At 44.6% G+C, this 72089-nt stretch overlaps 2 long non-coding RNA genes across 2 annotated transcripts; one reads left to right on the top strand and one right to left on the bottom strand.

Moving 5' to 3' along the window:
- Positions 1-13479: 13479 nt before the first annotated feature.
- On the bottom strand, positions 13480-14515 carry LOC128346148 (uncharacterized). Its single transcript, XR_008316806.1, has 2 exons — positions 14362-14515; positions 13480-13605 (listed from the first exon to the last, which is right to left on the bottom strand). It is a non-coding gene; the product is annotated as an uncharacterized LOC128346148 (long non-coding RNA).
- Positions 14516-17738: 3223 nt separating this feature from the next.
- LOC128346149 (uncharacterized) lies at positions 17739-64373 on the top strand. Its single transcript, XR_008316807.1, has 3 exons — positions 17739-17810; positions 62388-62515; positions 63983-64373. It is a non-coding gene; the product is annotated as an uncharacterized LOC128346149 (long non-coding RNA).
- Positions 64374-72089: the final 7716 nt, after the last annotated feature.

The raw sequence follows: 72089 nt of genomic DNA, 5'->3' as shown, positions 1-72089 counted from the left end.
GGGAACACCATACAAGCCAAAAACACCTGGGCTATACCTGTTATCAGATACACTGCAGGAATAATAGACTGGACCCAGGCAGAGCTAGACGCTAGATCGTAAGACCAGGAAAATAATGACCATCAATCATGCTCTGCACCCCTGCAGTGATGTAGATAGGCTATACCTCCCTCTCAGCTCAAGTGGAGGAGGAATGCTGCAAGTCCATCAAACAGGAGAGGAGGAGAAAAGAAGCCTTGAAAAATATAGAAAGGACAGTGAAGAAGATGCACTTAAAATGGTCAAGAACGTGAAACTATTCAACACCACTGAAACAAAGCAGGCCTACAAGAAAGAACAAGTCAAGAACCGAGCAGAAAAATGGAAAAATAAGCCACTACATGGTCAATATTTGCACAATATAAGTGGAAAATCAGACATCACCAAGACCTGGCAATGGCTTAAGAATGGCAACTTGAAGAAAGAAACAGAGGGTTTAATACTGGCTGCACAAGAACAGGCACTAAGAACAAATGCAATAAGAGCAAAAATAGAAAAATCAACAACAAACAGCAAGTGCCGCCTTTGTAAGGAAGCAGATGAAACCGTGGACCACCTAATCAGCTGTTGTAAAAAGATCGCACAGACTGACTACAAACAAAGGCATGACAAGGTAGCAGGGATGAACACTGGAACATCTGCAAAAAATACAAGCTCCCTGTAGCCAAAAATTGGTGGGACCATACAACTGAAAAAGTTGAAGAAAGTGAAGATGCAAAAATATTATGGGACTTCTGACTACAAACAGACAAACATCTGCCACACAATACACCAGATATAACTGTAGTTGAGAAGAAAGAAAAACAAGTTAGAATAATTGACATAGCAATACCAGGGGATAGCAGAATAGAAGAAAAAGAAAAAGAAATCACAAAATACAAAGATCTACAAATTGAAATTGAAAGGCTGTGGCAGAAAAAGACCAAAATAATCCCAGTGGTAATTGGCGCCCTGGGTGCAGTTCCAAAACACCTTGAAGAACACCTCAACACCATAGGGGCCACAGAAATCACCATCAGCCAATTACAAAAAGCAGCTTTACTGGGAACAGCCTATATTCTGCGACAATATCTATAATAACAGCAACAACAACATTGATAATAAAATTCTGGCATCCCAGGTCCTTGGGAAGGACTCGATGTCTGGATAAAACAAACCAGTCAATAACTCCTGTATGACTGTGTAAACAAGAAATAATAATAATTCAATTTCTATACCGCCCTTCCCAAAATGGCTCAGGGCGGTTTACACAGAGAAATAACAAACAAATAAATGAAAGCAGTGGGTAACAATGGTAGCTTAAGATACTGAAGGAAGCTCACAGTCTTTGTGAGCTACACAGTTAAGTGCCATTCAGCTCATTTACCCAGATGTCAGTCCTATTCTTTGCAATGGCGCAGCAGGGAAGTAACTTGCTTAGGTAGCAAGAAGTTGCTGGTTTGAATCCCCGCTGGTATGTTTCCCAGACCCCCCTCCACCCGACCCACTTCTTCTCCCCGCCCCCTGCCTGGCGTTTTCTGGCTGACGGGCTGGCCGGCCTGCCACCTCCTCCTGCACATCTGCCATTTCCCAGTGCCCAGGCTGCTGCCTGTTCCTGCCGGCTGGCCACCCACCTGCTGGTGGGAGCAACCCGCTTCTTCTCCCCGCCCCCCGCCCGGTGCTTTCTGGCTGTTGAGCCAGCCAGAAAGCTGGCCAACCACCTTCCCTCGCCTGCCAATTCCTGGCGGCCGGTGCGGCGCACCACTGGCTGCTCCTGGCAGCTGCTCTCGTTGGCTGGCCCAGGCCGGCCCACTGCCACCTCCTTCTCCTGGCAGCCAGGCCAGGCTGGCCCACCGCCGCCTCCTGCTCCTGGTGGCTGGGCGAGGCCGGCCCGCCTTCAGCTCCTTCTCCTGGTGCCTGGCCCGCCGCAGCTTCCTGTTCCCAGTGACCAGCCGGCCTGGCCCGCCGCTGCCATTGTTTCCCTGTCCCCATCGCTATCCCCCAGGCAGCTGCTCTCTCAAGAGCTGCCATGCATGGGATTAGCAACGGGTATGCCTAGGAGAAATAAATATATAGATAAGATGGATTCCTGCTTCCAAAGGGCTCACAATCTAATAGTTACCAGCAACAGTCACTGGAGTGGTACTGTGCTGGGGGAGGCCTGTGCTAGGGGTACCCTCTATGCTGGGGGTACCCCCTGTGCTGGGGAAAGCCAAGCCCCAAAAGCACATATAAAGGTAAAGTGTGCTGTCAAGTTGATTTTGACTCCTGGTGCCCACAGAGCCCTGTGGTTCTCTTTGGTAGAACACAGGAGGGGTTTACCATTGCCTCCTTAGTATGAGATGATGTGCCAAATATTTCTGTAACATTGTCTGATATGGTATCATTTATGTGACTTCTTTGTGACAATAACTTTGACACCAAATCTCTCCTCAGATTGCACAACTTTATGATACATCTGTTGCCAAACTAGACGAAGAGCCACAAATCAGAAATCCCTCCTGAAAGGGGCACACATAGCATTTGTGCATAATGTGAGGGTACAGGAAGGAGTTCCTTGCCCCTTTAGTTCTATAAAACCAATTCCCTGAAAGGAGAAACAAATCATAAATATAACTTTACGGGGCTCTATATCCAGTCCATTAGGGTGCTTTCCAATATTTCCAGATTTTTATATAGAGAGATATTTTTAATATGTGTATATTAGTATGTCTAATTTGCATAATATATTCATCATTATTTATTCATAAGACACAAAGGAGGGGTAAAGGCAGGCCATACAATTAATAGTTGGATAACTGAAATGGTGACGGACAAATAGAATCACCAATCATATGGCAGCCATCATTTTATACATGTAATATTAATATTTAATTATTTGCAAATCTGGCGGCAGCAGTATGTTTGTCAGTAATTTATTTCAAAGTAGAATATGTTATGTCACCATGCTGGAAATAAGCAGGGTGGCTCCTAAACCTCCATAACTGTGTGTCCTGTAAAATATAGGAGGCCTGATAACTCTAGGTGGTGTTGTGGGGCAGGGAAGTCCAAGTATGAAGCTCCCAGTGAAAAATGGACACTTTGGCTGTGCTAAGAAGCATTTACATAATGGCAGAGAAAACTATTTAAATGCAAATAACCCAGTAAGATGGTTGGAAAATCTGCAACCGCTCTAGCAGGCGCTGTGATGTAAAGACAAGGGTGAGTAAACAAATGCATACTCCATTTGAGAGTCCATTTATTGTAGGCATGGTTTTGTTCCTTTGGCAGCTATTCTTCTTCCAAAAAAAGGCAGTGGCATCTTAAATTATTGCAAAGAAAACATCCATCTGTACTGTAAACTCAATTAATAAAGCCACCTGGAACAACGCTGATGTAAGCTGGGCTTAGTTTACAAGGAAGATGCAGAGCACAAACCAGGCACAGTCTTCTAGTGGGAGCACACTTTGAACAATAAAGAACTCTGCCCCCAACAGCTTACCCACATCTCTTGCCGAGCAGGTTAACCCTTAAGGTTACTACAAATGCATAATGTATGCATTTATCAAATGCTTTCAGCTGGTACTGTAATTACAAGTGCTGTGGAAAGAATGATAAATGCCTACCTTGACCTATTGCTTTCCCTCCCCCTCTGCAAGCAAATTACTGCCCCACTTCCAAATTATTGAGGCAAGCATGACAACTGATTGGGTCAGTTTGATGATTGGAAGGTTTGCCTGAATGTCAAGGAAAATAATTTTGAAATTATTGTTTTCCCTGAAATGGTCTCTTTACAAAGAAAAATGGTGGTGGAACCAAAATCTCAAAATGTAAAGAGTTTCTCTACAACATAGAGGTAGTAGAAGTGTTGCACCTCACTTTTGTCTGATGCCTTCTAGCACTTTAATTTTTTTTAGTTCAATAATTCTAAAATTGTTGCTTAGTGATTGCACAGGATCCAGGCACCAAGATGGGAGCACATCTGCTGTAACAGTAAAAGCAATAACGAGAGAGGATGCATAATACCACACTTCTGTTCACAGGCAGACTCACTCCTCCACCATCCAAAGAACAGCAACATCATCAGTAATATATGGACTTGGGCTTAGTACTGAAACAGCCCATGGTATAATTTGCCCTGAACAGTTTTTAAGAGTTATTTAGAACAGAGCATGAGGATATTCAAACGATGGGAGAAAATCGGGCTCGGCTGTGAGCCCGGTGGTTCTTAAGCGGCTAAAGTTCCCCTGCCCTAAGCCCAGGTTAGTGGAGCGAGTGCTCCGCTAACCCGGGCTTTCAGATCATGAGTTGTTGCGGTGCAGCTCTGCGGCAACTCACGAGTAGACTCCCAACTGGGAGGCTGAAAAGCATCCTCCCAGCTCGGGGGTCTTTCCAGCACACCCTGTGCACTTGTGCAGGGCATGCTGGAGCTTCTGGGGGCTGCACAACCCCTGACCCCCCCAGCCTCCGCTGGCTCCTTAACGGAGCCGGCAGTCATGTGGGCGGCTGGTTCGGCTGCCCAGAGCAGACTGACTGTGGGGGGAGCGGGCTTGGCCCGTTTTCCCCGCAAACCCCATCCAGGCTCTTCTCACTAATCGTGAATTTCTCCAAAACTAGGAGCAGGGGTGTAGCTATAACTGAGTGGAAGGGTTCAAAGAATCCGGGCCCCTAGCTTCTGAGTCTTGAGGGGCCCCCAGCTCCACCCTGCCCTATTTTTTCTTTATTTCCCTCACTCCAAGGGGCTGCCAGTACACACACTGTGGTTCTGATATCTGGCCAGTAGCTCTCCTGACAAGGCAGTTCTTTTAACACTTTGGCTTCCTTTTCTTTGACTTCCTTTTAATGCTGACAAAGAAAAATCATTTTCTCAGCTTCCTCCATTTTTCCAGCTGGCGCTAAACTGTAGCCCTTCTAAGCGTAGTCACGTGGAGGCATATGGTTCTTGTCCAAAGTATAATTTGAGATTGCAGTGATAGTTCCAGTGAAAAGAGTTTTTGAAGATCACAAATCAATCTTGTAATATTATTTTCTTTAAAGAAACTTTAATTTGAAATTGCATCTTTGGGGAAGGAGGTGGGAGATAGGATTATCGAGTAAAGATTCCACTTTGTGGTCAGTTCTGACACTGCCAAATCACTAGAACAGGCAGAAGGCAGACACACCCTCTCTTCCCTCTTAAAAGGTGATCAGCACAGGGAGATCCTCATGTGCAGTAGCACACATACTGTATAACTATTTTTCCATGTGAGGCTCGGTGGCCTGGGAGAATCCACAGTGAAGAGTAGTCCTATTCATTTTAGCATAAACAACATTGTGATGACTATGGATAAAAGGTCTTTGAGAAGGACAAGGCCTTTTCATTGTGTAATCAGGCTCCCGTTTGGGTTTTCAAATGAGTGCCAGACAATTTTGCTGACTCTTCTTGTTTCAGTATTAAGAGATGCTTCCAGTTTTCTCAATTAACTGCAAGCTGGAATAGATCCCATCATTACAAATGTTTAATCTAGTACATCATATTGTTGATATTCAGCTGTTAATTCTAAACATAATTGATGGAGATGCAGCCATTCTGAGTATTTGGGAAATTGCCTTTACCAGCCCAAACAATGAGCTTTTTTTAAAAAACCATAATACAGTATGTGATTTTCAAAGCAAAATAGATTTTCCAGGGCTGGCCCTTCCATGAGGTCAAATGTTAAGAGTTGTCTCAGGTAGCAGGCACAGGAGAGCAGAAAATGCTGCTGCCCACAGTGCCATTCCACCCAGAGGCGCTCTTACCCCTGGATTTCCGGGTGGAAGTCCAGGGCCTCCACACCTCCGGGGGGGGGGGGCAAATCCTCTTTAGTCTGTCCTGGGTGGTGTGGTCGCTGCACTGCGCCAGGTGGCTGAGCATGACTGTGTCCTGTGCCGGGCAGCCAAGCATGCCCTCAGCTTTGGAGACAGAAGGGGGAGTGGGGAAAGAATATGAGATGGAAGTATGTTATGTTGCATGCTGAAATGTTTCTGCTAATGCATATTTGCATAAATATACCTGTTTTATATTCTTAAATTCTTGTGAGTCCACTTGCTGTTTGCGCCCTCAAAAACCCATGTGTTAACAATACTGTGTTTGTAGGGAGATGGTGCTTAACTTGCAGCTGGGGGGAGGCCTCCAAAGACCTTTAGGTCCAGGCTCCAAAATTACCTAGGTGCACCTGTGATCCCACCTGGCTGCCTATGCCCACCTCTCCTTTCTCAGCTGTCCCCTACCCCACAACACTTTTTTTTTCTCTCCCACCTGCCCTCTTTCTTTCCCTCCCACACCTGCCCCCCTCTCTTCCCTTCACCTGCTGCCTCAGTGCCAGCTACCATTGCCTGCTGCCCCTCCTTTTCCCAAGTAAGAAGGGGAAGAAGAGTGACAAGGAGCACACTGCTGGGAAGGGCAGGAAGAGTGGCAGAAGAGTGCCATTCTGCTGGGAAGGGCAAAAAGAGATTCTTTTTAAAAGAAAGTGAAAAACTCAACAGTTTTCAGCTCTTGGAATATATCTGAAAACCTAAGAGCTGGCTATTGTAAAGTGGGGGTGGCGGGGAATGAACTCACTGGACTAGACCGGCTCTTGCACCAGTTTTTGTTGAGAAAGGGTGACCAGTGGCCAGAAGTCCTCCGAGGTAGTGACTAAAAACAGATTGCAGTGTCATTTCTCCTTGGGAGCTTATGAGAAATTCAGTAAGGAAAACAGAGGCCTAAATCAGACCACTCTGGGGACTTGGCACTATGTTGCAAAGCTGACAATGTTAATGACCCCTGGCTATTGCTGCCCCACCCCACCCTACCCCCACAAATCCAGGGCAACCCTACTGCCTTAGGGGTTTGGGCTAGAAAGCAGCCAAAGTCCCTTCCAACTTGAATATTCCATGATACTTTGCTGACACAATTGCTGTATATGACATGTACTGAATGTAATGTAATGTCACAGAGTGACATTAAAATGGCCCCTGTAATGTAATATAATTTACATAAATAAATATAATATAATGTAATGTATGCAAATAAATATGATCAGCCCACAAATGTGCTGCGGTTTTGCTTATTGTGGTAATTTTGACATGTGCACATGCATATGCCTGTACATCACATACACAGCAAATATGGTGGTAGCAGTACAGCAACAATACATGTCAACAAGCTTGCAGAGGATATGATATTTGTTGCATAGTGATCTTTTATTATCTAGCTCCTAGAGTTAATTACTAGGAACATGAAACTTCAAGGAAGATTCAACTAACCAGTACATACATACGGATGAGTGTACACGTGTGCATGTGTTAATATGATAAATCTGCTTTGATTTCCAACAGTAATATTAACTAGTTACATGGCCATAGCCATAAATATAACTTAGGAGTTGATAGTTATTTAATAATTTAGCGCTCATAATAATAATAATTTAAGCCACATCCTTACCTCTCATATTCCACAGCACTGGCCTGGTTCACATAATCTTTCGAATCTAGGTTTAATATGGCTTACCAACATTAGCATGACTGTGTGAACCCATGCAAAAGTGGCTTGTGGCTTGAGATAAATCTTGGTGTAGGTAACATGGCTTCAGTCTGGTTCAGGCCTACACCAATCTGAGATTCCCATTTTGGCATTGGTTCATACAATCACGCTAATGTCAGTCATCCATATGAAGCTGAGATTTGAACAATTGTGTGAACCAGGCCAATGTGTTTCATTAACTTCGTTTTTCCAAAAAAACTGTCCCCACAAATGCTCATGACGTTAGGACAGGACACATTAGCAGTTGACTTAAGGACTTTATTCCTTTTTGCAATGCTTCTTCACCATGTGTGGCAGTTGTATGAAATCTGATACTATACCTCTCTCCATCTAATATGCTTTTGATTTGCAGTTTGCAGAGAAAATGATTCCCCATTTCAAGCACAGGAAACAATTCTCTGTCTGCATGATGAGGAGCACCACATGCCAAGAGTTTTCTGAGGCTTGGCATCCCAAGTGATAGCAGGGTCAGATCCGCAAGGTCAGGAGGGACTAAGCTCAAATTCAGTTTCCAAGGGCAGCACCTAATAAGGAGATGGGCCAAAGGCAAGCTGTGTGGTCCTCACTCAGGTGGGCAAACAGTTGGGTCTTAAAGACAGAATATGAGGGAAAGCACATATGCACTCAGTCTGACAGAAGAACTATCTCACTACAAGACAAATTGTTCAGACTGGAGAGTGGGCCCGAAAGCTGAGGCTTTATAGGCCAAGTGGAGCTGCATTGGCTATCTGGGTCACCTGACTCTGGTGCTGAGTTGGCTGGCAAGGCTTGAAGAAATGTTGCCTGTGTAGCATCTCTGAATAGTACAGTTCAGTCCACAACTCCTTGACCAGATATGGAAACACATGGTAGCACTCTAGGAGGTAAAGTGCTGCAACCTGCCTGTCTGGAGTCTTCGCTCAAGGCCTCTAAAAGCCTTCCACCATGCAAGAGATAGTTATGCATAGTGCTTCTTCCCACCATGCAGAGGAATTAAAGCCTTTACAGCCATTAGAATCTGATTGACAAGACTGTAGTTTTCTCAACAAGAGAGTGGACTGGGTCTCACGATCAGTGAGACCCGGTTTTAAGCTGTGAGCAGGAAGAGCGGGCTAAGCCCTCTCTCCCTGCTCACAAGCGGGCAGGGAGCCCTGGGCGGCTGGATCGGCCGCCCACACGATGGCCAGCTCCGAGATGGAGCCAGCGGGGGCTGGGGAGCTCGGGGGCTGCGCGGCCCCCGGAAGCCCCAGTATGCCCTGCACGAGCGCGCAGGGCATACTGGGGAGACCCCCGAGCCAGGAGGTGGCTTTTCGCCTCCCGGCCGGGGGTCTACTCACAAGCAGCCACGATGCTGTGGCTACCCACGAGCAAATTGCTCAGGTTTGCGGAGCACTCGCTCCGCAAACCCGGGCCAAGGGGCGGGCTACAGGAGCGGGTTAGCCGCTCCAGAACCACCGGGCTCGGCTGTGAGCCCGGTGATTCTTACGCTCACAAAAATCGGGCTAGGATTTCTAGCCCGATTTTTGTGATCGTAAGAATAGCCCCATCGTCTTACTGTATTATGCTAAGGCCCAACATGAATCCCTAGGAAGTGTTTTCACAGAGGATGAGAAGACATGCAGGCAGAAAACAGTGGCTGATGCGCCTGTCTTCTGAATGTCTGAGACCATTTCTGGTTGCGATATTATGATGGCAAATGTGTGTTGGCACAATACTGCTCTGTACTAGTAACCATGGTAATGCTGATGGCCCAATAGTCCTGAAATAGTGCACATGGCTGCCTGCAATAGTAAGCCAGTTCGCCTGATGCAAGAAGAGCTTCACACCACAGTACCAGAGCCTACTGATGAAAAACAGAGAGCTGGAGTGGACAACTGCAGTATTTGCTGTTTGCTCCCTATGAAGAGCCAGCTAATGTGCTCAGTAAAGTAAGATATGACACGTTTCCACTTCACGTTTGTGGAACAGTTTTACTCCCTTCTGCCCACACAACAATGCAGTGCCACATGAGGTAAGATAAACTAGATCTCTGCATCCTTGCGGTGATTGAAACCATAAGCATTAAAAGATAAGAAGTCACAAGCCCAGGATAAAATTGGTTTGAATAAAAGTAACATTAAGAATGATTAATACATAATCTATGGATCTGCAAATTTAATAGGCAGGCCAAGTGTAGTGACTGTTTTACTGAATTGTGAGAATGCCAGCTTTCGCATTTTTGTAAGGTAAGAATGCTGCCCATTATTAAGGATTAGATCAATGTACTGGATGTACATTCCTGAGAATATTTGCATTTTGGAAGATAATGACACTTTTTTTAAACCATTCTTAGGGCTAACACTTGTGACCAGCTTTGTACATGGTAGCGATGGCAAAAGCCTTCCCATTTTGGCTCCCAGCTGTTTCTGACCATAGCATGCCACTTATTTGCATCTACCCCATGCTCAGGATTTGACTGCTGGCAAAGACTTAAAAATAAAAACATTTGCAGAGGCACAGAATACTGTATGTAATGTGTATTACCCATGACTGGCTTGCCAGGGGCTGAGATTGCTGGGGAAAATCACAAGCAAGGCTTTCCCCTTGGCTATCACCTAGAAAGATGATCCTTCTCTCTCTCCGTTCTGCATTCTTATTTTTTTTTAATAAAAAAGATAGTATCCCTTGGCATGGGCAATCAACACGTTCTCTAAGGCACTCTGCCCTTTCATTGCCTTTTAAAAACTACTTTTCATTAGAAAGGAAAGTCACTCTGCACATGCTCACATGTACTTTGTTCTTAGGTCTGTTTATTAAAAATGCTTCTGACTTAACCACTTTGCAGATGCTCAGAGACGCGCAGCATAAGGTGCCAGAATGTTACTTGAAAACAAAAGGTGGAATATTTTGAGGTCTGACAAATCACTGACAATGAACTCATATGTCATTATACTCATAATGGCCTTAGAATATTCCATTATTCAAACGTTGTAATAACGATGTATTTGTAACTCTTTGCAGTCTCTCTGCATAGGACATTTTTAGCTAGAGTACAGTACAATTGGCAAGAGGAGGGGCTCCCTAATGATACATGCAACCCTGTGCATGATTGCTAACCTGATATAGCAATTATCTTCCCTTATGAGGAGAGATGGGATTGCTCCTGAAGAGAGAGGTCATAATAACAGAGATCAACATTCATGTGTTGTTTATATATGTTGATTACAGTTTTATTGCTAGTTATTTGAGATATGGGAGCAAAAGACATCGTGAGGTTGCCGTAATTATAGGTATCTATCCACTCTCATTATAATTGGATTTCTTACAGTAACGCAAGAATGTTTGTGAAGGAATCTGTATTTCACCCAGGTTTAGGGTAAGATGCCACCTTTGATCTAATAAGAAATTCTTTGATGCAAATGAGATTGAGCACGTTTTATTGGCTCAGGAATTTAATTGGACTTTGCTAATAACCTTTGAAACCTGGACATGAGGGAGGGGGAAGGACAAGAATATGTCCACCTTATTTTATATATTTCCACAAATATTAAGTGGAGGGAGAGAAAGAATATGGATGAATCCACTGAGATTCTAGCTGCAGTTTTTTCTTCCAGGGGACCAATAATACACTTGAAAGTGTTCTGCCCCAGTGAGAAATTAATTGTGTTCCATAATTATATGTACATTTGTGTCTGCTCAAAATAAATGATAAGACTGTTTTATATTAAAATTCTCCAGAAAGTGCATATAAAATCAATTCACATTAGAAAATAATCATCAATTAATAGGCAACTGCATTAAAAATGCTGTCCTTTGCAAAGGGAAAATACACCTCATCTATCCTAGTTTGCTGATATATGTGATGGTTTCAGACATAAAATATGCCAGGGTTTGAAAGCCTTGTCTTTGTCTAATAATTTGTAGGTAGGAACAAAGGACCTGGTTTTCCACGCACCGTGGTCATAAGTGTCACAAGAGTTTGCTTTAAGTTCCATTTCTTATAGCTGAGTCACTGCTGCTGGTACAGCTGAGTTAATCAATAAGACACAGTTTGTTTTAAAGGAATAGTTTATTTTTAAAGGCTGTACAAGATTGACTCAGCCTCAATGTGTAACAAAAACAGGGCCATCATCATAACATGTCCTCCTGTGTCTCTGGGTAACTTGGGAAGCAAGTCAGGAAGGGTAAATCAGAGGTTATGTTCATTCACCTGAGTGCTCATTAATATGGGAGTAAGAGTGAATTCACATGACCACCGTGTGTGTGCTCAGCTGATTATGGCAGCACAAGAGCCTCCTCCACATCCAGTAAGGTGTAGAGTGAGCACCAGTGAGCCTTCAGTCTACTGAACAACTGCTCCACCACCATCCTGAGTTCCTGACACTGCTGTTTGAAGTTCCTCTACAAGGCATTTCTGGGTGCATGGCAGAGAGCGACTAGCCACTCCAGCAGGCTGTATCCCTGGTCCCTAAATATCACTGGCTTCACCATTCTCTCACCCACCTGGACTGCCGAGACATTGACTTAGGTGCCATGGACAAGCATTGAGGTGAGAGGGGAGGTCCAGGAAATTGCCATGTCATGGGTCCTGCTCAACACCCTAGCATAGACATCTATGAAGCGGCCCATGGAGTCCACAACACCTTGCAGGGTCATTGTGTAGTAGTGTTTCCTCCAATAGTATTCAACGTGCCATCCAGGGAGCCCAAAATCTCAACGTGTGTCCCATCTATACAGCCCAGGACACCTGGGAACTCCTTCTCCTTGAAGCCTGACGCATACACCCCTTTGGGTCACCCACATGGATCACATCCTCCATGAACATTTCCACCACTTCCCTGACTATCCCACAGACAGTTGATCTTCCGACCACAAAGATTGCAGAGGATCAGGTATCTGGTGTTGGAGGCCAATTTGTAGATGGTTTTGGTGAACCTCCTCCACACAGAGTTCACATGGCCCATCACCGTGTCCTGCTGGTGGATAATGAGCTCCATCTCGTTTGCCAGGTAGTACATCCCGAAGCTTTGTTGAAAGCGCTCATCATCTCACTAACCAGTGTTCTCCTTGGACCTCCATGAGTTGTTGTTCCTGGGTAGCTCCCACCTCCTTCCCTCGGACCACTCGTCATCTAGGGCCTGGGCAGAGGAGAGGGCTGATTCTGGTCAGCTTTAACAGCTGCCCTTGAGCATGCAATCAGGCTCTCACATCTCATGGAGAACCTGAGGAACCTTGCAGCCTCCATATGGGCCACAGCTGCACCATGGGGCAGAGCATGCAGAACACATCTCTTCTGCTGAGCTCTCTGTGTTGCTTCCTCCTCCATGGTGCTGAGGACTATCTGCATGGCGGCGTTGACCGTGATGCCTGGCGCTGTTTCTGCCATGTGTTAATGGAACTGGCCTGGGGTGTTTGGTCAGCACCGCAATGTTCAGGCTTTGTGGGGGAATTAGCTCTTAAAGGGGGTCAGCTCCACCAGTTTTAATTTGTGCAAAAATGACTGGATTGAAACAAGATTATCGTTTCAAAATAAAAAGAAGATTTTTATTGTAGGAGGGGGTTAAAAAAGGAAGAAATATGTGGTTAAAGCAATGTTACTATCAAAAATACATTTAACTGCAAATGAGCTAGCGAGCACTTCATTCACTGGCTAGGTACTGGAGGAAGACAAGGGGTGCCCTGGGGAAGAACAAGTGGGCACTGTGGCAGCCCCCCAATCCTGGTGGCCCAGGGACATTTGTTCCTCCTTGTCCAATAGGGGCTACACCTCTACTGTACACATGTATGTGCTTTGCATGAATGACTGCACATGTGGTCGTTTTAAATCTGGATACAGACCATCTCAAATGCAGGATATGGAAGGATGTGTATTGTTGTACATGCACTGAATATAATGTGAAGATCTGTATGTGCATGTAGATCTGTATGTGCATACACTGTACACAGATTGTAGGTGCATGGAACATAAAACATGAACAGGCTAGAGAGAGAGAGCTTTTAATCATTGTTAGCTCACATTAGGAAACATAAGTTGGTCTTCCTCCTCAGTGATTAAGAAAGATGAGCATTCCTTTGTCAGATCCCAGGCACTCTGGCCAGGCACCACCCTAGGATAAAACATCAGTGAGAGGCTACACACAATAATCGGACCCCCAAACACATAACTGCTCTTATAAGTGGTTCTGTTTAAGTGGCTCATCTACTTAATTTTAAGGGGCTCATCTGCTCTTTCAAGCGGTTGTGTTTCTGTAGTTAAGTGGTTCTGTAGTTCTGTAGAATATTAACAGCTGCTTTAACAATGGACATCATCACAGGATGATATGAAAGGCAAGATAGATAAAACAACAGGTTCAAGACTCACCACTGCACAAAAAGAGTCTTCAAGACTCTCCACAAAGTCTTCAAGACTCACCACAAAGAGAGAAGCCACTCCCATTGTCCAAAAAACACAGTGCTTACTTTTTTCTTCAGACCAGTTCTAAAGCTGGGGTGGCTGCCTTAGGCTCTCCAGCTGATGTTGGACTACAGCTCCATCATTACATGTATGCTGGGAATACCTTTATTTTTTCTGAGTGCTCAAAGCCAATGGGAAGGATAGAAGCTGGGTCCAAATTAATAATGGGGGAAACCACCTGAAAAACCTAACAAAGGTGGGTTCAGCAATGGAGTCTCATGACAGACTCTTTAAACTGTGAGGCACGTATTACCACAATACCATGTAGCTGAGGCCTTAATTGGAACAAAGTCCCCTTCCTCACTAACAACAAATGAAAGCCTTCCCCTATCCCTTTTCAGGAAACAAGCATTACCCTACTGGATTGGGGCAGACAAGAGAACAAGCATGTGCTGATAGTTGATCTGACCTTTGACTCCAGTGTTGTCAGGAAGCAATGGGTGAATGAACCAAGTTCAGCTTGATCAGTCTGTTTTGCTCTGATGCCATCGTCCAATCGGGACTGAAGATTTGCCGCACAGTCCTAACTATGTTTGCTCAGAAGTAAGTCTCACTGAGTTCAATTGGACTTACTCCCTCCTAAGTTTAGAACTGCAGCCTTTGTGATTCTGCCTCTGTCATTGTCAGGCTGTCAGAGCAATCAGAACTTTTGCCTACTAAAGTCAGACAGTTGTTGCTATGGTACCTGATTGCAATCCTCATGCATTGGTGGACCCTCTCACAGAGAAAATCTGAGCGGTACATTCCTTCCCACATATGCATACATTATTTCATCGGGGAGGGGGAACTGTGTTGTTATTTCACTGAGGCAAAGGCACAGTGTAGTTTATGACTCTGGGACACTATAAATTCAGCAGAATCAAGTAGTAATGCTCTTCCTGGTCTGCACTACTTCAGGAATAGGGCTGTATGTTGAGTGCTTTCCCCCTGCCCCCACAAACCATCCCTGTGTATAGAAAGATAAGCCCGATTTATATGTAATGGGAAACCAGAGGACCCTTCACCTCCAGTTCCCAAACCTGAACAAACAAACTGAGGGAACTGGAGTTTGCAGGAGGGAAGCGACTCACAGTTTCCCTTGCCATACTCCACTCTGAACCTTCAGTCAGAGTGGAGTTTTGCCACAGTAAACTCCATTTCTGCAGTGCCAGTGTTACATATGAACACTGGCACTGCAGTTTGAGACCCATGGAGTCAGAGTTAAGGAAGGAAGCTCCTCCCTTGCTCCAGCTCCTATTGGCTGTGTGGGCTGTCCTTCAGGAAAGAAGACTGCTCTCCCCAGCATCTGAACACAGATGAGAGAGTACGGGGAAGGGGGTCATGGAACTGTGGGTCCATTGGACCCGCAGTTCCATGTTATGTATGACCCGGGCCATAGACTCTTAGGGAGAAAACTAGGCTCAACCCTTCCTCTCTGGCATACTAATTTTCTGTGGACAGGGTGTGCTTTAGATAGAGGAGCACACAGACATGCAGCTCTGCCCTAAAGTCGTAAAGCCCCGCATACAAAGTGTCCCGGAATCATAAGCCACAATGTGCCCCCTCTTCTCCCTTTATGAGACCAGAGTAAAAAGACAAGCTTTGCCACTTCATTCTGTTGAATGTATAAACTGGTTCTATAAATGAAATGTACTGTTGGCCTTGGCACACTTTTGTTTACTAAATAGCAGTCATGGGGGAGAAGATCTTGATCAGCACGGTGATGCAGAAGGAGGGGCCTTTAACCCTTAGTTTCACTGTGATCCCAGGCTGGATGGATCAGCCCATGGCTGCTATTTAGTAAACAAAAGTTAAGCACATCCAGACCAGTGTCACGTTGAACACAATATGGAATTTAGTCCTTAGTCTATTGATCCCAGCAGAGCAGTCCTATTATAAACCTATGAACCTGTCTCATATCACATCAGACCACTGGTCCATCTAGTTCAATACAGCCTGCCCAAACAGGCAGTGGGCCCTTTTGCACGGTCAGTGAGAAGGGTTACCGGGCTCATGGGGAGGAGGGCTGCTGAAATTAACCACCCACCCACACAAAGATGATCGTTGGGTGCATGCTGGGCAGGTATATCATGTGCCCAGACAGACAGTGGCTGCCCCTGGCAGCGCGGAGGGTCAGGCACTGGGACGCATTGTCCGGGCCCCCAGAAATCCCATCATGCACCGCATGAGTACGTGGTGCATTTTGGGTATCTCCCCAGTACTGGCCAAGAGGCTACTCCTGCGTCAGTGCTGCACAGCACTTACACACAAGCATTTTGCCCGGGGTTAAGGGCGTGCTTGTGCCCTTAACCTCAGCTAACAGGTGGGCCTCTTGGGAGGATTTGCCATCAAGGTGCCACTGGCGGCCGCGTCGCTGCTGGCGGTTCCCACATGCACAGCCAAGCCCGGGTGTGGCTGCCTTAGCCTGGTCTTGACTGTGCATGATAACAGCGTCAGGCTTTCAAACGGGGGTCTTTTCTCCGGCTCTACCTGGAGGTGCCAGGGTTTGAACTGAGGACTTTTTGTATGTAGATCATGTGCTTTACCACTAAGCTACAGTCCCTCCCTGTCATAATGTGAATTATCTAGGGACCTTTTTCCATAGATTTTGCTTATTGCTAGTTTTGTCCTGTTGGGGCTTCCTTAAGTTTGTTCATAGGAGTACTACCGTACCCTGACTCAGCCCTTTTCCTCTTTTGAATCGTGTGCCTAGAGAATAAAACATGTTCTGTGGAACCTTGCTTACAGTCCCTCTTGCTAACATAGCACACACCCCAACTGCAGTGGTTCGTTAATTTCTACAAAGATCATGGGCTAAAATTGGCTTAGATTTAGAAGTACTGCAGATATTTGGCATGTGTGGGTGCTAACAGTGGGTATTCAGTATTGAAGGAAACACACTGTGCGTATTCAGTAATAACACTCTTTTCTTTTTTGTTAGTCCACATGTTCCTAGACTTGCAAATAGGTTCTGGGACTGAACACTCATTCAAATTAAGGTCTGCTCCAATACTTCTTCCGCAGAAGATGGATAAAAATAACCCTCCTGCCCACATTCAGATTTGGGAAGCTTCCATATGACGACATAAATGCTAAGCAACTTCCTCATCTTCACATGGGATCTTATTTGTTTAAGAAAAACAAAATCCCTTTCCTTTATGGAATGCAGTGAAATTGATGTGCATCATTTGTCACATAGAACGCCTCTAGCCTCTCTGGTGGCTGTACAAAGAGTCACCGTTCAAGAGCTGGTGAGCATGCAGAGAGCTCAGTGGATAAGGGCTTGCTGGCCCCTTTGGAAGAGCAGACTAACTCCTGCTGTTTGCTTTCATTCTGAAGAGAGAGCATGGGTTGCTTTGAAAGCTGCAACACCAAGAGGGCCACAGCACTGAATGCTGCATTTGTGCAAGAACACTTGAGGAGGAGGAGAGCGAACCATTACTGGTGGTGGGACTGCGGTGAAATGTCCTCCTTGGGGTCCCCCCAAAGACTCCCTTCTTAATTAAATCTGGTGGCATTAGAAATAGGAAGAAATCCTTTCTGATACCGGCATTTCTCTGGGAAATGCAGTGACCCTCACTTGGGCATTACCCATCCCTGTGTGTGTGAGTGGAGAGACTGAATCTTGCTCTCTTAGAATGCTGTTCTTTTCGGCTGTGTTTGTTCTCGCAAATGCTATCAACAAACAGGCATTGACCTTGCCTGTTGCTTTAAATGCCTTGCTACACGGCAAGCATCGGAATAAGCAAGTCACATGGAAAGTACTTAGGCTCACATGGATTGTTCATGTGCAGAGAGTGTGGGTGTGGGGGAGGCACTTTCACAAATACAATAATCTTCATAGGAATCTCTTGCTTTCTCTGATGATGAGACAGAAAGGTTAGATTTGGGGTTTTTGTTTGTTTGTTTTGCTTTCAGGGAGAATCCTATCTCAGTTTCAAGCCATTCACAAAACACCTAAGCAAACCCATGCTTTTGTAGCCTAATAGCCCTTCTGTGTTACACAGAAAGCCCCAGGCTTCATCACAGGACTCTGTCTGATACCAAGATGGGCAGAGGATAACCAAGAGGTCTACACTGATGGAGTAGGACGGAAATGACTTGACTAGCAAGTCAGAGGTTGCTGGTTCAAATCCCCATTGGTATGTTTACACCTATATCGGGCAGCAGCTTTGGGGTTTGGTGGAATCTTGGTTTGTTTGTTTTTTGTTCCATTTATCACAAAGAATTGATCCTTGTGCCACACTGATCCTTCTCCTTCTCACCGAACACTAGATAATAATAATAATAATAACCAGGGGTCATCTCATGAAATTGATTGCCAGGAAATTTAGGACCAACAAACGGAAGCACTTTTCCACACAACCCATAATCAATTTGTGGAATTCTCCACCACAAGATGTGGTGACAGCCAACAACCTGGATGGCTTTAAGAGTGGTTTGGAAAACTTAATGGAGGTCTATTAACAGCTACTGGTTGGAGGGCTATAGGCCACCTTCAGCCTCAAAGGCAGGATGCCTCTGAGTACCAGTTGCAGAGGAGTAACAGCAGGAGAGAGGGCATGCCTTCAACTCCTGCCTGTAGGCTTCTAGCGGCATCTGGCGGGCCACTGTGTGAAACAGGATGCCGGACTAGATGGGCCTTGGGCCTGATCCAGCAGGGCTGTTCTTATGTTCACATTTCTCAGGCATACAGACCCATACTTGTGTATCCAATGGGCATATTTTATTGATGATAATTTATAATCCATTTTTCTTTTGCCAAGTGCCTCAGAACTGTCAGTAATATAACAATCATATCATTTATAAATGCTATATAAGATAATAGTAGCAATTATTATTGTTAATAATATTGTTTCAGATGCTGAGAGACCAATCTGAGAGTCCAATTAGCAATGCCTTGCTCATACTCCATACACATTAACCAGAGGCGTAACTAGGGAAAACGGCGCCCGGGGCAAGCACTGAAATTGCGCCCCCCCGCCACCCCCCCAACATACATCTGACTGACACACATGTTTCAGAAAACTTTTATTTAAAAATTTTTAAAAATTACAAAAAATACCAAAAATTTTAAAATGCACTACATACTTAGGTTTTTCCTCACAACAACCCTGTGAAGTTGGCTTGTATCTCAAACATCAGAATTATGATGCAATGATGATACATACTACATTATACTTAGGTTTTTCCTCACAACAACCCTGTGAAGTTGGCTTGTATCTCAAACATCAGAATTATGATGCAATGATTATGATTATGATGCCCCTCCCTCACGCCCTGGTTCTGTTCCTGACTTTCCCTTGTGAGTGACTGTATTTTAACAAAATGAAAACCAAGGACTCCAAAGTAATTCGAGTGACTAGGGTGATAGTGCTAAAGACTCCTTATTCTCCCGCTGTTAAAGAAAGACTCCCCTTTTCCAAAACCGTGCGCTATTTACACCAGAAAAAGTTTCAAATGGAGGGGGAAGCATTTATGCATTTATGCTTTGTTTTATGTTACGATTTCAAAGTTAGAAAAACTATAAAAGGGCCATTTTAGAGAAGATATGCACTGCCTTAGTTGCAAATCCTGCTTTTTTGAGATTCCCTGCAATTGAATAAAGCGATAATATACACCTTTGCTATTTAAATTGGTTGGAGAGTATTTATGACAATAAAAAATGAAATGGCATTTCAGATGCAACATTGGTTGCCTAAGACCACTCAGATTTAACTAATCTTCATCACATTGACAAAAAGAGCAACTAAAATTAAAATCCATGACTAAAACCAAACCACTTTGGGGTTGTTTTTAATGAAAGGTGGTATATAAATTTAACAATAAATGTTTAGAAGCATATACTTTCACCCCCTGCCCAACCTACAATTAATTCCAGCTTATTTTCAAAGGGCTTCAAGTTTTATTTACAAATTGCTTGGCAGCACCAATGTTTAAGTAATCGCTAATTGTTCCTAATGATAGTTTTACTTATTGTTAAATTTATATACCACCTTTCATTAAAACATTCTCTGTTCATCTGATTTTCAGTCTGGTTAATTAAATCAGTGGAGGTTTAGACTTTCCTGATGGGCTGAAACAGCTAATCCATTTTGATGATGACATATAATTAAATTAGCTTGCATTACATAGTGAAAAAGTCCAGGAAGGGAGAGATGGGGGGATGTGGAACCCAAGGTTCCACATCCCCCCATCTCCCCCTCCCTGAACCTTTTCAGTTAAAACGTGGTTAGATTATAGGGGAGGAAGGACTTGAATGAGCAAAAAGGGGAACTGGTTCGGGCGTTCAGGAAGTTGTTCAGAAGAGGGAGTTGTTCAGGAAGTTTGCTCTGGTGCATGTCCTCCTCTCGACGCATGCGCGACTGGTGGCGGGGCGGCGGGGCGCGCCGGGGAGTGAGAGTCAGAGACTTGGACTACGAAGACGCCATGGCGCCCAGTGCTGGATGAGCAATGCCAATGGGGGGGGGGCGTGCCGGGACCGGGGGACTGCTCTGCAATAAATAAATAAATAAATAAAATAATAAAATAATTTCCGGCAAATCGGCGGGGGCACTTTTTGGCGCCCCCTGCCAAGTGGCGCCCGGGGCACGTGCCCCCCCTGCCCCCCCTATAGTTACGCCTATGACATTAACTGATGTTTCATCGGTGAGAAAAAATGACAGAGGAGATGTTCTTTTGATAGCTGGAAGTCTCTCTCCACTGTTTTGACTGCAACACTTAAGAGCTGGGGAGGTGAAACCCTCCAGCTAGAGGGAGGGGGCAGAGAAACAGTGTGCAGATCGCAGGTTGCATTTGGAGAGACAGAGGGATTTGTGCATTGGCTGAAGGTGAAGCCTCTTGGGGGTGCATGGATCCTGCTGTGGGCTAACTGCAGAGCTGGTATTAGGTCGTTCTGGGCTCAGCCCCACTATGATGCATGAGCATCACCTCATTAGCTCATTGGGTTAGCCAACTGAGTTTAGAGCCAATACACATTTGACAATACTGAAGGAGGTTGGAAGAGACATGAGAAACGCTTGCAGCCTGTAATGGTTCTGAGTAGATAAGTGTTAGTGCTTTCCTCATCTATGTTGCAAAAGCAGCAGCTCCTTTGTGTAAAGTCCCCCCCCCCGTTTGTGTGCAAAATATGCCCTTTCTTCAGAGTTGCCCTCACCAAAGTTCACGTCTGTGTGCTCCAAGTGTGCACAACATGGGGTCAGAGAGAAATAGTCCTGTGCTGCACACTCTGACATCACTCATTGGAGTTATGCTTGCCTTGGCAGGGATTCATATACTCAAGGAAGTCTGCCATGATTGGGTGCAGGGTGAGCCTCAATCCTATACTCCTTCCTGGCAGGGTGGGTGAAACAGAAGGCAACAATGTGGGGGAGGGGGTAGTGGGATTTTGCTTTTGATGGATTTCACTGAGTGCCTTTTGACTTGCATTTTTTCTGAAGTCAGCATAGCTTTAGGCCAGGCAGGATCTCAAACTGCGGCCCTTCAAAGGTTGTTGAACTACAACTCCCATCATCTTCAGTCACCCTGGCCAGTAGCCAGGAGGGCTGCAGACTGAACCCCCTGCTTGATGCCATTGTCAAGGGCATGGCTATGGTCTGGAAATAATGCAAGGTCTGATGTAAGTTGGCTCCTCACTGTGCTGTCCCTACCACTGCTTGTTTTGGGCCCTTGCATTAAGTAAGTTGCACTGGTAGTGGAGTTACATAGGAACATAGGAAGCTGCCATATACTGAGTCAGACCATTGGTCTATCTAGCTCAGTATTGTCTACACAGACTGGCAGCGGCTTCTCCAAGGTTGCAGGCAGGAATCTTAGAGATGCCAGGGAGGGAACTTGAACCCTTCGGCTCTTCCCAGAGCGGCTCCAACCCCCAAGGGGAATTTCTTACGGTGCTCGTGCATGTAGTCTCCCATTCAAATGCAACCAGGGTGGACCCTATTCAAGTCTAATTCGGGAGACAGCTGGGTGTATCTCAAGATATACTACTGCAGGAGACTTACACCAAATCCCATGCTGCTCCAGACCAGGCTCATTTCTTAAAGCATAGCTGTGTGCCCCAAACAAGAGTGAGGCTGTGGCAAAACAGAAAAGAAAGCTTCAGCAGATTGTCAGCAGCACCCCAGAGAGGTCAATATCATCAACAACAATAATAGTGATAAAAATGCAATTTGTATATAACACAAAAAAGAAGGTATGGGGCAGGGGGAGACAAAAAAAAAACAACTCCAAAAAGCAAGGTTGACTGTCCCAAAGGTTGAAGTGTGAGCAGATAGTAAGCTAGACTAAAAGAATATTTTGTATTCATCAATGGAGTTATAGGTATATTGTCTATGCTAATAAGGATGCCATGAATTGTAATATTTATGCAAATGATATAACACAGGAAACAGTAGAAGCATCATTTTTCAAAGGGTCATTATACAAAACTCCTAGTTATCACAATAACACTGAGCAGTCATATGTGAAAGACAGCTTCCCGATAGCCAACCATCTGATTATTTACATGGGGTTTTTTAGGCATTGTGTAGGCTGTTCTGATGGAAGAGGTTTTTTCACAAGATGCACTTTGCAAATGAAGTGGAGTGGAGAAGAAGTGATATTAAAATGGCCCCTTTCTAAACCAGAAGCACAGTTTATGCAAAGTATACTGGGGAAAGCACAGGTGTACATTCTAACTATAACACCACCAATCTAAAACATACCTTATGCTTACTCCACAGAGGAATCAGCTTAGGTAGGCTCAGGATAAGCTCTGAATACAACCACTTCAAAATTCTGAATCTAAAAACTCCCTGTTAGCAGACTGTATTTGAATCTGTTCCCAGAGCCTCAGTCTGATTAGTGTTGTTTAGAAGCATGTATGCAGCCTTTTATGAAGAGAGCAGAATTTGCATGCAATCACCAGTTAAAATAACAGGAGACCACATACAGCGCTGCCAACTGGCTTGGCGGGGGTGGGTGGGTCAGAAAGCCTGGCCTGATCCTGTGCCTTTAGCAGAGGCTGATTTGCAGCAAGGCTGGCTACAGGTCTGAGGTTGTCTTTGGCAAATTGTCCTCCATGGGCTAGGGGTGTGCACGGATCATGTTCTGCTATTTGGTTTGAGATTGATTAGAATCACAGAATTGTTGAATTGATTTGTTGAAAATAGCTCACTTGGGTGACTGTCTCGACAAATCACCCCTGAACAACCTGGGTCCATTTGGGTGATTTGAGTACCTTTTTGAGGCCCATTTTGCTGGAAAAACAGGCCTCAAAATGGTACTTCCCCCCGTGAACAGCTGGTCTACCAATTGGGGTCAGCGGGTAGACTCCTCCTCCATGCCCCCACATGGCTCATCCCACCCCCACTAGTGTCCGCAAAGAAGGACAAGAGAGTCATGCTCCATCTCCTCCTTCTCTCTTCCCATCCATCTCATCAGAAATTGCAGATTGCCATCACAGGAGCCTTTGGGAGCAAAGAGGCCTTAGGGAGCAATTTCCCATTTTTAGATGGGGCAGATGAGAGTGGGCAATGATGGAAGGACTCACTGCTGGATCACAACCTCTAAGTACCTGAGGAAGGGAACCAACTAGCACTGCCACCTTTCTGTGCATCCCACTCTCTTCCTTTTTTAAATGTGAGAGGCAGGAGGGCAGCTTGCTGCCTCACTGGTGACCCAAGAATCTGCCCCCTGAGGTGACCACCTCACCGGGCCTTGTAGAAGGGTCACCCCAGAGACAATCAGTCAAGAGTCCCCTCATTGCCACACAAAGCTGGTAATTTCAGGGATCAGAGGTAGACCTGCACCAGCTGCTTCAGAGGGCCACCCTATGATGGCAACCCTGAACCTTTCCATGGCATTGAGCTAACAAGATCCTGTAGTAGTTTCCTGTTGTAGCTGTAGTTTCCAGACTACTTACAAGGGCAGCCCCACATAGAGCGCATTACAGTAATCCAGTCTGGAGGTGACCGGTATATGTACCACTGTTCTGAGGTCATTTATCTCAAGCAATGGACACAGCTGGCGAATCAGCCAAAGCTGATAAAAGGCACCTCTGGCCACTGCCTCAACCTGGGACACCAGGGAGAGGCTCGGATCCAGAAGCACCCCCAGACTGCGCACGTGTTCCTTCTGGGGAAGTGTGACCCCATCCAGAACTTGCAGATCAAACTCATCTCCCGAGTTTCGACCCCGTGCAATAAGTACCTCCATCTTGTCTGGATTCAGTCTCAGTTTATTATCCCTCACCCAGCCCATCACTGCCTCCAGGCAGGCATTTTGGGAGGTTATGCCTTCTCCTGATGAGGATTACATGGAGAAATAGATTTGGGCATCATCAGCATACTGATAGCACCCTGCACCAAATCTCCTGATGATCTCTCCTAGCGGTTTCATGCAGAAGTTAAACAACATCGGAGGCTATACGGAGCCCTGAGGAGTTATCAGCACAGATTAAAGAAACACAGTCCTAAAATGAGTAACTTATTTGTTTTGATGAGCAAATAGATATGAAAGCCCTTGTAATAGTAATAGCATGTATTTCTTTGCCTTTCTTTTTTGTGATCAGGTTTTGATTCCTGTGCATATATTTGCTATTCCTCAAATAGCTATCTAAATACATTGCAGTTTATATGTTATTTTGAATGTGATAGCTTGGTTGTTGGCGTCTTGCTATTAACCACCAGAGCCCTATAGTGTGCGATCCACTTCCTGTTTGGATTCAGTTAGTTAAAATGTCCTCAGCTGGTAGAGGAGCATATATATCTCCAATGGACCTGTGCTTCAGGTGAAAAATTATGACATGAAATACATTTAAAGATGGGAGTTGCATTGAATAGAAGTTGGTCAGTGTTATAAAGTTTTTCTCAGTATGTAGACTAATTGGCTCAAGTTGATAAGAGCCAGCATAGCATAGTGGTTAGAGTGTTGGACTAGGACCAGGAAGATTCGGGTTTGAATCCCCATTCAACCATGAAACTCACCGGGTGACTCTAGGCCAGTCATGTATCTCTCAGCCTAACCTCCCTCACAGGGTTGTTGTGGAGATAAAAATAACCATGTACACCATTCGGAGCTCATTGTAGGAAGAGCGGGATATACATGTAAGTAGATAGATAGATAGATAGATAGATAGAAAAAAACAACACTCATTGTGGGAAAACACTGCAACAATAATGGTAAAATTAGAAGTTACCTATCCTGAACCAAACTCTTCTTAAATAGAGTTGCATTTGCTATCTGAAAACTTCCTAGGAGAATTCTGTCCATTATGATAGGTAGTAACCTGCAGGGATCCCTCTTCTCAGATCTGTGAGCAGGAGATTGTCTAACACATTTGTGAAAGAGGTCAGCAGAATATATGAGGTGACCCCTAACCCTGTGAGGTAAACCAAGAGATCATGAAAGGTTCAAGGTGAATTTAGTAGCTGAATGGATATTTGAACCCAAGTCTCCTTCAGCCAAGTCCAACATGCTACCTCTTATACCACTCGGGCTTCCTGGCTAGAATTGCTAGATGTCCCGTCTATCAACAAAATGACGCTTATTATCAGCTACTACAATCCCGTGGAACCTATGGGCTGACTCTGAATTCAGAATCCTGCACCAGTGCAGCGTATAGAGCACACACCAGAGTTTCATGGTCCCTTGTTAACATTTAAAATTAACATTTTGATCCATAAATTAACCCATTTAGTAACGTGGTGCAAGATAACCAACCTACGATGAAGAAGAACAGACCTGGAACCAGAGCAGCACCCCCACGACAAATGTATTTTAAACTTTCCTGACAGATGGCTGTTGATCCTAGTGGGGTGGGATGAGATGCCCAGTCTGTACCCTTGCTTGGCACTCTCTATGGTCTCTAAACTATGGTTTAGGTCCACTGCCCTGCCAGCTCTTCCCAATCCACATATGGAAATGTAAGTCATCTCCAATGTGGCATAGTGGCTTGGAACACCAGGTCTGGAAGCTGAAAGGCCAGATACAAATCCCTACTTAGCTCTGAAGCTTACCGAGTGGCTTTGGACAAGTCCCTACTTCTTGCAGCCTTGTTGTGAAGCTGAAATGCCACTCTACTCCATAGCAGAAGGGTAAGAGTAAGCCATCACTTTAATGTGCACACTGCTGAGTTAATAAGAATGGTGGGATTCCATAGGTAGCAGAGTCCTTTGATTCCCTGCATGTTTCTATCTGCCCTGCATTTGAAAAGAGAATAACCCAGAGAATGGTGTCCAGCAGGTGTCACAATCAGCAGGATCACTCCGATGAGAAGGAGGTGAACAAGAATGGCCAGAAGGCTGGCTGTTTGCCTGACCTGTCCATCTGCTGGTGTTTTCCCCTTCCCCAAGGAATGTTCGCATGCTCAGCTTTGATCCGGTCAGCAGAAAGTGAGCATCTCGCCACTCTTCAAAGAACCGGCTTATTTATTTATTATTTTGCTTGGAACCATTCAACCTTGTTGCTCTGATTTTGTAACAGAGCAAACTCCAATGCCTCACAGGATAAACAAGATTGTGTGGCTAATGATTTGTGAGCTTGGCCTGGATGCAGCTTTACTGCAGGAATTCCAGCCGAAGAGACTTTGCAACTTGCTAATAAAGCACTTTTGGCGGAAGCTGTGCAAACAGGATTTCACAGTCCCTGAATCTGGGTTTCTAGTACTGGCACAACTTGCAGTGACAATGCCTCTTTTCAGAGTAGCTTAACCCTCCAATAATAAACCGGTTGTAGTTGTGCCAGTTTGTCTCTCTCCCTGCCACCCGCCAATCTCCCCCCCCCCCACACACACACATTTGAATGGATTTATGTCTCTTTAAAGGTAGCTAGAACGCCTAGGTACTTTATAAAAGAGCCTGGATCATGCCACAGCTGAATTTTTGACACTTTAAATCCCTATTATTTAGAAACATTTTCATTTATGAAAGAAAGTTAAGATGGTAGAACAGCCATGAAATACACATTCTCCAAAAGAATGAAAACTTTAAAAGAACTTTTTAATGCACAAATAAAACAAACACATGAAATTGATTGCCGGGAAATCTAGGACCAACAAACGGAAATACTTTTTCACATAACGCATAATCTACTTGTGGAATTCTCTGCCACAAGATGTGGTGACAGCCAACAACCTGGATGGTTTTAAGAAGGGTTTGGATAACTTCATGGAGGAGAGGTCTCTCAACGGCTACTAGTTGGAGGGCTATAGGCCACCTTCAGCCTCAAAGGCAGGATGCCTCTGAGTACCAGTTGCAGGGGAGCAACAGCAGGAGAGAGGGCATGCCCTCAGCTCCTGCCTGTGGGCTTCCCAGAGGCACCTGGTGGGTCACTGAGTGAAACAGGATGCTGGACTAGATGGGCCCACCTTGAGCCTGATCCAGCAGCAGGGCTGTTCTTATGTTCTTAAAACAGATGTTAGTACCAAAAGTTTCAATGTTACACATCAGCTTCAGTGCTATACGGTGGTGACTGAAATGTGCTCATGACTCAGAAAAATGATGATGGTCATCCAACTCTCTGGATGTTGCAGTCTGAAAATTAGTGAGATACATCCTTCCATTGGCAAAAGAAAGTTTGTAAGACTCAGTGTTAGCTTTGTTAGAGCCATTATAGATGGCCTCCCTTGGTTAGCCCATCCCTTGGAAGGAAGGAAGAGGTTTTTTCCCCCATGTCCGCCAAGATTCTATTTTTGCACCAGTCAAGGAAAAAGGGTCGGTGAGGGGAGCGGTGGGAGAAAAAACTTGGAGATGCAGTGGCTACATCCTTGCCCAGCGCTTCATAGCAATTAAAATCATTAGCACTGTCACTCACTGGGCAAGCACATGACAGCCCTATTTGCAACCATTTTAATGTTACATTTCAATCCATTTAATTTGCATTTTTAAAATTTTTTGGCATCCATTCTCTTTCAACCCCTAAATGGATTGTTTATTTTAGATCCCCCCCCCATTATTGTAGACTTTCAGCAATCAAACCTTCATACTCTTGAAATAGTCAATGCTACTCTGGCTTGCACCCCTACAAAGATGTTTGTGTATGATGGCTGAAAGTCTAAAATAGTCTGATTTTGTGATGGGTGATGGTGGTGTTCCCCTTGCACATTTTCTGCTATTATTAGACCACTTTCATTTCTGCAGTGTTCTTTTCCTTTTCTTTTTCTGTTCCGTCAAAAGCTCACTGTTGTGTTTGGAAAGCTCTACTTCCACATCTTTACAGCAGAAGGGAAATAATACAGCAACTTTCATTTTGGAAAGCCCTCAATTTCTTGCAAGTAATACTTCAGTCAATAAACACTCTATGCAGGGTTTAGAACAGTCATCGTGTAGTTTGCCATGGTCACAGTCGAACACAAGTGCATAACTTTGTGTCTGATTGTGGCCAATAACTTCTCAGCAGTCTGCCTCTGTAACATTTTTGCATGCTATGAGTTCTGTTTTTCACAGATTTCCCTTTATGCTGCAAGCTAACCCAATGAGATGTTAAAAGCACCTTCCAGCCAGTTAGAGGAGGTTGCAGTGTCATGCTGCATTCTGTTCTCACTTGCCCTCCTGAACTTTGCACAGAGCTCATCTCCACTGGAGAGAGGTTAAACAGCATATACAAACAAACCTTTAAACAGGGAATTTTAAACAGGGATTGCCACATTTTCTCCCTCCCTTGCAATGAGGATGATCTCTCTCCCTCCCGCCTTCACACTGCATCAGACAGATGTACCTATGAGTGATTCAGATGCTGAGTGAGTGATCTGTCTTGCCCTTCTGCCCAAGTATCAGATGGGCTGCCCATCTCTGAAAGAGTTTTTTAAGGGCTGCTGCAAGAGCATTTATTCAAGGACACACACACACAAATTGACACCCCCCCCCATTTTTTCTTTCTTTCTTTTTTGGTTCCTGAGCTCAAACAAGAAAACAGGCATAATAAAGTGTCTTACCATGCTCCACTGTCCTTCTGGAATCCAAGGATGCCCTCCACAAATAAAAAGGTCACGAAAATTTGGCCAAAACTCATGGGGTTTTTTCCCCCAGTTGTTTTTTTTTTAACGAGCCATAAAATGGTCCTCAAAATGGCAGCTGGAAATGACCTTGAAGATCATTTCTGGACACCCCAACCCGCAGTTATGTGAGTTCAACCCTATGTGTGTGTGTGTGTGCCCGCACGCGCACCATTTCCCCCCACATATACCAAGGTTGGGTGTCCATGATTAACGAGGTTCTCCTGTACACGTAATGTTAATCAGATTGCTTGCCCTTGTGATCACTTATTTTTAATTTTTCACAAACCGCTACCACAGGGGCATGGATCAAGATTGGGATTTGATCCCTGAGATCAGAATTGGGCCCCTCACCCATCATTTTGTCATTGCCTTACATTGACTGGTTTCTGCTGTGCATGAGTAATAAGGAGGTGTCATCATTGCAAAACTGGTAGGTGGCAATTGTGTTGCCATGGATGCTGAGTGAGTGTCTTCTGAAGTTGCTACTTTATGACTTTGGTATCATTTTGCTGTCCGTTTAAAGTGTTTGCTTAAAGTGGTATCGTTCTCCACGTCTTTGAGAGCGTGAGATCTTGACAGGATTACATCATTGTTACACTGGCATTAGGGGCCACCAGCAGAGTGGAACTGTTGGGTTGCCCAACCCGTATTTCTTTCCATTTCAAGTCATAAAAGTGCTTTATGCACATTATCCCAGTAATCCTTACAACAACCCTGTAAAGTAGGTTAGCATTATTGCTGCCATATTATAGCTATGAGTGAGTGAGACTGGCTTCCTTAAGGCTCCCAAATAAGTTCACAGCAGAGGTAAAATGTGAACTGCTTCTGGTTCAGGACTTCCAGACTCAGAGCTCAGCTTCAGCCACTCTGTTGCACGATCTCTCATTCTTTAGCATCTATTTATCTCTAACATTTATTTAGCAGGGTGGTTCTGGGCTATTAAGCTGCTATCTTGCTGAGCTTTTAGTCTCGCTGCTGCTGGGATAGTTATTTGTTTATAAGCGCCACAGATAATTTTATTTTAATATCTTTTGACTGATGAGAGTATTGGTTGATTTTGTTTTATAGTGGCTGCTGTCTGGATATTGGTTGGTTTTGAAATGGTTGTGTTTTATGATGACTTGATATGGTTCTATGAAGTTTTCTGTTTGTCCCTTCAGGTGCTACAGAGCATGAGTGTGCAACTGGTAAATTTAAAGTTAAAAAACCCAATGCAAAACAAACCTCTGAAATGCAAGTCAGAATGGTGGAATTCATTACTCTCTAGCCAGAGTAACCCCAGATCATCAAATTCCCCAAGGGTCTTTGGTAAACTTTAGATTCCATGCACCTTGAATTTCTGTTGTGGTGTGGGTAAAAATGACTGAGTTTTACATGCCAGATTTATAATCCTCTTTTAGATTAAAAAAGGCATATGATTAGCTGTCACAGCCAGCATATTAAAAGGACAATCACTAATTTCCCTGCATGTAGCATTCCAGTAAGTACCTGCAATTGATTCCAAAGAGCTCCATTGATTAAAACTGGCTTTCATCTCAGGAAGAGAGAACAATAGCCACAATACGATAGCGAACCATTAAAAATTGCTGCATACAAAGGTGATGGCGGGTATTTTCTGTGCTGTTGCTCTTTTTTGGTTCGTTTTGTTGTTATCTGGGAAATTACCCTTCAATCACTCCTTAAACTCTCACATGAAAGCAGAAGCTAGCATAGGATCTAACTGCTGCTGAATTCATCTGTACTTGCTCCGACAAAGAAAGAGTTGTTTGGTTCCTGAGAGCTGCTTCCAACTGTAATATTTTCCCCCTAGTTTGTTTCCATGTAGGAAAATTTGCCACTGAAGCTGATTCACATGACTTCTTTAGCCAGACAACATGTGGTTGATCCACCTCGGCAGTGAGTCATGGCACTAGGTTTAACTTGTAATTGCTCATCATGATCTGAGCTTGTGACAGAAACAATTGGATAACCTATTTGCCCATGGGCAGAACTGCAACATGTGAGTCAAGTTGCTAAAAGAATGAGGTGAATTGGGCCCTGTGTTGTATATTGCTAAGAGCAGCACCCCATGCCTATTACTTAGGAGATCAGAGGCTGTCTTTCTCAACACATTCAGTTACCACTGTCCACTATGCTTCAGTGCCTGTGTTGTCGAGGTGTGCACAAAGTGGTTGGCGTAGTCCAGTCCAAATTCAGACCGAACTGCAGGTATGCGGGATGGTTTGGTTGAACTGATTGTCTGGGCTGGTCATTTCGATGAACCAACTCAAACCAGTTCAAAATGGTTCACAGTCAAACTGCTCAAAATGGCCTGGTTTGCTGCGGTCTGGTTCGATCATGAACCAGTTCTGTTTGATCATGAACCAGCATCCCTACTGTGGTGACCCCTCACCCAGCCACGTGACTTATAGGGACCAAAAAGCCACAGAGCCTACACCAGGGAGTTCAATGTACTTGGTTTTTCACAGGACAACTACCATGCTTATCCATAGGCACTACAGGGCCCACTACAGGGCCCAACTCAGTGCTGGAGTTCTGAAAGAGAAGCTGAATTGATACAGCTTCTCTTTGCTGCCCTTCCTCCTTGGTGGTGAGACAAACTGCAGCACTATGGTCATTGGGAAATCTCTCCTGTGCATAACCCTGGCTTTCCCCTGTGTAACGTTAGGAGCAATTTCCAGGCACTGCTGCAGCATTTATGATATTACATTTGCATCCCATGCTTCCTTCAAAGAGCTCAAAGGATGAGTCATTTTATCCTCACAACAACAACCCTGTGAGGAAGGTTAGTTTAGGCTGAGAAATAGTGATTGGCACCAGAAACTGCACAGGAGGTGGGGAATTTCAACTACCTCCCTTCCCTTTCCCCAGAAATCCTCTGTATCACCGGAAATTTGTACCAGCAATCAGGGACATGTTTTGGGGTGGCACAAGGGGCTTCCCTGGGAAGGGAAGGTTGTCAGAATTTGTCCCCTGTTCCATCTGAGCACCAGTGCTGCATTCAGTTCATTAGCTGAGAACTCACCAGCAGCATTGGAGCTTCTCAACTAGCACCCCATTTTGAATGTCAGCCAGTATAAAGAAAAAATGGCATCTCCCTGCCCTGAAGAGTTTAGGTTATTGAGGTTTCATTGTAGGGAGAGAACAAAGGGAAGGGAGGCAGGAAGGGAAACAAGTGATGAAGCTGACCAAAGGCAGTTCCATGCATGTAGAGCTAATACATTTGAGGATGAAAACTGAGGTGGCAGGAATGAGGAATGTGACTTTTGAGGAGGAATTTGAAGGAACAGAAATGGGTCAGGGTGGTGTTGTGGGAGGAAGTTCCAGGCGTAATGGGCAGCAGGAAAAAGAGGGAAATGAATGAGTTAAGTTTTAAGTTTTTGAATATTGCCAAAATACCATTCTACCTATCTTAATTTGAATCACCCAGCTTCACATCGGACCATAGGAAGCTGCCATATACTGAGTCAGATAGGTCCATCTAGCTCATTATTGTCTACACAGACTGGCAGCAACTTCTCCAAGGTTGCAGGCAGGAATCTCTCTCAGCCCTATCTTGGAGTAGAAGACTTTACTAATTAAAGTCTGCAAGCCCCATCTTTCTAAATAGGCACTCCAGTTTTGAAAATACATTGACAATTCTGCCCTTTAGACTCACAATTCTGCAAGCAGCAATCTGATATGCCATGCTTTTGGAAAATAGTTATGTTGCACCAAGTGCGTGAGTACTTTTCCTCCCACTCACATGTCCTGATTCCTCTTAACCTCCAGCCTGCTCTGCTAAACAATAGCCTCAAAACGGCACCCATGAAATTATTTTAACAAGACCATTATTGGGGTGGGGGGAAAGCAAACAATCTCTCTGAGTAATGCTCGGGGGTGGGGAGGAGATAAACTCATCTCTCTAAACTAATTAAACTGTACTATGTGTCCCTGTATAGTTCCTGGTGCTTTTCTGGTTCACTCAGTTTCAATAGCTCCATAAAAATTGGAGCCAGGGCTCCTGAATGACTAACTCAGAACAAAAGCAGGTCCCCCGAGAATTCTTGAGCAGCCAGCAAACTAAGGGAAAGTTATTTCGGGTTAATCAATGTACTTCACTTACAATCACATTTAACCCAAACAGGAGTGAGGACTACAAAACAAACAAGGAATTAGTGTTCCAGGCCTGGAAGTGTCACTGGCCAAATTGCTCATCTCAAATGCTTTTATTATTTCATACACACGCACACAACACAACACAATGCCAGTGTCTTTACCACCAGTGCTGTTCTTCAGTACCCCTGAAACCGAATAATGCACCCCATCCCTTGGGAGCCACACAAAGGTGACTGTTCGCAGCATGCCCATCTCCGCACAGTGTTGTGTGCTTCCAGCGCAGGGAGGCTCCTTTATGAGAAGCAGAGTCCTGTACTGCACCAACAATGACTCGGATGGTGTGCATAGCCTTGCCATGTCCCCCAGAATTTAGAGTAGCCCCCGGATTTTGGCTCTTCCACCTGGCTGCTTTTAAATTTCACCTGGATTTACACGGATTTCAAATGCACTGCCCGGATTGCCTGGATTTTACTCTGGATCCAATCACACGGGAGGGCAGAGAAGGAGGGAAAGTATACAAATCTGTCAAATAAATAAATAAATAAATAAATAAAATGCAAATTAGTTGCCATGTAATTTGCATAATATGCAGATTAGGCCACCCGGATATGGGAAGCTTGGATATGGCAACCCTAGGTGTGCAGGACACAGCGGGAGCACACAGTGCAAATCTGACAGTGCACCGAGCATGACAGAAGGGGTGAGTGGGAAATGCTGTGGGTAGGCCTTTCCTCATGGAGCTCTATGGGGAAAGCTCTTGAAAGAACTGCCCCTCCCAGTTTTTCCTACACGCCCCTCCTGCCGTGTTCTGTGCACTGGAGCACAAATCTTTCAGAGCTGAGGTGGGTGGTTACCAGAGAAATCTTTTTTGTGGCGGTCCTAGGAAGGTCCCCCGTCACCTTCATTGTTGACTTTTAGGTGCCGGGTTTGACTATTCTTCCTTGTTTGCTCATAGCACTGAGAAGATAACGCCTCTGTCTTACAAAGTGAGACATTCAGGATGTGTGTTGCTAGGTAAGGTAAAACATCTTATAATTGGGAGACAGTGAGGCTATTCTCACGAGCAGCAGAAACCAGGCTAAGGGAACCCAGCCCAGTTTCTGCTGCTTGTGTGCTGCAACGGGGGCCACGTGGCTCCCGGCAGCCAGCCCTCTTAAATGCCCCCCTGTTAAACGAGGTTAGTGGAGTGTGTGCTTCACCAACCCCATTTTTTTTGGTCGTGTGCCGCTGTGTCGCAACTCTGTGCAGCGGCAACTCATGAATAGACCCCTGACGGGGAGGCTACAACAAGCCTCTTGGCATCTGGGGGCTCCCCAGAATGCCCTACACACTCACCGGGAGGCCCCTGATCCCTGCTGCCCCAACCGGCTCCATGATGAAGCCAGTGATCTTGTGGGTGACCAATCCAGCCACCCAAGGCAAGTGCCTGCTTGTGTGCAGTAAGAGCCGGGCCGCTGTCCCGGCAAATCCCCCACAGGCTCTCCACACTGCTCGTGTGGAGAGCCTCGGTGTCTTCATATTAACCAGCAGCTTCCAGGCCTCCTTAACTGGCCCTGCCTCCCTCTTCCCAGTTTCCTTGCTGCACTTCCCTTTAGCCTACAAATTTAAACCTACTAAACAAGGTTGTCCATGCCTTTATCTCTTGCATTTGTTATCAGTGTTAATATTTCCTTGGTGTGACCAATTAACTTTTTTCAGTGTGCTATGCCAAAGCTATATTTCTAGAAGCTGAGGATGGTGTTAAATTATTGAAATATTTGGAACATGGGGATAGAAAGAACAATTCATATGGAAAGGGAATGTAATTTTGTGGTTTATGTTCCCGCCACAATGGAGGGAAGTAAGAAGTGGGGTCCCCCAGGGATCTGTATTCTGACTGGTGCTTTTTAATTTATTCATAAAGGATCTAGAAGTTGGGGTAAGCAGTGAGGTGGCCAAATTTGCAGATGACACCAAACTATTTAGGGTAGTGAAATCCAAAACAAATTGTGAGGATCTCCAAAAGGATCTTTCCAAACTGGGTGAGTGGGCGACAAAATGGCAAATGCAGTACAATGTAAGCAAATGTAAAGTGGTGCACATTGGGACAAAAACCCCCAATTTGGTGGGTTTCTGATGGGATCTGATGCTGATGGGATCTGAGCTGTCAGTGACTGACCAGGAGGCTTTACACACAGGGCCCTTAATCTATTTCAGAGGAGAGTGTGTCTGTTCACAAACCAGCCAAACTTACCCCGAAGTCCCTTCGAGATTCTTGGACCCACTCCACACACAAATTGGGCTTTGTGATGTGAATTCTAGCTTATCTTGATGTATTTCCAGATTTTAAAAATGTTGGTTTTAAGCTACTTTTTCTGAAAACACCGGAACAAATAGGGAGAGGCACTGACATAGAATCATTAGCATGATAAGAGGGATGTTCTCTTTAGAAATGCAGATATTGCTTTTTAGGAAACCTCCCCCCCACCATTGGATAGAAGGAAAACACAGAAATGCCATGTGAACTTGTTTCAAAACAAAATCCGAGAGCAGAGGGGAGGGGCTGCTTCCCTCAATGCCACGAGTGTAGTTCAAAGTGACTTTGCTCAACATTTACCCCAAAACATGAAGCCATGTGCGAATAACTCCCAGGAGAGCGATCTTGGGGTTGTGGTGGACAGCTTGTTGAAAGTGTTAACTCAATGTGCGGCAGCTGTTAAAAAGGCCAATTCCATGCTAGGGATCATTAGGAAGGGGATTGGAAATAAAACTGCTAATATTCTAATGCCCTTATACAAAACTATGGTGCAGACACATTTGGAGTACTGCGTACAATTCTGGTCACCACATCTAAAGAAGGACATTGTAGAACTGGAAAAGGTGCAGAAGAGGGCAACTGAGATGATCAGGGACCTAGAGCAACTTCCTTATGAGGCAAGGCTACAACACCTGGGGCTTTTTAGTTTAGAAAAAAGATGACTGTGGGGAGACATGATAGAGGTCTATAAAATAATGCATGGTGTGGAGAAAGGTGTGAGAGATAATTTTTTCTCCCTCTCATGTAACACTAGAACCAGGGGTCATCCCTTGAAATTGATCACTAGGAAATTTAGGACCAAAAATGGAGGTACTTTTTCACACAGTGCATAATCAACTTGTGGAATTCTCTGCCACAAGATGTGGTGACAGCCAACAAGCTGGATGACTTTAAACCAGGTTTGGATAACTTCACGGAGAAGTCTATCAATGGCTACTAGTTGTAGAAAACAACAGTGGTGCCTGGAAAAAGAAAACAACAGTTGTTGGTGCCCTTGGTGCAGCACCAAAAGAACTTGAACACCATCTCAACACCTTGGGCATCAATAAAATTACAACACATCAATTACAGAAGACCACAGTACTAAGGACAGCACAAATACTATGACAATATTTTTAATTTTTCTATAGTTATCCTAGACCCTTGGAAAGGGCCCGATAATTAAAGTACCAAATCCACTCAATAACATCTGATAGACTGTGTGTAAATAGCACAACAACAACAACAACAACAAAAACCCCAGTGAGGCAGTACCTTGGCGTGATTGTTGGGCTTGGATGTCCATCTGCTCTACATGGACAATTTGAAGTTGTATGGAAAGTCCCAGTCAGAAATTGAATCACTGCGAAACATTGTCCGTATATTCAGTAGCGATATAGCAATGGAGTTTGGACTAGACAAGTGTGCTGCATTAATAATGAACAGAGGGAAAATAACAAAAACAGAAGGAATAGAAGTGCCTAATGGAAGCAACATCAAGAACCTGGAAGAGAAAGAACATTACAAATACTTGGGCATACTCCAGGATGATAACATTGCACACACTGAAGTTAAAAGAAAAATTGGAAGTTAATACATCAGGAGAGTTAGAAAAATCCTCAAGTCCAAACTCAATGGCGGGAACACCATACAAGCCATAAACACCTGGCCTATACCTGTTATCAGATACACTGCAGGAATAATAGACTGGACCCAGGCAGAGCTAGAGACGCTAGATCGTAAGACCAGGAAAATCATGACCATCAATCATGCTCTGCACCCCCGCAGTGATGTAGATAGGCTATACCTCCCTTGCAGCTCAGGTGGAAGAAGAATGCTGCAAGTCCATCAAACAGTAGAGGAGGAAAAAAGAGGCCTTGAAGAATATAGAAAGGACAGTGAAGAAGATGCACTTAAAATGGTCAATAATGCGAAACTATTCAGCACCAATGAAACAAAGCAGGCCTACAAGAAAGAACAAGTCAAGAACTGAGCAGAAAAATGGAAAAATAAGCCACTGTGTGGTCAATATTTGCAAAATATAGCTGGGAAATCAAAGATCGCCAAGACCTGACAATGGTTTAGGTTTAATACTGGTTTAGGTTTAATACAGAGGGTTTAATACTGGCTGTGCAAGAACAGGCACTAAGAATAAATGCAATAAGAGCAAAAGTATAAAAATCAACAACAAACAGCAAGTGCCGCCTTTGTAAAGAAGCAGATGAAACCGTGGACCACCTAATCAGCTGTTGTAAAAAGATTGCACAGACTGACTACAAACAAAGGCATGACAAGGTAACAGGGAAGATACACTGGAACATCTGCCAAAAATACATGCTACCTGTAGCCAAAGATTGGTGGGACCATAAAACTGAAAAAGTTGTAGAAAATGAAGATGCAAAAATATTATGGGACTTCTGACTACAAACAGACAAACATCTGCCACATAATACACCAGGTATAACTGTAGTCGAGAAGAAAGAAAAACAAGTTAAAATAATCAACATAGCAATACCAGGGGATAGCAGAACAGAAGAAAAAGAAATAGCAAAAATAACCAAATTGAAACTGAAAGGCTGGCAGAAGAAGATGAAAATAATCCCAGTGGTAATTGGCGCCCTGGGTGCAGTTCCAAAAGACCTTGAAGAGCACCTCAACACCATCGGGGCCACAGAAATCACCATCAGCCAATTACAAAAAGCAACTTTACTGGGAACAGCCTATATTCTGTGACAATATCTATAATAACAACAACACTATTGATAATAAAATCCAGCCATCTCAGGTCCTTGGGAAGGAATCGATGTTTGGATAAAACAAACCAGTCAATAACACCTGTCTGACTGTGTAAACAACAACAACAACAATAAAAAAATTGCTGCTCTGGTGGTAGAGCAGCATGGTGCTCTAGTATGAGAGCAGCAAATACTGTAATCATTTTTTAAAAATGATTTTGCTGCTCTAGCATTAGAGCACCACGCCACTTTACCACCACAGCAGTAATATTATTGTTGTTGTTATTGTTGCTGTTGTTGTTTGCTGCTCTGGAGGTAGAGTGGCATGGTGCTTTACCACCCGAGTAGCAATTTAAAACAAAACAAAACAAAAGGAGCAGGAAACTCTTGGAAAGCCTATTAAAAAGTGCTACTTTTTATGATGCAGATGTCTTAAGAGGCAAGAGTTGTTGTTGTTGTTGTTGTTGTGTTTTCAGTTGAATAATGCTACTGGCTGTATGAACAGAATCTTGCTGCTGCCATCCTGAAGTTGTGATGATTTCCTCCTTAGCATGAGCGTGGCCCAACCCTAAGCATTGGGAAGCTGGCATAAATCTCCATTTGGGAAAGCCCAAAGAACCTCGCTTCAGTAGATATTATCTGTCTGGCCAGGAGGCTGTATTGGGAGTGCTCCTGCTTTACTGCCTTTGCAGCGGGCAGCCACACCCAAATGAAGTTGCTGAGTCACTCTTTAGTTCTGAACGGCTCCTTTTCCAGCATTGTCTCAGCATTCATGCTGCTGGTTTGGACATCCCTCTGTAGGCCAGTCAACAGCTCTGCTGTACACACAGAGATGAGCAAAATACTTCTAAAAAGTATTTTAGATACAATACTTGATAAACAACCAATAAAAATGCAAAATAGTATTTTAAAAGACATCTTAACATACAAAATACCACGCCTGCAAAAAGGAAACAATTTTGAGATGCTCATTACTTATCCAAACTTCTGTTTCCATTTTCTTTTAGCAATACAAGTTTTTCAAAGATTAAATCACTCAAGTTGTGGGTTCTGAGGCTGTGAATCATCCCAGCAAATGAAAATAACTGTTCTACGGGACCACTTGATGTTAGACTTGTATTATATCTTTTAAAATAGCCATTGGACAATAGGATACCCATCCAACATACTAATGTGCTTGGATTTGTCCTGCAAAAACTGGAGTATTTCCAGATTTTTAAACACGCAATCAGATCTATAAGTCCAAAACAACATAATACCCTGTTTCTTTTTGCTATGCTTGCTGTGTTTCTCCATTCTCACGATCCTCCATGAGTGTCTGCAGGCTTTCTTCAGGGGTGTGTGTGTGTGTCTGGTGGGGGCCAAAATATAGACAGTGGAGCTATTCACACGAGTGTGCAAAACTGGTCTAAGGGAGCCCAGCCCAGATTCACATGCCCGTGTGAACCACCGGGATCGTGCCCGATCCTGGTGGCTACACGATGGCAAACCCACCTAAGTAGCCTCCCTACTAAATGAGGTTAAGGGAGCGAGTTCTCCCTTATCTTCATCGTTCTAATCGTGTGTCAGTTGTGGCTGCTTGCAGCCGCGGCTGGCACACTGAGGGGGAGGGGGGATCCCAGTAATGCACCATGCACTTGCGCAGTGCATTATTGGGGCTTGGGGGGGACAACGCATGGTATTGAGTCCTGGCACCCCGACCCCGGGAGCTGCCAGACGAGCGTCTGGTCATCTGGGCAGGTGATCTGCCCACCCAGGGAAGCCACGGCGATCGTCTGCAGGGAAGATACATTAAAGCCCCCTTCCCTGCAGACTACCCCAGAGCTCTTCTTACAGATTGCGAGAAGAGCTCTAGTGTATGTTAATAGAAATCAAAACACAACAGGATGTATCCAATGTCAATCCTGCTTAAAGTAGACCCACTGAAATAACTCAAAGTTAGTCTTGGCAAAGGCAGTAATCCTATAGTTGAGGCATAGTCAAATGAGCAACAAGTTGTATTTATGGTGAAGCAATCATATGGACAAATCATATGGGGAGGAGAACAATTCCTTTTACCCCAATAAATCCACACACACCCATTCCTCCCTCTCTCTCTCTCTCTCTCTCTCTCTCTCTCTCTCTCTCTCTCTCTCTCTCTCTCTCTCTCTCTCTCTGCTATTCTTGAAGCACTGAGAGCAATTGGGGTGTGTGTGTGTTTTACAGGAGTGACTCAGAAGGATTCCCCTAAACCCAAGCTGTTACTCAGTAAGAAAACTAAAGAAAAGCTTCTAGTTTATATACATATCAAAAGGATTTATTTGCATATCCTCCTACAGATAAGAAAATTAAGAAGATTCTAACTGTCCCATAAACCAATGTGGTGTAGTGATTAGGTTTTTGGATGAGGAATCAGAGACCCAGGCTAAAGCCCCTTACTCAGTCATGAAGCCCTCACTCAATCAGATAACTGGGTGATCTGGGCCACTCACTGAAGCTATTCACACATGCAGGCAAAACGGCTAAGGAATCCCAGCCTAGTTTTGCCTGCAGGTGTGTACCCCCAATATTGTGCCTGACCCCTGTAGCGCCTTAGCAGCAAACCCACCACTGGAGCCACCCTCTTAAATGGGATTAGGAGAGCGAGCACTCTCTAACCCTATTTTACTGACTGTCTGCCAGTCCTAGCTTGGAATACTGTAGATGGAGTAATCTGCTCCTGTGAGGCAGTCTCTCTCTCTCTCTCTCTCTCTCTCTCTCTCTCTCTCTCTGGGATAGGCTGGCCATGTGAAGTGTTGGGATCCTCACAGATACTGGCACTTCCGCGCAACCTTACTAAATCCAACTGTTAGCTGATGTTAAGGGTTCGAGCGCACCCTTAACCCAGCTGACAGGCATAGTGTGTCTCCTTGGGCTGTGTGCTGGAACAATGAGTTCTGATGGCATATCATTGTGCACTCTCCTGTGGAGTGCTGCTCATATGGGCGCATGGGAAGTGTGCCAAAGACCTGGGGTTTAGTCTTCTGGGCGGGAGGGGGAAGGTGAGTTGAAAGCAGCTTTCCTCCCACACCCTCCTCACCTGCTCTCAGTGATAGTGCGCATCACCTCAATGTGTCCCACTCCAACCACAGGCAGGTAACCTGGAAACCCAGCTAAGCACTTTGTATGCTCCCCATTAATCTGTACGCAAAGCTTTCTAAAGGTAAACTTCAGACAGAGAGTATGCTGATCCTTTGTTTCACAGAGAGGAAAGAAATGGAAGTTTGCTACTATTAGTCAGCCACAGTAAGCCATAGGGGACACTGACAGGGAGGCTCTTCTCACGATCGGTGAGAAGAGCCTGGATGGGGTTTGCGGGGAGAGTGGACTGAGCCCGCTCTCCCTGCAGATAAGCAGTCAGTCTTCTCCGGGAGGCCAAACTGGCCACCTGCATGACTGCCAGCTCCGTTACGGAGCCGGGGGATGGCTGGGAGGATTGGGGGCTGCACAGCCCCCAAAAGCTCCAGCATGCCCTGCGCAAGTACATAGGGCATGCTGGAGAGACCCCCGAGTTGCCCAGGTTAGCGGAGCTCTTGCTCCGCTAACCTGGGCTTAAGGGAGGGTTGGTTAAGTGGGTGACCTGCTTTCATGAGACTGGGCTCGGCTGCGAGCCCAGTGGTTCTCACATGCATGCAAAATCGGGCTAGGCTCCCTTAGCCTGATTTTGCATGACCGTGAGAATAGCCTCAGGGAGATATTTGTAAACTACTCTGCAAAACAACCTGCCTAATCCTTAGGCAAGTTGCCAATTTACACAGAGACTGGACCAGAAGAACTTCACCTTCCTCAAGTCAGGTCAGTTTCTAGTTGCAGTGTTGCAGCTAGAGGGACAGAAAAACTTTAAAGCAAGTGAGCTGTGAGGTAGGGAGTTCTCTTGCATCTAGAATCTGGTGGTGGGGAAGCTGCTACCCCTTGCCCCCCCCCCATGGACTCCATGCCACCTTCACCCCTCATTTCTCATTTTACTCACAGGGACAGTATCTCTCCCCACCCCTGTTTGATTTTCAAACTTGGCTGGCTGACCAATCAGCAGCAGAGTAAAACTATTCAAACCTTAGGGGGCAGAGAAGGAGGAACAGAAAACACACACGGGAATGGTTGGAAGCCAATGGGCTGCCTGCTTGCAATAGGAAGACAGCTCCTGAAGCAAGAAAGCAAAGCAATGATTGGCTGAGATGTATTTGGGTTTCAGGGATGTATTTTAAAAATACAAAATACCTTAGCAAATGTATTTAAATACAAAATACTTTTCTGAAAAGTGCTTTAGATACAAAATACAAAAGTTGAAAATACTCATTATAAATACTTTATTTTAGATAATGCCCATCTCTGTCTACACATGCCTTGATGTCATTCTAGCAGCCCAGCCCCATTCCTTGTCCTCCCGATCCATCATTGTACACCATCATTCTGCCATGTTCCTTTCTAATGTTGACCGTGGCTTGTATTTGTGTTTGCCTTGTGCTTGTGCTTGACTTGACTTGTATATATGCTTGCCTGTGTTGAGGTAGGTCATTGCTGTGCTGCAGGGAAGAACAACTTGGCAAAAAGGGAAAGGAGGAGCTGAGTTAAAGTCAGTGGTCCACATGTTGTGCAGTGTCAGAAGGATGGCGTCAGTCCACCCAAAATACTGTTGGCTGTAAAGCCCCGGAGGCTTGGGGTATTTGTTCAAGAATACAAATATTTCAAATAGCTTCTTTGAACCCTGGAAACACTAGTTAGATCAGAAATACGCTCAACCGTCAGCAGGTGTTTCCAATCAAACTAGTGCTTCCACGGCACAGGTAGGCTATTTGAAGTATTTGAGCTCTGCACAAAGTATTTGAGCTCACACACACACACCAAACTCCTGGGGCTTTACTGCAAGTCCATAACAACATGGGTGGATCAACTGAGAGCCACAGCAGTGCAGACAGATCAGCCCTGCCCTACTGACATGTAAGCCAGTGACTGTTAATGGTTTGAATGCATGTGTGTGTCATGCTCTTTGTCTCCCCATGAGATCTGATGTTTCAACAGGTAGATTTGGGGTGCATCCAGATAGCAGCTTTAAAAGCTGGCACCTATTTGTGTATCCACCTATATGTATATCCGGCACAATCACTGGCAGACAACACATACTGCTGGTGCCCCACCTGCTTCTATTGCAGTGAGTGCAGAAACCACATCAGGCGTGCCATCCAGATGTCTGGCATAGCAATATAACACTGCCAAAAAGCGGGGTGAGGGTGGGGGCATGTTTCTGCATTTTGTCGGTGTCAAACCTTTTCTAGGTGTCAAAAATAGGTTTTGCTAGCTGCCAGGTTTCTAGTTTAACATGCAAATGCTAGTGAGAGAGATGTGCTGAGAGAAGGAAAGATGGCAATAGGGATGATAAAGATGCTAGTTTGGAAAACCTGGGGAAGGTTTCTGCTATTCTCTCATTTTTTCCTGGGCTCTCTAATGCCTGTCCAAATTTTGCAAGTGTCAGATTCCTTTTCCTCAGGAACTTTTCCTCAGGAACTGCCAAGCTATCCTCTACATCCCCATGCCTATTGTGACAGGCGCATGGGTAGTTCTACATAATACCCAAGCCTGGGTTTTCAGGGTTATGATGGTATTGCTGGCAGATAATGGACTTGTGTATTCCTAGCATACTGAGAAACATAATGCCTAGTCGGTAAAAACACAGGCAACAAAACCATAGTGAAAGATACCACAAGGCTTGCAGTGCAGCCCTTCGCTTTCGGAAGAGCCTAAAAATGGACAAATAAACGACACAATGCCAGAGCAATTTGTACTCATATCTCGGCTAGTTGTAGCTGGGCATGTGGGGATAGGTATTGCCAGCTTTAAAGTAGCTAATTCAATGCTAACACTTTATAGAGCCCCTGAATTGTATATCTCCTCCCAGATTGGGAGCTGAGCTGTGTTTGGAGTTGTAATTGTTCAATAAGCAGGAATAAGCTGCCCTTTTATTTTAATCTATTTCACTAGTATTTTACTAGCATTTTCAGTGACTCTGTGCTGAGCAGGACCCCATAGAATGCTGATTATCCCCTCTTTTAAATTTGTTCTGATTTTATACTGCTTTTTGACTGAAACAAAGTGTTTGGCTGAGTCCTTTTTAGCTTACATGCATTTTATCTATTCTGTTTGTGTTTTATATCATGTTTTAAAATTTTGTATTTTTAGATTCCCTCCCCCTCAGTCTTAATGCTACATCAATTTTAATCTCCGTAATACTGCAACACTTTCCTTATATTGCATTTACTGTATAGTATTACTGTTTTACAACTTGTGCTGGTCAACGACCGTAATAAAGATTATTATTATTATTATTAGATACCACAAGGTGAGTCCAGCTCCCTTAACAGAAATGCAAATTGCAGACAATCTGGATTCTAGCCAACTTCCTTCTCCAAGCAAGTGTAGCCCTTTTTACCTCTGCTTTTCAAGGATGCAAGTTCTTGAGCCCTCTCTATTCCCACAGATTATGGAATGGCGTAAACAGCACATTTTCTATAACTTCATCTAACCTACTTATTCAACAAAGTATCAGGGTAGATAGCTATCAGAGTATCACACTATGAAGCTCTTCTCACAATTTGTGAGAAGAGCTTCTGTTGGGCTTGTGGGGAGAGGGGACTTAGCCCACTCCCCCCGCAGACAAGCAGCCACTTGTAGCTGGGAAGCCAGATTGGCCGCTCACATGGCTGCCAGCTCTGTCACGGAGCTGGCGGGGATCGGGGGCCACACGGTCCCCTGAAGTTCCAGAATCCTGGAGAGACCCCTGAGTCTAGGAGGCTGCTTGAAGCCTCCCTGTCAGGGGTTTACTCATGTGTCGCTGCGCGCCATGGCGACACACACGCAAAAAAAATGAGGTTAACAGAGCACTCACTCCATTAACTTCATTTAAGGGGAGGGGGAATTAGGTGGGCTAGTTGCCTTGGGAGCACGAGGCTCACCTGTGAGCCCGATGGTTCCCACGATCCCTGGAAAGCGGGCTAAGCTCCCTTAGCCCACTTTCTAGTGATTGTGGGGATAGCCTCTATCTGTGATAGTACCACTAACACTTAAGGGTCAAATGGGACGTGGGAGTAAGGATGGTCCATCCATGAAGCAGACTGAGGCTGTTACCACAGGTGCTGGATTCATGGACATGCTATCTGCCTCTTCCCTCTTATGCCATCCTCCTCCCTCCCACCTCTGTCATCCATCAGTGCTGCTGTTTCTCCTCATCCCATGCTCCTTGGATTTAAAAAAGGAAGAGGAGAACAGAGTGGAAGAAGAAGTGTGGGGGAAGAGACACTCTAGCCCACTACTCCTCTCCTCTGCACTTCCACTCCATTCTCCTCTTTCATCTCCAGTTCAGCAAGTACGGCTGGAGGAGGAGCAGCAGTGGCAGGCAGCAGTTGTGCCACTGCTGGGTAAGGGGGCAGCATTTGTGACAAAGCACCCCACACTGCTGGGTAAAAGGATGGCAGCATTTGATGCCCTGTCTCTGGCAAGGGCTGGTCTTGGCCCTGCCCTGCATGGGAGGCCCATGCTTAGAGCTCTTGATATCCTTTTAATTGTTTGAAAAGTAGTCATGAGTAGCCTAGTCTGGAAGAGGGCCCAGTGCAGGGATGTGTGTGTGTCACTCTTCACTCCACAGCAATTCTGCAAGTTAGTTACCTCCCTTAAAACGCCTATTAGACACAGAGGGGCAAACGTGCACAATACAATTCATACACGCAAATTATCTCCTCTGCAGTTAGTAGCAGTTTTGAAGGGGGATTTGGATTAGGGCTGTGGTGCAAGAGAAAGGGGCCCTCTCTGTTGTTGCCCTCAGGCTTTGGAACATGCTCCCTGTTGAAATAAGAGCTTCCCCATCTCTGATAACTTTTTAAAAAAATGATTAAGGCACATTTCTTCACTGTCTATATTAGACTTATAGATTTTAATATTATTTTAAATTTTAAATTGTTTTAATTTTGTTTTAATTTGTGCTGTTTTACTGTAAATGACCCAGAAATGTGAGGGTCAATACCTCTCTCCCCATGTCATGGCCCCAACCCAAATACCCCTTTTAAAAAATTTATTTTTTTGGAGAAAGAAAATTTTTTTGCAACCTCCAAACATAGAGCTCCCACATCATGTCTAGATTGACACTTTCAGGCTCAAATAACACATGACAGTGGTGGCAGGCCCATTTTAAAAAACTGAGATCTGCCCCAATCACATATAAAGTGAGAAGTGGGGAGTCCCATTTTTAGAGTGTAAAGGATCCATGGGGAATTCTCCCCACTCCTGCCTCTTACCTCACTGCAATCTTTCTCCCCCAGGCACTTTTCTCCTCAGCCAAGTTTTGACACTAGAAATGAGCTAGGTTGGGAGAAAAGTGCTTACCGAGGATTACCCACGCACCACTTTCGCTCTAAAAATGGGACCCCCGTTTTATATGTGTTTGGGACAGACTTCTGTTTAAACAAATGAGTCTGCTGTTGTCACATGGAGTGTGAGCCTTGGTTAATGTATGTGAACATCTACTGTATTCATGCATATTCTATAAAGACATTTTTCATATTGCTAGTGCTGTGTTTATTGAATCCAGCAAGGCTCTTTTCTTCTGTTGGACTCCCATGTAACTGAGCTTGATTGTTGTAAGGTTAAACCAGAGGTAATGTTTCAATGCCAGGGTTCACTGACATATTCATGGATTAAATTTCTTCTGCAAGCATTGTGCATCTCAAGGAGTATCGGTGACCAGAGAGCTGGGCTTTTTCTTACTATTTCCATGGTCCCAGATAGCAAAGACCAGAGTTGAAAGCTTAAAAGATAAATGTTCATTTATTTCAATCCTGCTCTCTACAAATATGTGCTCAACCTCTCTGAAGAGACTGTCTGTTCATTAGCAGCCTAGAATGGATTCTCTCTCATTCTCATTCACTATTTTTTTTAAGGCCAAACCCTTTTGACATGAAACATTTGAAACTCACACAGGATATGGTGTCCTTTAAATATAGGGAGAGATAAGCAGATGATTAACTAGAGCCAACCATTTCTCATTGTCAGTGGGCTTTAAACATCCTTAAGTTATCTTCTATTGGAAAGACAGACAAAAAGGTAGCAACCATTCAACCATCTTGGCTGACTTCAACTTATTCACAAAGTATATTTAAGACTCATAATGGATCAGACCCTCTGAAGCATCCTTTTGCAAATAATTAACATAAGAAAGGGCCTGCTGGATCAGTCCAAAGGCCTATGTAGTCCTACATCCTGTGGTCCAGAGTGGCCATCCCGATGCCTCTGAGAAGCCCAGAAGTGGGACATGAGCAAATAGCGATCTCCTACTGTTGCTTCCCAGCAGAAATCCATAATTCTTTATTGGCATTTAGGAGACCCCTAAAGAGTGGACCTACCTGTTCGGCCTCGCCTTCCAGGGTTTTTAAATTGTTTTAAAGGGTTCTTAATGTATCGGATTTTTATAAGGTTTTGAATTGTTGTTGTTTTAGCTGCTTTATTGTATTTTAAAATCTTTGTTCCCGATCATTGATTGATTTTAACGTTTTGTGCTATTTGTGAAGTGCCCTGAGCTATTCTGTAAGGGTGGTCTAGAAATCAAACAATCAAACAAACAAACAAACATAATGCCAGAGGTGTGCTGCCAGCCAGATGCTTCTGGGAAGCCCACAAATGAGGCAGAAAGGCAATAGCCCTGCTCTGTTCTTTGCCACCTGGCAAATGGCATTCAGAAACATTCTACCTGAAGTTGGAAGTTCCATTTATCTACCATAGCCAAGAAGCCTATCAGTGGTTACCTTCCATGAATTTGCCTGGCCCTCTTTTAAAGCCATCTGAGCCAGTGGACATCACCATATGTTGTGGCAGTGAACTGCACAAGCTTATTATGTATGGTGTGAAGAAGTACTGTCTTGGGTCTGTTTTGAGTTTACTGCTAATCAGTTTCATTGGGTGACTTTGTTTTAGTATTATGAGAGAGGAAGGGAAAAATATGAGAGAGGAAGGGAAAAATTCCTCTACACTATGAGGCGGGTCTCACGATCCATGAGACCCGCTTTTTTAGAAACTGCGGGGAGGGAGCCCTGGGCGGCCAGATCGGCCACCCACACGGTTGCCGGCTCCATGACGGAGCTGGCGGGGGAGCCACATGGCCCCTGCAAGCCCCAGTATGCCCTGCGCGAGCGCGCAGGGCATACTGGGGAGACCCCCGGAGCTGAGAGGCGGTTTTTCGCCTCCCGGCCAGGGGCCTACTCATGAGCAGGCGCGGCACGAAGGCACGCCGCAGCTACTCATGATTGTAAAAAGCAGGTTTGCGGAGCCCTCGCTCCGCAAACCTGCTTTTTACCAGGGGTTCCAGAGTGGATTATCCGCTCCACAACCACTGGGCTCGGCTGCAAGCCTGGTGGTTCTGACAATCAGCAAAAATCGGGCTAGCGGAGGCTAGCCCGATTTTTGCTGATCATCAGAATAGCCCCTATGTATAATTTTATAAGCCTTTATTCTGTGCCCCTTATTTTGTTTTTTAAAAAGCAAAAACTAAAATCCTCAGATGTGTTACCTAATTTTTGAAGGGAAAGTGCTCCAAAGCCTTGATCATTTTGGTTTCTCTTTTCTGCACATTTTTCAGCTCTATGATATCCTTTCTGAGATGAGGCAATCAGAACTGCGCCCAGTAACTGCTGACAGCTATAGGTAACTTTATCTCTGTCACTTGAGAGGGGATAGGGGGAATGCTATTGGAGTGTTTCAAAGAATTACTTTTCCTGTTGCATTGTTTTATGCTTTCTCTAACCCACTCCCTTCTGTTAAATGTGAGTTGACTTGGGTTTACTTCTGCGATATTTAGAATGGAGTGCTTGCTTTCAATGCTCCCCTGCCCCCGCTTCCAAGCACAATTTTCTTCTGCAACTTTTATTTTCTTTATTATAGTATACCCACCCAAAAACTTTGGGACAGGTAACAATATGTCAGTTATTCTAGTCTATCCCTTCCTTTCTCTGGCTACCAAAGCCAGTTTGAATAAGATTGTCTTTTATCACTTCTGGAAGACGTAGGAGGCTCAGGTTTTGGCAAACCTTCAAAAGTCTTGCCTTACCTCCTACCATTCTCTTGATGAGGTTATCCCTCTCTCTTGCTGCACCTCTTAACTGCATTGCCTTTAGAAGTTCTCTGTTGGTTTTCTCTGGCTTTTTCAGTTTTCATTTTATTAGTATCATCTCAGATAAAAATGCTAGATCTTGAATATCTACAAATATTAGGGCTGCTCTGGGTTTGCCTTGAACACCACATCCTAATTTGTCAATACTTCATCAGCGTGGAAGAAGAGTCATGTCTTAGACCTGAAATGTTTACTTGCTTCACTGCTGGCATTTGACAAGTCTGGGATGTAAATAATGAATGTCTGAGCAAGAAAAGAGAGACTTTCATGTCACAAAGTTCCTTTTGGTGCCTGTATTTGTAATAACACATGAGAAGTCTTATTGACCTTACATTGTCTATATTTACACACACACACACACACACACACACACACACACACACACACACCATAGGTCCCTTGAGAGTGCCTGGAATCCAGACAGCGTCCAGGTCACTTGGTTATTGGTACTGACTACAGGTCCTTCTTGGAGCACTGAGTGTTTCAATGCATCAGGAATGTGGGAAAATATATTGGGGCCATTCACACGACCTACCAGGCAGGCAGGCAGGCAGGGGTAGGCTTCGCAAACCTTCCCTTCCCCTGCAGATGATAATGCTGTGCTTTGTGGGAGCATGGAGCATGTTCCCACATGATCAGTGCTGTTCTATGCAGAGCAGAGCAGATTGCTCTGAGGGTATCTCACAGTGCACCACACACTGAGTGCAGTGCACTGGGAGATTCCCCCACGGGATGGGTGCTCTAGGCCCCTGTCTCTGAGTCACTGTGAGCTGCATGCAGCCTGCACTGGCACACAATCTCGGCAGTCGGGTTAAGGGTGCACTCCCTTAACCTGGGCCAAGAGCCAGGCTTCAGTGCTGGATTTGGCGTCACAGCACTGCTGGGAGCCACATGGATCCTGGCGGTTCTCACAGGCAGCCAAGTTCAGGCTTGACTGTCTAAGCCTGTACCATTCTAAGTCTCATCATGTTTCTTCAGTCATGATGTAATTAATATCAAAATGTAGTCACAACCTTGGGTGCAGAGGAGGCAAGATTGAATGATTGATCGAATGGCAAGTGGTTGATCAAGATGCCATACAAGGAGGCGATTCCCACAATCAGTGGGAAGTGCCATAAGGGGGTTTGCAGGGAGAGCGGGCTTAGCCTGCTCTCCCCACAGATGATCAAAAGGGAGCCCTGGGCAGCCGGATCGGCCACGTACATGACTGCTGGCTCCATCATGGAGTCGTGGGGGCTGCGAGGATCGGGAGCCTGCTTGCAGCCTCCCAGCCGGGGGTCTCCTCATGTGTTGCCTTGCCACACCGCAGCAATACACGATCAGACCAATATAGAATCCACATTTTGGATAGATTCCATATTCAGTACCACTCCCATCTTAACAATTAAAGCTGAATAGTGGTTATAAATAACAAACTGAAAGTATCAGAGTTATAGGCTATATTTCCAGTTCTTTCATTGATGTGGTATATTGAACAGACATGGTTTGACAATGAGGATGCTGCTCTTTACTGACGCTTTGGAGATGATGAGATTGGAGAAGAATGCTGTGAGGCTTTAAAAAATCTATAAACGTCTGTGTTTACTTAAATAAACTTCATTAATGTTTTGGTGCCCAGAAAGATAGTTATTTGGTAGCATTTTGTAATTCAGGTCAGGCTTCCGCTCTCTTTCTTTGTCCCTCTGATTCTTAAAACAATGAGCACTTCATCCCAATGAGTAGCTCTAATTAGATTAATCTGCTTCTGTAACTGACAGGTCAGATGTCTCTGCTGAAAGAGATGTCTGCATTCTTATTGTGTTATTATTATCGGATTAAATTTTGATCAAGGAAGAGAAACATCTTTTGATGAAGGCAACAAAAGTGTGTACTCTTCCTTGGCTCAAGCCATTGAATAGGGGTGAAATGGACATGAACCAAGGAGACTTGGGTTCTAATCCTTGCTTAGTCATGAAGTTCATTAGGGGACCTAGGACCATTTGTGATATCTAACGTCTCTTGTGGAGTTACTATGATAATAAAATGGGATGGGCCCCATGTCCTTCTTAGAGGAAGGAAAGAATATGTGTGAGAATAATAATAAAGCTAACTGATGATAATATTTGGAAGGGGCCAGAGCAGGAGAGGGAGACCCACAGGTGAGAACAAGAGGGGATATGACGATAACAATGTACAGTATGCTTTAAGCTTCTTAAAACTCAGATTGTTCACTTGTGATGTTGACAACCCCTATGATATTTACACATATGCATTCATATATGAAGCCGCCTTTTACTGAATTGATCTACTGGCTCATCTAGCTTAATGTTGTTATGAGTGGCACTGATCTCCAGGATTTTAGGCAGAAGTTTTTCCCAGCCCTACCTAGCGTTGCCAGAAAACATACAGCAGTATTAGTTTCTATTGCATTATTATTGCTTGAAAAATAACTAGCGGACTTGGCCGTCTTTCTTTCTACACCACAGCCAGCGTATGTTTTTGACACATTTCTAGTTTCTAGTCCTCCAAGTGATCCCTGAAGATGGATAGCCTTGCTATGTTCTGGTCAGCATCCAGATGAATAAAGCATGTGTGTAGCAATGCTGTGTGTGTGTGTGTGTGTGTGTGTGTGCGCGCGCTCCATAGGGGCGATTTTAGTCAATCTCCCCTTCCCTTGGTAGCCGGTTACAGAGAGAAGGGGAGTTTCACAAAAATCACCCCTCCCCTGAAGTATATGGTGCATATTCATTGCATCAGCACTTAGTCTGGATGATAGCCTCCATCTTTTCTAGGTGCTCAAGTGTAGTATAGTGTGCAGTGCATTTTAGAACAAGACCCATACATTTACTAACAGCTGCTTCCAAGCAAGAATCATGGGAAGCAAACAACCATTGCTCAGTTGAAAGAACTTCAAGATAATAGTACTTACTGATACACTACAATGTGCTTTGCATCAATTGATCTAATAATCACATAGTATCTCTGATCATAACGACTTATAAAACCTAGTATAACTGAACTTTTAACACACTATAAGGAGAATGAATCACAGCAATTACTGGAAATAAGAGGCTTTATGACTGTAGTAGCAGGGAGGACACAAATAACAACTTCCCCATGCAAAATACAAGCTGACGCTGGCCAGACAGAAACTGTCACTTTTTCCCACTCATGACTAGGGTTGCCAACATGCCAGGGGAAAAAAGTGTGTTTGTGTGTCTGTTTAATTTCAGGGCAGCTGTCATAAAAGCAAAGGACAAGGATTCAATATCAATATTGGAAATAGGAATAACCAAATAGTGGCAGCAATTACTGATGAGCAAAGAAATACATACAAACCTCTCTCTCTCTCTCTCTCTCTCTCTCTCTCTCTCCCTCCCCCCATCTCCCTCAAAGGGTTTCACAGAGGTTTGTCTATATATTCAAGTCTTCTTTTTGTGCATTGTCTCCTCCTAGTAATTTTTACATTGGAGAAAGGGGGTACCTTACTCTGCTTCTTCTCAGTCACTGCTATGGCCTTCTTTTCTCCTCTTGTTCTCACCTGTGGGTCTCCCTCTCATGCTCTGCCCCCTTCTTTCCTTAGCTTTCCCAGACAGCAGGTTTTCTGCAAGGCTTCACTGCAAGTTCAAAGTTACCCAAAAAAATGGATACAAAAAGTGACTTTTTTAAACCCTGGAGATAAATCAGGCTACACTCTGTGATGAAAAACCCTTATTTTATTTTATTTTATTTATTTACATCAGGGTGATTTACATCAAAATAAAAACAATTACAATCAATTAAGAGTTTAAAAAACCCCTGTAAAAACAACATACAACCAATTAACAATTAAAACATTTAAAACAGTTAAAAACCCTGGAGGACCAGGACAAACATTTACAAAAATTTAAAAACTCTGGAAGGCCAGCCCAAACAGATAGGTTTTAAGGGCTCTCCTGAAAACCAATAATGAATTCAAATTATGGATTTCTGCTGGGAGTGCATTCCACAGCCCGGAAGCCGCTACAGAGAAGGTCCGTCCCTGAGTCCCCACCAGACATGCTGGTGTAACTGAAAACGGACCTCCTCAGATGACCTTAATATGCGGTGGGGATCATGCAGAAGAAGGCGCTCTTTAAGATAATTGTATGTTAAGTGCTCCCTGATAGCTCGCAGGGACTTTGGGGTAAATTTGGCCAATATGTGAATGTACCTCCTCCATTCCGGAGATGATGTGAACTAAAAGCCGGGTGTGAAAAACTGCTTTACCAGCTATACTCCACTGTACTCTGAAGTACCTCATAGTTCAGCAGACAAGAATCTGTAGTACTGAGCATACTTCAGAAAGTGACCCCATTCTGAGCCCAAAGTCCTCAGGCACAGAGCAGCACTTGCTAGTGCCTTGCTAGTGAATGGTCATTGCAGTCTCCATTGGCTCTGTGTTCCAATAATATGCTCAGCTGGCACCGACCTTAAGTGACTAGTACCAGTGAATGCCCTGGAAGCAGTAAGGGGAGAGGAAAGCCTCTACAGATGCCTCTGGGTAGCAGATCAAGGACTACAGGTGAGGGAAATAGGTGGCTTGCTCTGCTGGAGCCATCTGCTCCCCTTTGAATCCTGTGGTTCCTCTCCTCCTTGGCATCCCTCCTTTTGTTTCCGTGTGTGTGTACATGGGTGTGTATAGGTGCTGCTGGATGATCTACAGCTGCAGAGTCCCTCACAAGTGCAAATAAATAAATAAATAAATAAATAAATAAATCTATCTATCTTTGCTGCCCTTGATAAAAATGGGCTGAAAGGACATTTCCCAATGCTTTGAAGGTAAAGGGGAGGGGTCTGCTCCTTTTTCCAGATCACATCTGCAGCAGGGGATGCATTTTTAAATTCATTGTGGAAGTAACACGAGGAGGAGTTGACAATTCTGTCATTAATGGACTAGCTTACCTGGATTTTAATACTGCTTAGCATCCTCTCAGGGATACCACAGCAACACAGCGTAAATTGCTATGTTGTCTAAGAGATGGATTTTCTTTGTGTGGTGTACCAAATGTAGCCTTCATTTGATTTTGTCATTACAGTAATCACCAGCAATTATTTTGGGGTGTGTGTCAGTGGAAGGGCTAGTTTAACATAACAAAAGCACATATACAATGACTTGCATAACAGAAAAACATATTGGATGAGGGAGGAACCCCTGGTTGCTGGTCAGGCCTGTAGTATACAAAGCAGGCTTTATTCTTCTCTTAGTAAGGCATTCCTGGAGTCAGAGAACAAGATTGCACTGCAAACATAGACCAGTTCCAGACCTGCTGAACCCTAGGAACTGCAGCATGATTGATGGGCTAGGGATCTCTAACAAATAATGCTAAGAAAATTCACAGTGGGACACCCCCCAGAATCATTTGAGAGAAACATAACTGTTTCAGACTGGTGTCCATGTGTAATGTAGATGTTTCAAGATGGATCAGGCCAATGAAGAAGAGGAGCTTTCAGTTTGGAATGCTATCAAGTCTTCATTCTTTCTGGTCTACAAGTTGGGAAAAGTAAGGCAAAGTTCAGCAGAAAATAGTCACCGTTCATACTTATGATGGGGAGTTCATATTGCTGCTTAGCCCTGCTTCTGTCTATTGATCAAATGAGCTGACCCAGAATGAGGTAATTTAGGATATTTATAGGGGAAATGTGGAATACAGGAAAACATGTCACTACTGATACAGGGTTTAATGTAACAAATACTACTGTGGCATGATCTACAAAGAGCTGTAAATAAAATCAAGGCTATGCTTGTGTTGAGAGGGCTTTCATTACCTCTGATGGCTATTCTAGTTAGCTGGGAGGCTAAATGGTGTTTTCCTTAAATGGAGAATACTGTTGTGACTTCACATAATTATGTCTGAGCCAATACTCTGTAATTCCACTGCATGAAAGCGGGAAGAATTCCAACACACCTCATTCTCATTCAGGGTATTCTTCTAATGTCAACTTAAAGAGTTCAACAGTGTTGCTTGCACGTGTTCCCTATAGCTTCCATGGGCTTCCATACACAGGCAGAAATGTTGTCCTTTGCTGTCATAACAATAGAACCTCCGAGAAACACTGCAAAGGTATGAATTTACTGGTTACATTCTCACCCCTGCCAGATCAGCCTTCCAGTGAGAGAAGCTATCAGGGGACAACTTTTAACTCATTCCCTTTTTATAGAGAGAGAGAGATTCTTTAATGAAGTGGAGTATCCCAGGTTATTCGAGAATACATTTTATTAATGGATACCAAGCTCACAGTTGGTGGACATATGACGGGAATCCTAGAAGCAAAGTCCACTGAGCGCAAAGGAATGTACTTCCATACAAAATGTTAAAACTGGAAGGTTATTGTATGGTGTTCATATTCTGAAAACCGTTACTCTCAATATAACCCATCTGTTATTTTGAAAAGTCTGGATATATGAAATAGAATGTTATGAGAGCTCAAAACAACAACAAATCCCAATTGATTTTGATTGCTTTTTTACTGGTTTCCAGCCCTTTCATATTTTGGCTATCACATTGTTAAATGTATCTGAAGAACAGGGGTGGGCAAACTTGGCCCGCTTGTTTTTGTTTCAAACTCTGAGTTTTGCTAAATAAATGTTGCAGTAGACTAGAATGGGCTTTTTACTGTCATGGAAATGGGTGTGTCAGTTGCCTTCTTGAGGAACAAAAAGGAGTCTATTGAAGAATTTGCTGGTTCAAGAAGTATTAGATATTAACTGTCTGAAGCTTTTTATTAGTTCCACTTGAACCAGCATTTCATGTGTTTAATTAAAGGTTGTTCACTTTTGTGCCAGTCAGGGTTTTATTTGTGGGACAATGTGTGCATTGTTGCCTCTGTGCTGCATGTGGAGCTGGGCTGGTTGTTGTCCTGGAAGCCTAGCTCTACATAAGGACCAGAAGAGTCTTCCAAAGGGCCCTGCTTAATGGTAACAACAACATCAGCAGTAATATAATGACCAAATACTGCTAAATGGTGTACAAGCATAATCATAAAGACACTTATCAGGCCTAGTTCTAAAACCATCTTCAGATATTAAATAAAACAATCAGGGACCACCATCTTCAAGTACGGCATACTGAGAGTGTACCTGTAAGCCACTCTGATGCACTCAGGAGCCTCCGCTGTCCACGCTTAACAGTGTTTGTCTGAAGTGACAAGCAAGCACTGTACCTGTGGACAGCGGGCAGATGGGACTTCTGAGTGCATCATCATGAGGTGGGGCTTCAGGACACACTCTCAGGATGCTGTGCACAAGTACAGCAACCCCTGATTTTTTTAAATATCTGAAGATGGCTTGTGTGAGGTAGTAAATCTGTGTCTGGGCTCTACCATTTTAAACTGCAGGTGGGAGCACAAAGGACTGAATGGTCCTTCATACAAGCAAATTCCCTAGGCTAGAACCTTTCTCCTTGGCATTTAGTTTTCTTTGTGCAAGATTTTTTTTTTTTTTAAGGAGCACCTAGTCACATGAGCCCTCACCTGCACTCTGAAGCAGCACAGCCTAACCACTTCAGCGGAGAACTAGGTCTTTGTCCACAAGCTCACACAACCTAAAGAAAGTAACAGCCCTTTCTGATAGCCCAATGATCATTTGTGGGTTCAGCATTTGGAGCAGAAATACGTTGGGTAGCTAAGCTTAAAATGAAGATTTTCTGAAATCTGTCACCTGTTTAATATATGGCAAGGGGTAGCCAAAGCAGTAAGGGGCACAGGTCAGTGTGAACTGATTTAGCAAATCGTTTTAATCAAGCAAAGTATTTGAAGGTTTGCAGACAGAACAATAAGAACATCTGTTCCCAGCCTCTCTCCGCAATCATTTTACTGTGCCCAGACTAAAATTATAGCCAATATCTCTGTATGTAACTGAAGAAGGGAGACAATACTGAGACACTTAACAACTATGACATTTTTGTTGTAAGAAATTTCACTTACAGCTTTTGTTGATAGGGCACCCAGTGACACTCAAGCTCTTCAAATTGTCAGGAAGGGTCTGGACAGAGTCCATGTTTTGAATTGCAATAGATAAGCCAGTTCAAAAGCAAACAAAAGAAATCAGGTGGACTTCTTATGTTGTATAGAAGACTTGCATAGGGATTTGAAAAGCTAATGATATCAGTACTGCATGTAATATTATTGCATGTTTTCAACTCTTCCTCCAGGGACCTCAAAGCAGGGTCCCTACTAGATACTAACAATAACCTTGTGTGGTAGAAAAGGCTGCAAATAATGACTGGACTGCCCCAAGATTAGGGTGGATTCACATGATCCACCACAAGTAAGGAAGTTGGGAAAATGTCGGGAACTAGCAGCGTGTGCTCCCGGTCAATATGACATTGGAATTACTTCCCAATTCTGGTTCCCAAGTCATCTGCCCAACATTCCCCTGAGAGTCTCCACCCAACTTCCAAATCTTGGTTATGGAATCTGGGTGGAAGTTGGATCAATATTGGATGGAGATTTTGGGAAACAGACTTGGGTGGGTTTAATTTTGCAATAAAGGGAGATTTAAAAACAAAATAAAACAAGGACAGACATGACTATAAAAGAGAAATGCATAGAATGTGTACAAAAATAGGGTCATTTTTATTTTGCTTTATAGTTTTATTTTTAGTGGCAAAATTAGAAAAGAGAAATTGATACACACCTTTGCTATCTATTCAGACCCAGAGGATGCCAAAAACAAGCCTTGTATACCTCTCTTGCTCTCTCTCCTCTTTTACTCTGATATCTATCGTATGTATGTATGTATATGTATGTATGTATGTATGTATGTATGTATGTATGTATGTATGTATCTCTCTCTCTCTCTCTCTCTCTCTCTCTCGCTCCTTCAGTCATTCAGAAGTTCTTTTCCCCTCAGTCTGGAGTACCTTGCCTTTGTGTCACCAGGAGGCTTTACACACAGGGCTTCTACCCCAAATCTTCTTTCGGAGAAAGCAAGGTTATTCCCACGCTCACTGGAAAGTGGGCAGAGGCCATGTGCGCAGGTGCCCAGCCCTCAACATGGCCGCCGGGCTAAGGCCAAAAACTGGCCAAAGAGCACCTGAACTGGTCGAGGGCATGATTTAGAAGGCTGGCAGGGGGAGGGAGAACATCCGCAGGACCCCCCCAATCTCCAGGAACTCCCCCAAGGGGAGTAAAAGGTAATTTTTTTTAAAAAAAGTTTTAAGATCATGAACCCCCCGAACCGAACTGGGGGGGATTCAAAGGGGTACCGGACCAAACCGGACCAGCTGGTTCCGTGCACATCCCTAATCCCTGTCCCCAAAGGGCTCACAATCTAAAAGTCTACTCAGACAAAATGTGGCTGAAGTTGCTCTAGATGAGCTTATGGCTATGCTTGCAGCTAAATAAGGGTGCTGCTCTGGCAGTTGTTGCAATGCTAGGAAGTAAGGAGTCATAATTGTGTATGAGGGAGCAACTTGTGCCAATGATGTTACTGCAGCGCAGGCACTGTGGCTGGCAGTGGATTCTGGGTCAAAGATTCTTTTTTTGGCCGTTTTTGGACAGCATTTGAAATGTGTGTTCTGTGTTGGGAAAGACATTCCCTTTCAGTGTGTGCGTCTGTAGTTTTTTTCATGGCAGAGTTGCAAAATGTACTGCAAATTTCAATGCAAAACTTGTGTGTGCACTCTGCGAGTGCAGCTTGTTTTGGCCATAGGGAACAATGGGGAAACTTGAAACACCCCATTGTTCACCATGGGTAGCTCCTAGGGACACGAAAGTGGTTGGGTGGGAGAGCATGATGGGTGTTACCTACCACCAAACCCACAACCTACCACAACCCAACCTACTGCCCAATCCACAAAAATAATGGACACACAGATGATTTTTAACAAATGTTTAATATTTCCCCCCAATCCCCATAAGATTCCATGGGGGTTTTGTGGAAAGTTAAAAATGTGTTAAAAATCACCCGCTTGCCCATTTTTTGTGGGTTGAGTGGTAGGTAGCAGCAATCATGCCCTACCACCCAACCCACCTTGGTGTCCCTAAGAGCTACCCATGCAGAACATGTTTCCCCATTTCCCTCTATGGCCAAAATACTTGAAACTTTTTGAGTTTGTTCTGTCAAAACAGCTGGAGTTGGCTGCTGTCCTGATGAAACATTTCATCCATCTGCGTTTCATTTCAAGCTGAAAACAGAATGCAAAATCTGTTTCATGCACAGCCTTATCTCCACCCATACTTAGGGGCATAATGAGGGGAGAGTGGCCCGTGTTCAGAACATGGGTGGCCCTACCATTAATGGTGCGCACTTGGGTGTGCACACACCCTACTCACTCCCTCTGGGAGGGGGCCACAGAACTCCCCCAGACCAGGGCTTGTGCGGTGCCGGCCACCTGCAGCTGCCGTTCCACCGCTGGCAGCCATCTTATTCCAGGCTCAGAGGATAGAAGAAGGATGCACACAGCCTGATGAACATGGTCAAAGGAGGCAGTGGCTGCTTGCCCAGCTGTTTCCATCCTCCTCCCATTGGCTGGGCACCCAGCCAATGGAAGGATGGGTGGGTGCAGCTTGGCGAGTGTCTTGAGGAGGCGGCTGACTGCATCCATCCTATTTCTGTCAGGTAGGTGTGAGCTGAAGGCAGATGGTGGCAGCAGCAGGGGAGTCCCGGCCTTGGGGAGTGGAGAAACTCTCTGGTTCCTCCTGGAGTCTCAGCAGCTCTCCAGTGAAGGACTTGCCAGGTTCTTTGAACCTGTCAGCACAATCACAGTTCCACCCCTGCCCATACTGGTAGTACTCTTCTTTTTTCTATGTTCTCTCTATTCCCTTTCACAAAATCAGTGCCATCAGTGTTTATATGTGTGTGTATGTGTGTGTGTGTGTGTGTGTGTTTTGCATGTGTTGATACTTTATAATTTTTGTTTTTGTTGGCTGAAGAAATTAAGGCTTTTGTAAAACTGTAAAGATCTGAAAATTCCTTCCTGAAAATAACATGAAGAAATGGGAATTATTTTTCAAATGTGGTGGTAAAAGTATCTAGAGAACCTTTATTGGCTTGATTCTCCTTCTGCTATATGGCCTGAACCACAGAAAAGACACATCCTCAACGGCTGAGTGAAGCTTTGGATTTTGAACTCTGCTGACAGGTTTGATGAGTCACCATTTCCTTCTCTAGTTTCAGGCTGCTGATTGCCCATTCCATTAATTCAGGGGTGTTGGACTCATTCTGCAGAAAAATATTATTTCCAGGTCCAATTATAGTCCACAGACCAGACTATAAATATCAACTGCATGGTAGATCAACAACTGAATATAGCCTTTATTTAATAATCATGTTTGGAAGATTATTCATTGTCTTATTCAGCAATACACTAATGAAGGATGAGTAGGATGTGGGTGATGGTGACAAATCTGTGGGCATTAACATGGATTTGTTCCAGTGGCACAGAATAAGGGTGGGGGGGTGTTTTTAATAAAAAGATGAATAGGTGAGGAGTGCTAAACACTCCCCCTGCCCACCTCTTATCTCTTTGCAGACTGGCTTCCATGCACTTTCTTCTTTAGTCAAGTTCCAGTACTGTAAGTGTCTTGACTGAAGGACAAACACTTGCAGAGAAGGACTGCAGGGAGGAAAGCCATAGGTGGTAGGAGAGGCGTTCTGCACACCTCACCCATGTGTTCCATTTGCTATTGAAATAAGAACACTACCACTCCCCCATGCTTTCTGTGTGCTTGAGGCAGATCCATGTGTAATATGCACTCCACTTAAAAATCACTGGCCTTGAATTAACTTCTTTACTTTTCCCCATCTCTGTCAATTCACTTTCCCTCTTCTCTTCTGGAATGGTGAGAATACTACAGCAGGGATAATCATAAAGTAAAGGTAAAGTGTGCTGTCAAGTCAATTTCGACTCCTGGTGCCCACAGAGCCCTTTTGGTAGAATGCAGGAGCATTTACCATTGCCTCCTCCCGCACAGTATGAGATGATGTGTTTCAGCATCTTCCTATATTGCTGCTGCCCAATATAGCTGTTTCAACCAGAGGATGGAAAGGCCAACATGAAAAAGATATATGTACATCACTGTGTGTATGTTGTACCACAGAAGTAAAGGTAAAGTGTGCCACTGAGTTGGTGTTGACTCCTAGTGACCAGAACCTTGTGGTTGTCTTTGGTAGAATACAGGAGGGGTTTACCATTGCCTCGCCTTTCAGCATCTTCCAATATCGTTGCTGCCTGATATAGGTGTTTCCCATAGTCTGAGAAACATACCAGCAGGGATTCAAACTGGCAACCTCTGGCTTGCTAGTCAAGTCATTTCCCTGCAGCACCATTAGGTGGCTACGCCATAGGAGTAGGGTTGGCATATTATGGCTTTCCAAATCTGGGTGCCTAATTTGCATATTATGTAAAATGGCTTGAAAACCATTTTTGAGCAGAATAGTGACTGCACGTTTTGCTCCATAACTCTGCTTCTACAAGGGCTAGAGGAGCTTAGCTTTTTTAAAAAAATGGTAGACCAGTTTACTATTACTGTTAAGTAAGGGAAGAGTCATGCATTGCTGATACAAACACGAAAAGTCTAAAAACTGCCTTGAAACCTTAAAACACAATTTAATGTGTAATTATAATGCCCAATCCGCTACTACTGTTGAAGGGATGATGTGAAGAACCGAGTGAAATATGATTGCCATGCATACACAGCAGCACTGAAACATCCCTCCCCCCACCACCGCCCCGCTTTGGCTTTGAGGCTGAAATTCAGAAGAGCAGCTCTATTTTGCAGTGTGCTCTGGCTCTAATAGACCTGTCTGCAATCGGTTGCTACTATAGGAATTAATGCAGCAATGCTGCTGGGGGAGCTATGTGTAAAACAGTTGTAGGCACTCTCTGTGTTGGACTGCATCACTGTGTCAGGCTCTGTCTGTTATATATTGGCTGCTGGATTTAAAACATGGCTGCTTTCAAGTGTGACAGTGCGTAGGTAGGATGCTCTGTATCAGCTGCAGCAGAATCACAGCCTTCAGGTCGGCACGCCTGCAGCACAAAGCAATGGCTCCATAAAGCCTTATGGAAGATCAGCCTTTCCTGGAACACCATCATATCAGTGTAGCGCCGTGGCTCAGGCTCCAGTGTCTCCTTTCCTGGAAAAGCTGTTCAATTATTAATCAGGGTCCTACTGCTGTCACCAATGGACAATGGAGGCTTTGCTTCCTTTGATTTACTCCTCTTATTCAGCAAATCTCTCTCTCTCTCTGTCTCTCTCTTTACAGCTCAGCAGATTCATCAGTCCAGAGGCATCAGCTGAAAACACAACATGCATACCAGAGAGAGATAAAAGGGAACATCGTTTTGCCTCTGCATTTTGAAATATGAAGAAAAAATAGTCAGATTTAATGGGGTGGGGAGTATTCTGCAAAGTACTTTCTCTGTTTTCAGTTGGCTACTCCCCATTTCCTACTCCATAGGCAAGAGAAGCGTGTGGGGTGGCTGTGGCAACTGGACTATACAGTAGTCCTGTTTGAAGGATCAGTGGAGGCAGAGGTTACCAGCCTCTATCCCATCCCCCTCTTCAAAGTGATCCTTCTATTAAATGAATTGCTGACTGGGGTGTGTGTGTGTGTGTGTGTGTGTGTGTGTGTGTGTGTGTGTGTTAGATTCTACCATGTTGACTGTAATGAAAATCTGAGTGAGGATTTCCCTATTGGTGGGTTAGAATAAATGCATTTATTTGTTTCAATAAAGGCTCCAGAGCAGAAAAATGACAAAATAACTTTGGGGAAATTTTAGAATCCTATCTCCCCCAATCTGAATCTTCAGGAAGAACTCATGTTAACCCTGCCCCCCATGCATACACACACACACCCTATTGCAGCCACATACGGTGATAGGCAAAATATGTCTGGTAATTTCCCCTCTCAGAGCTCCCAGTTTGAGCAACACCGGGGCTGCCTTTGGACATAATGCAAAACCCAAGGCAAACTCTCCTTAGGCTGGCCCCTCGTTACATCTGAATAGCCGGAACTGTGGTTCCAGGACCCAACCAGGATTCCAGTTCATTCCCCCAGCCTCCAAATGAATCCTCGGTTGTAAGTAAGGTTCACTTAAACTGAGGGTCCGGAGGCTGGCAACTTAAGAGTTAAGGGAGGCTGCCACAGCTTTCCTTCCCAGGTCCCAGAAAGCCTGTGCACCTAGTTTCCGCCCCCTGCCAGGCTTGGCAAGTGCAGCTCTGGCTTGTCTAGGAGCGCATTAGGGGATGGAGAGGAGAACTGTGGGGTCACTGTGGTTTGGAACTATGTCCACATGGGCCCTGGGAAACATCCACATGACCAAAAACACTGGCGGGGTAAGGGCTGGCACAGCTAGGCAGGCTCCTACCTGCCTCCCCACACATGATCAAATCTAGTTTTAAGGCTCTGCTGCTCATATGGCACATGAACTGGGCCACAGTGAGGAGCCGACAGGGAGTGTGTCAGGAGTGTGTCATGCACTGTGTCAGGAGCACAGTACATTGAGGGATTTCCCCAAAGCTGGGTGCTCTTGCCACCCAGATCTGTGTGAGCTCAGACTGCCTGCAGCCTGAGCACACACATGACCGGGGACCAGGGTGGAAGGGTGCGCTTGTACCCTTCTACTCCAGTAATAGCCCGAGGGGAAATTCCTGGGCTACCCATCGGGTCGGGATCGGCCTCCATCCCAGTGCTTCACACTAGCAGTCCTATTCTGGGTTGGGCTGCTCATGTGGATAGTGAATTGCTGAATCCAGGTTCTCAGGAGGAGAACAGATCTCTTTGTTACTATCAAAATTACATGATCCTTCCAATTATGCAACCACAACAGTAACATGAAAATATTTTCTGTTTTTCAGATCTCCGCTGCAGCCTTCACTGGATGCATACATGCGATGCTTATTTGACCTTTCTGTGATATTAACTGAAATTTCTGAGGGTGACTTTTTTGTGCCTTTCACCTAGTGGTTGCAACTTTCAATCCTCACTTGATAGCCCAGTTGTTTAATGTTTCTGTTGGCTCTCTGGATGTTATTTAAATTGCAACACATGTAGAAAGCAGCTATCAACAGAAGGCAAGTTTGCCTGTGAAGTGCTGTGTACATTTCATAATACTGATATTGCTTGGTCCTTTGAATATGTACTGAACTTCTGTTGGTTAACATATTCCTAAATTAGATGATCCCTAAGATGAGCATGCACAACTGCCTGGTCTTTATAGTCAAGATGAGTGCACCAAGTAGTGTTGAATTTAATAAAAGGCTTATTATCACCCCATCACTAGGCCAAAAACCTGCCATACATTCATATGCTTTTAATTGCAACCTATCATGACTGCATACTCTTCGCTAAAAACTCAGCTTTTGGCCATAGAATCTACACTTCAAGCACCCTTTTGCTACTAAAGAACTTCACAATTAAGAAGCTGTCCCATTTTAATTCAGAATTCCTAGTTGGAATGTGGCAGTCTCCCTCCTCTGTTTCTTATTATGTGCTATTTCCCTGATTTGCCTCTAAGCCGAATAGAAGAAAGTGGCTGGACCAGATGTGATGTCAGAGCATCAGCTCATCCTCAGAGGCCTATAAGAGACCTATATTGAGGGGAAGAGAAGTTGAGAGGCAAAAGCTGTGCATTCTGCAGGAGAAGAACTTCATCTCCCAACATCTACTGGGATACTTTGGAGGGAAAGGGGGGGAAAGGGCTTGGGGCAGTCCCCAGAGGAATTTTGCAATGGCTAACCTCCTGAGTCAAGCCCTGGGTGATAAGGGCTCCTAGACAGAGTCACACAAGAGGAAGAATGTGTGCCTTCAGAGAACTTTGTTTACTGTTTAAATGGTAAAGAAAAATAGTTTCTCCTTAGGCCATTGCACCGTTTCTGTTGCTAGAGGCATAGGGCTGTCATTACTACTGATGTCACAGATGCACATGCTCTTCAGTAGTGTCATGATTCCTACCAGAGTGGGGTGTGTGTGTGTTCACTGGGGTTGAATCCATGACTGTAAGGGATTCACAGTAGGCTGCCACCATCCACTTTATTTTAATGTGGTAAAAACCACTCTTTCCATATAAGATTCCTGGGGGAAGTTAAGAACATAAGAACAGCCCTGCTGGATAAGGCCCAAGGCCCATCTAGTCCAGCATCCTGTTTCTCACAGTGGCCCACCAGATGCTGCTGGAAGCCACAGGCAGGAGTTAAGGGTGTGCCCTCTCTCCTGCCATTACTCCCCTGCAACTGGTTCTCAGAGCCATCCTGCCTTTTGAGACTGGAGGTGGCCCACAGCCCTCCGACTAGTAACCATTGATGGACCTCTCCTCCATGAAGTTATCCAAACCCCTCTTAAAGCCATCCAGGTTGTTGGCTGTCACCACGTCCTGTGGCAGAGAGTTCCACAAGTGGATCACGCGTTGTGTGAAAAAGTACTTCTGTTTGTTGGTCCTAGACCTCCTGGCAATCAATTTCATGGAGTGACCCCTGGTTCTAGTGTTGTGTGAGAGGGAAAAGAATTTCTCTCTCTCCAAATTCTCAAAGTTAAAATTCTCCAAATTCAAAGTTAAAGTGACAAAACCCTCTCCAAAATGGCTGAGCAGTCCTAGACAATTCAAAGGCCTGTGACTAAGGCCTTTCAGGAATAAGGATTCATAATCAGATTAAAAGAAAAAGGTATGCAATGAGAACAACTGTCTTTTCATAAAACAGACTGTAAGAGAGAGTTTTCATTAGCCTGGCAACACGGATTCCAACCAATCAATAAAGAAAAATAAGTTTCCTCACATGTCTAACTGACTTGGTCCTAACTTATTTCTCACAGGCCTTCCTCTCTCCCCAGCAGCTCTCTGCCTGCTGCTTCCTCAGGGCCCTCCTGGGACAAGCAGAGCAAAGCTTTATCCTCTTCAGTAGGTGGTTGAGTATGTAATTGCCACTCTGTATTGGTTCCTCTGTCTTGAATTTCCCTGGCTTTTTCTTTATTAGGAAAGTCCCTCCCTCACAGCAGTTGCTCTAAGTGAGGCCTAGTCCTCTCCCAAATCCTTCCCATCACAACAAGCAGGTTATTAACAATCTAGTATTATGCCATGAAAGCAGCAACTCCAAAGTGCTTTCACTTGCCTTTGTACATGTAGCAACAAGCAAGTGTAAACAAAACCAGCATGCATCACATATCAAGTGCTTCCAGATCTTGTAAGTAGCAGCACATTTGCTCTGCTTAATGTGATGTGCAGTTGACTGTCCAGAAGGGAGAGCAGAAATTGTTTTAGGTTTATAGTATGGTCTTGACAAGATAGCCTTCTATTTCCACCCTCAAACTAATGAAGATTTAATATACTTCTACTAACATGCAAAGCTGGTTTTCCTAGTGCTATATTTCATCCTGTAATGGCTGGTATCTTCCTTAATTCAGCTACTACAGAAATGCTTCACAAGTGGCAACTGGTGCCTCAAAATCTGGTGGAGAGAGGCTCTTCCAACGAGCCCTGGGCCCAACTCCATCGACCCATCTGCCCCATCTTCGTTCAGGGCTGAGCTGAATTTCCTTCTACCCACCTTCCCAACTATACACACACTTGACACCTCTCCTTCCATGTTTTTATTTCATAGGAAGTGCATGGATAACTTCATGGAGGTCTATCATCGGCTTCTAGGTGGAGGGCTAAAGGCTACCTCCAGCCTCTAAGGCAGGATGCCTCTGAATACCAGTTGCAGGGGAGTAACAGCAGGAGAGAGGGCATGCCCTCAACTCTTTCCTGTGGCTTCCAGCGGCATCTGGTGGGCCACTGTATGAAACAGGATGCTGGACTAGATGGGCCTTGGGCTTGATCCAGCAGGGCTGTTCTTATGTATTTCCTATATTCCCACAAGTTTCCAAATTCAGTGCAACCCTAAAGGCTATTGAACTTGCTTGCTTCAAAGTTAACATGCATAGAATCAAGCTTCATGTCTTAGTCTGCTCCTTTCCCCCACACTGGTTTCAAGACTTCTTTGCTCCCTCCCTCTCATTCTACATGCCCTTTCAAGCTGCTCCCATGGCTATTTTGAACTGCATGCCTGCTTTCTTGAAATTTCTCAGCTCCGTATAACTCCCTTCTCTCTGCCATATCTTTGGTGCACAGTTGTCCTTTCCCCTGACTTTCTGCTCCTTCCCTCCCAGCTACCAGGCGTCTGTCTCTCTTAATTCAACCAGCGTGTCCATTTCCACATGGTAATAATCTTGAATAATATGTATAGTGCATATTAAAGCACTTGATATGCACTATCTAATAACAGACCTGTAAGGTAAATGAATTGTTATTATACTCACTTTGCGGATGGGGGCTAAGGCTGAGAGAACAGGGGCTGTAATTGAGCTCATGGTAATGGTGGGATTTAAACTGGGGACTTCTTGATTTGTAGCTCAGTGTCTTGACTGAGAGGCTTTGGAGGGAGGCAGCTGCATATTCTCCTGGCAGCTTCTGATGCATATCTCCATGAGCTCTCTGGGCATGGGCTTCTTGCCACCATGCACTCTTTCCATCAGCAGGCTAAAGTGTGGAGAGGAAACAACTTGTCTGCATATTCTCCAAGCTGCCATTGCTGGAGATATGAGATCTCAGTATGCACACCAGGACTTTGGCTTCTAGCTACCCCGTGCTTTTTCCACTAGTGGGCGGAAAGGCAAGCACCAGAAATCTTCTCCTAAACAGCACCATCTCACTGAATCTCAGTGATAAGAGAGCAATAGCCAAAAAAGCAAGGGTTACTCCATCAGTAGAGGCAGAGGCTAGGACATGAACAAGGCGGAAGATGATGGTCACTGATGACTCCATGGTGGTATCCTGCAGTGTATGTGCTATGTTTGTTTTCTTGCCTGAAAGTAGCATAGGCTACACCTGCAGTAAGTGTAGGCTGGTTGCTTTGTTGGAAGAGGTGGAAAGAGGACTGGAGGAATGAGTTTCTACACTTTATCTCATTAGAGAGGATGAGGACTTCTTGGACAGCACACAGGGACCTTGAGGGAAGAACAACAGCAAGAGAAGTCTGTGGATGAGATCTATAAGAGAGAGGAAACTCCATGGAAGAGAGGCAGGAGCAGGGGTGGGGGGCGGCATGGCGCAACAAGAGATACCTTTAACAAGTCATGGGCGATACCGCCAGCACCTGCAAGCTGCCAGGAGCAGCAGCGCCCTGCCTGGAATCCTGGCTGCGGCACTCCCCTGGCCTCTGAATGTGCATGACGACCATTTGCACCTCAGAGAACCTAGAAATTAAATCTCCAAGGGGGTGCATCATGTTTATAGTACACTTGCATGTCAATGGGTGCACAACATTATGGCACTATGCAGCGCACAGCATAATGATGGTAGAATACAGTCTTCAGCAATATGTAGTAGGGGTTGGAAGACTTGGTCAGGAATCCTTGGTGATTGATTGATTAAGTGCCGTCAAGTCGGTGTCGACTCTTAGCGACCACATAGATAGATTCTCTACAGGATGATCTGTCTTCAACTTGGCCTTTAAGGTCTCTCAGTGGTGCATTCAGTGCTGTCGTAATCGAGTCCATCCACCTTCTTCTCTTTCCTTCAACTTTCCCCAGCATTATGGACTTCTCAAGGGAGCTGGGTCTTCGCATAATGTGTCCAAAGTATGATAGTTTGAGCCTGGTCATTGGTGCCTCAAATGAAAATATTGGATTGATTTGTTCTATGATCCATTTATTTGTTTTCCTGGCTGTCTATGGTATCCGCAAAGGTCTTATCCAGCACCAAAGTTCACCAAAGGCGTCAATATTTTTTCTATCTTGCTTCTTCAAATTCCAGCTTTTGCATCCATAGAGTGTCACAGGAAAAACCATTGTCTGAACGATTCTAATCTTTGTAGGTATAGACATGTCACGGCATCTAAATATACTTTCCAAGGCCTTCATGGCAACCATACCAAGTGCTAGTCTGCGGCATATTTCTTGACTGCTTGATCCTTTACTGTTGATGGTCAATCCTAAAAGGCAGAAGCTATCCATGTTAGCTATACATGTTAGTTATCTGTGCCTAGAAGCCTGTTGCTCCTGCTGGGCCCATAACCCTGTTAGAGGTTGTTGATTTTTACCCACAATAGTAAAACAGCAGAGCACTAAGGAATGAGCACACACTCCAGTTACAGAGTAGGTAGCAGAGGATGGTTTGGATATTGCAGCTATTTAGAGAAAACACATGAAGATCCTTGTATGACTAAACACTAAATATTTATTGGTTAAATACACTTAGATAGGAAAGAACTACAGTGGTCCCTCGACTTACGAAGTTAATCCATTCCGAATGCACATTCGTAGGTCGAAAAGTTCTTAAGTCGAAAAGCGGTTTCCCATAGGAATGCATTGGAAACAGATTAATTCGTTCCAGAGCCTAGGAAAAAGACCCAGACACCCAGTTTTATGTGCAAAACTCTTTATCAAGTGCACTTTAAAGGCATGCAAAATGCAAACTCTGCAAACTCCTGCGGAGCATTGCTCGCCATAGGGCAACGACCACATTATCAAAATTCGTAAGTCGAGGAAACCGCATCTAAAACCGCCAACGGTTTTCCGTTCAGATGTCGAAAAATTCGTAAGCGTGCGGCCACTTTTTCCTTTCGTAAGTCGAAAAATTCGGATGTCGAGTAGTTCGTAAGTCGAGGGACCATTGTATATCTAATCTAAAGGACTACATAATGGATAGGTAAGGAGAGAGAGATATATATTTCCATCTGTTCTCTAGGAGGAAAGGAAGGATTGTGACTCAGCACAGGAAGTGCTGCAGAGTCAGTTCAGGGGTCATAGAGTAGGGACAGATAGGGAGACCCTTACTCACTGTCTCTACTCCCAATGGAGTAGTGGTCATTAGGACAGTTGGTGCAAAAGGTCGATGCACTGGAAGTTCATCTCCAACACCCCTTCTCATAGCCTGTCGCACCTGGTCACGACTCCCATCTTCTCACGAAGCATCTGGAATCTGTCTCTGGATAATGGCTTGGTTAATCCATCTGCCAGCATCTCTTCTGTGGGGCAGTACCTCAGCTGGACCACCCCTTTTTCTTGCAAGTCTCGAACATAGTGGTACTTTATGAGAATATGCTTAGTTCGAGATTTTATCTTCTCCATTTGGGAGATCTGGATACAACTTTGGTTGTCCTCAAACATCACTGTGGGCTTTGGTTCCTCGATGCCAAAGTCAGATAGTAGTTAGTGTATCCATACTGCTTCCCTGCATGCTTCACTTGTTGAAATGTACTCCGCTTCTGTGGATGATTGTGCGACAAGTGACTGCTTGCGGCTACTCCAAGTTATGGCTCCACCTCCATACAGGAACACTTGTGTACTTGCGGTCCGTTCTGTCCTTGCTCCAGTCTGCATCCACATATCCCACAAGTTTGGGATTGCTGTTTGCTGAGATCTCCAATACATAATGGGCAGTACCTTTCAGATACCTTCCCAGTCTTTTGACCGCTATCCAGTCCTTGTTCATTGGCACACACACTTTTCTGCTCAGGATTCCCACTGCGGAAGCAATGACTGGCCTTGTCACTGTGGTTATGTACAAAAGTTTTCCAATTGCCTTTCTGTACTGGTTGTTGGCTGGTAAAGGCTGGCTGTCCTCATCTTGCTTCCAGAAATCAGCATCCATTGGTGTGCTGACTTCATTGGCATCTGTCAGTCCCAGGCATTCTAGAAGATCTTTTATTTTCTGTTCTTGGTTGAGAAGGAATGTTCCATTCTCTTCTCTTTCTATTTGGATGCCAAGGTAATAAGAGATGCTTCTGAGTTCCTTCACCTCTATTTCCTTGTTCAGGTGTTGTGCAATTTCATGACTGTCTTGCCTTTCCTCATGTGCAAGAATCAAATCATCAACAGAAGTCAGAATGTAAGTCCATCTATTGTCTCTGAGTCTAGAATATAGGCAGGTGTCAGCTTTTCCTTGCGTGAACCCCTCCTTAAGTAGTAATTGATTCAGTTTCTCATTCCATGCTCTGGCTGCCTGCTTTAAGCCATAGATGCTCTTTTGCAGTTTGCACACTAGCCCCTTCTTTCCAGGTTCCTCAAAGCCTGGTGGTTGTTGCATGTAGATGTCTTCCTCAATTTCCCCATGTAGGAAAGCAGTCTTTATATCCAAGTGTTCAACTTGCATCCCTTTGGCTGCTGCCATGCTGAGCAATGTTCTAATTGACGTGTGTTTCACGACTGGTGCAAAAATCTCATCATAGTCCTGACCATGGATTTGGGAGTATCCCTTGGCTACTAGTCTGGCTTTGTAGCGCTGTACATCCCCTTCTGCATCCTGCTTGACTTTGAAGACCCATTTGCATCCCACAGTCTTTCTTCCAGCGGGTAGTTCCACAAGTCTCCAAGTCTCATTTTTGGAATCAATTTCTTCCATTGCTGCTTTTCTCCACTTCTCAGCTTCATCAGCTGGAAACCTTTCTATATCTTGCCATGTAGTGGGTTCTTGCATCTCTCCTCCTTTAGCCATGAGTGAGAGTCTGTTAGGTGGAACCCCTTTGTTATGCCTCTGTGAGCGCCTCAGTTTGGGTTCTGGTTGTGCAGCCCCTTCTGAATCTGGCACTGATTCCTCGGGATCGCTGCTTGACTCCAGATCCATTTGAGTCCAATCATATGGCTCTTTATTCATCTGGATTTCTGGGGAAATCTTTGATGCTTCACCTTTATTTGGTCTTTGTCTTTCATCAAAATACACTGCATTACAGATTTTGACCTTTCCACTCTTTGGATCAAGGATTCTGTATCCTCTAGATCAGGGCTTCTCAACCTGTGGGTCCCCAGATGTAATTAGACTTCAACTCCCATAATTCCCAACCAAAGGCCACTGGGGCTGGGGATTATGGGAGCTGAAGTCCAATAACATCTGGGGACCCACACATTGAGAAGCCCTGCTCTAGATTCATAGCCAACAAAAATTCCCAGTTCACATCTGCAGTTGGGTTTGGTCCTCTTTGCTTTGGGAAT

The sequence above is a fragment of the Hemicordylus capensis genome, chromosome 2, assembly GCF_027244095.1.
Source record: "Hemicordylus capensis ecotype Gifberg chromosome 2, rHemCap1.1.pri, whole genome shotgun sequence".
In the NCBI taxonomy this organism is placed as follows: Eukaryota; Metazoa; Chordata; class Lepidosauria; order Squamata; family Cordylidae; genus Hemicordylus; species Hemicordylus capensis.
Note: the sequence above shows the minus strand (reverse complement) of the source record. Positions and strands in the feature narration are given on the sequence as shown.